The sequence below is a fragment of the Euphorbia lathyris genome, chromosome 6 (assembly GCF_963576675.1).
Source record: "Euphorbia lathyris chromosome 6, ddEupLath1.1, whole genome shotgun sequence".
Classification (NCBI taxonomy): domain Eukaryota; kingdom Viridiplantae; phylum Streptophyta; class Magnoliopsida; order Malpighiales; family Euphorbiaceae; genus Euphorbia; species Euphorbia lathyris.
In genome coordinates this window covers 22,576,472-22,648,560 of record NC_088915.1, presented here as the reverse complement: position 1 = coordinate 22,648,560, position 72,089 = coordinate 22,576,472, and positions in this window count along the sequence as shown.

Here is a 72,089-nt window from a genome sequence, read left to right as displayed (position 1 = left end):
TTTAAATTACGTAACTCAGTTTTGGTCAGCACGGGCGAGAGAGATGTAAGACAGCTTTAGTCAGAAGTTGACTAGACCCGTTTTACTTGTGAGTTGGGAAATAACACTTAGGTCAGTTTCCAACTCAGCACTCTGATTACTCAGTGTCAGCTTATACAATTTATATCCTGAGTAATTTAAACAAGCAACACATACATATATATATTGAGAGAGAGAGTTAGAAATTACTCAACAGACTTATCCTGGTTCGACCTCACCGCCTACGTCCAGTCCCCAGAATACTTTCGGGCTTTTTCAATCCAATATTGAGCTCTTTAAAGGTAGAGCACAAACCGTTTACAAGGCAGTTGAATATGCAAGAGTACCTTCCTCTGTTCGTCTACTCAACTCCACTAAGCGCTATAACCGAACACTTAGATTTTCTCTACCACTGAGTACTAAAACCGAGTACTCAGCACCACTCTCTCAATTTTTACAATTGATACAAACTTATTCTTTCTAGATGAAGAACACTTTAGATGAATACAAATTCAACCTAGCTTTTACACAGAGATAGAAATTTAGTGTAAGATCTTTTTCTTGTTTGAATGTGCTTTGTATGTATGCTCTTTTCTTTTGTACTTCGACAAAGGATCCAAGTGAAGCACTTGTCCTTTTATAGTGAATTCCTGATGCGGCAATCATTTGAATCTGGAAGTATCCGTTGAATTTAAATGGCTCCTTGCGTCATTCACTGGTCAGCATACAGAGTTTTCAGGCCAATCATGTCGTCTGAAATTAGCAGGCATCAGGCTTGTCTTCTTCCGCCAGGTTCGTCTTCTAGCGCCAGTTTCGTCTTTTAGCTAACGGCCAGTTGACCCATGCATCTCAAAATTGTCTCCGTGCGTAATTCCAAAGCTTCTATATTGGTGCAGACAGTTGTCGGATCTTGTCTTTTTGCAAACGGATCATTCGCGCTGTCCTGGTGAATACTCAGCTTGAATCTAATAGACATTGCCTTTGATCTTTGTCTCTGTCGAGGCTGAGTCATATTCTACTCAGCTTCTTCGGCCAGCTTCGTCTTTAAGCATTTGTTCTGAAGAAGACTTTTCGTCTATTATGCTGAGTTGTGTTCCACTCAGCTTCTTTGGTCAGCTTTATCTTTAATGCGTTTGTTCTGAAGGTGACTTTTCTTCTAATATGTTGAGTCGTGTTCTACTCAGCTTCTGTGCCTCATGCTGACTTTATTTTGTCGTACTTTTTATTTCTGTTCACTTATAATTATACTCAACATTGAACAAACACATTAGTACAATTAAACCAAAGCACTTAAATTTAATTGCCCCTTAATCATGGATTAATTTAAATAATTTTGTCAAATCAAAATCATGTGGAAAGGTGTTTCAACAGATATTGCATTATACACCTACACTAATCAAACTATCCTCTTATTCTCAGTTGCGCTTCAGGACTAGATAATCTTAATGTGGCTTCTCAGGGGATGATTTCTCTTCCCCGTCTCCTTTCTTGCCCTGCTTATCCCACTACCACAATATAGATCTGCCACAATTTATCTAGTTCATTTGATAAATATTTAATCATGTTTGTGATCTAATTAGTCTATGCATTTTGTAGCTGCTATGGCAATATATGATCTAATAATACAACCCCTCACTGAGGAGCCATTTCCTGGGCAAGAAGAAGTTGTTGAGTAATATCTCAACAACAGGGCAGATTATGATTCAAACGCCTAGAGATGGACTGAGGAGCATGCAAGGTGGATATGAGTTCCACATGTGGTTCTCCTTGTAATTCCAAAACTTCTGTATTATCCATATGATTGTAAAGGAGATTTGGAATCTCAAGGAGAACCGAATGGCAATAACACTCATCCCCCCCTTTTGTAATATAACGTAGGGCATGCTATTAATTTCATATATATATATATATATATAAGTCACACCAAAACACATCTAATTAGTTCATTGTCTAACTTGTTTGCTGATCAATCTTATCATTTGCAAGTCATATAAGAACATACAAGTAGCCTAAATTGACCCTTTACTATATGCTTTATACATGCTCAATGACCCTTTACTATGTTCCTGCCACTTGGATTGTACTCATTGAAAAATGAGCACGGTGACGAAGTTTATGATGTTGTCACCATAAGGGAGTCTCTTTGTGCTGAATGCATCATAAACCTATCACCATGCTGAATGCTTTAGTTTAACATAACAAGCCAAGTGAAAAGGAACATCGTAAATACATGTGTCATACACGCTCAATGAACATTCAAAGTATAAGAGTATGGATACAATTTCGCTCATGACCCTTTATTACATGCTTTATACATGCTCAATGAACATCAACCTATTAAAAAGATCATGCTTCATATATATTCAACCATAAACAGAACATCAACCATAAACATGATCATGATTCATACACATACTCATAGTCAGTTCTAGCTTCCTGAACAGAACATCAACCATAAACAAGATCATGCTTCATACACATACTCATAGTCAGTTCTAGCTTCCTAAACAGAACATCAACCATAAACAGGATCATGCTCCATACACATACTCATAGTCAGTTCTAGCTTCCTAAACAGAACATCAACCAAAACAGGATCAGTTCATAGCAGTATAACTCGTAGTATCATGCTTCACACATATACTCAATAAACATATATAGTACTATAAGGGCATGGCTAATCAGTTCATACATATTCAACCATAAGGAGATTATGATTCAACCTATAAAAGGATCATGCTTCATACACATACGCAATGAACATATATAGTATAAGAGTATGAGTAATCAGTTCATACATATTCAACCATCAACAGGATCATGCTTCATACACATACTCATAGTCAGTTTTAGCTTCCTAAACAGAACATAAACCATAAACACAAGGTTGTAAAAAGCGCTAGGCGCTAGTCGGGCGAACAGGGGCCTTGGAGATTAATCGGGAATTAATCGGTTTTGAATTTTTAATATTTGTCATATGTTATTGCAATTGCAAAGTTAACATTAAGTTGAAATTGTATTAGCAGTTGCAAAATACTTGGAAATGTAGATATTAAATTGAAATTGGAACATTGAGTCAGGCGGAATTGAGCAATTTGTTAGATAACTTAATATATATATATATATATATATATATATATATATAAACAGTGGAAAAGTTTCGGCTCTAATTTTAATTTAAAACTTGGTTTTTAATTGGATAGTCACTGCTACCGGTGGTGGATACCCTTACGAACCAAAAAAATAAAAAAAAAATACAAAAACAATGTAAAAGGGTAAGGCGGCGATTTGCAACTAATGCCGCCTTGCTCCGCTTTATTCCGCCTAGGCGGTAATAAATCGGCCGACCGATTTGAACCGCCCGATTATCGAAAATCAGTGCGGTGTTGTAGAAATCTCCGTCTAGACGGCCGTCTGACCCGATTTTTAGAACACTGCATAAACATGATAAATTCATACCAATATAACTTACATATATGTCAATGAAACAGATATATCCATTTACTATATATGCTTCATACATAACTATATGACTATGCTTCATACACAACCCTTCATTACATTATTCATATCTGGTTAAGGTATTCAACCAATCAGTTCATACAAACCCTTCACTATATGACTATGCTTCATAAATGCAAATTCATTATATGACTATGCTTTATACACAACCCTTAACGAACAGAACATCCATCACAAACAGGAAATCAGTTAATAGCAATACACATACACAACCCTTTACTATGTACCTGCCACTTGGATTGTACTCGTTGAAAAGTGAGCACGGTGATGAAGTTTGCCATGTTGTCACCACAAGTTCAAAACTTGTGCTGATAGCATCTTAAACCTATCACCATTCTGAATGCTTTCTATAAGATAACAAGTCAAGTGGCAGGTACATCGTAAACCTATCTCGACATCAGCCATAACAATATCATACATGCAACCAATCAGTTCAAACAAACATAGCAATATATATATCAACAAGTTAAAGAAATCTTCTCATATGTTATAGACATGAACTGATTGACAATCTCTTCAATCAGCCTTCCCATGTACTTAAGCATTCTTACTATCCCTGCAAATATTATGTTCAAATAAAAAGGAATCAGATAAGTTCATAACATTTTCAACATCACGAAGTATATTGCCCTAGGTTAAAAAAGATGAAGACACAAGCTTTTCATTAGTGAATCTCACAATGAATACAATAAAACCAGTGTATCTAAGCGAGGGATCTAACATTTTCAAAGATAGGTTTGAAAATTAATAGATCCTTATTCCAGCTGCTGAAATCCACGTACACAAGAGTAAATCGGATGAGGAAAAGATAGATTAAGGAACAATGAAACTCTAATACATCCAGGAACGAAGTAAATATGGCTCACCATTACTGTGTTTTGATCTCAGTCCCAGTGATTTGCATGTAGAAAGCAACTGGAGACAGAGAGGGATGAGAGAGATGAAGCCTTAGCCAAAGAGGGCAAAACCTAAAATGGGATCTGGGATGAGAGAGATGTTTATATATACAACAACAATAACAACAACAAAGCCTTAGTCCCGAAATGATTCGGGGTCGGCTAACATGAACCATCATATAAAACCGTGAAAATCAGTCGTGTCAGCGACACAGATTCGCTCCCTCCACTCCGTCCTATCCACTATCATATTTTCCTCAATTCCCAATAAACTCATATCACTCTCGATCACCCTCCTCCAAGTTTGCTTAGGTCTTCCCCTACCCCTCACCACTACATCCCTTTGCCACTCTTCGGTTCTCCTAACCGGCGCATCAAGCGCTCTACGTCTCACATGGCCAAACCACCTTAGTCGGTTTTCTCTCATTTTATTCTCAATAGATGTGACCCCTACTTTTGTCCTAATTATTTCATTACGCACCCGGTCCTTTCTCGTGTGACCACACATCCATCTCAACATACGCATCTCCGCCACCGACATCTTATGGATGTGGCAGTGTTTCACTGCCCAACACTCCGTACCATATAACAATGCTGGTCTAATTGCCGTCCGGTAGAATTTTCCCTTCAATCTATTAGGCATGCCGGGATCACAAAGGAAACCCGTACCATATGAGCTGTGAAATTTCATTCAAACGTATTGAGCGCCTAAATTTGGTATCTGTTTTCCACATATAATGACAGTCATTTATCACAAGTGTCATCTGATGATTAAGTAAACTTTGACTAAAACACGCATTTTCTTTAGATGACAGAATTGTGTCATCGGAAGGCTACGTGTGAATTCATCTGGTTTACATTTAAGCTTCCAGATGACATATTGTTAATATAATATCATGAAAAACAATAAGACGACACAAAAACAAATATATGTCATGTATCTTGTGTCGTGTGAAAGGAAAAATGGCACAGTGAACTAATATTTTTTAAAAATAAATTATGAAAACACCTTCATACAATATTCAAGTTCATTTTTAAGATCCAATATTCAAAGATTTTTAGAACCTTCTTTGAACCTTTACATGAAAAAAACTCGATCAAGTTTCTACCTTCAAAAGGTAAAACCATTTATATCACCAGTAATCGCAAATCCGTGTTTATAGGCGGGGTCCTCATTTAAAGGAAACTTTTCTAAACAAATTAGAATCAGTTTATTCCTACATAGAATATGACTCTCCAATCTTGTATAAAAAGTAGACATGTTTATGGGTCGGGCCTAATCGGGTTTTAGATTAAACTACTTTATCCAAGCTCAGTCCAGCTCGTATTATATTTATATCGGGCTCGAGCCGGACTGGGCCAAAGTAAGAAAACTAATTCCCAAGGCCAGCCTAGCCCGCCCACTTAATATATAATCATATTAAAAAAATAATTAACATTAAAATTAAACTATAAAAACATAAGATTTACTACTATCCCTTGCATTCTTTATTAGTGTCTCCACTCCATTTTTTCAAACCACAAGTCTTATTTGTTGCTGCAAATATTAAGAGAGTGTTTGATTGGATCAAAAAATATCAAGGAATGGGAATGAGAATGGGAATGAGAATGAACTCCCATTTAGAGTGTTTGATTGACCAAATTTAATTATGGAATGGGAATGTGATCCTCTTAAACAATGGAATCATTCCATCCTATGTTAATCAAAATTGATTCCCTCTTTAGTCAAAATCTATATATAATCTAAAACAGTAACGATGGAGCTGAGGTGTCACTTCCTCCTTTTTTACTCATAAAAAATATAATATAAAATATAATATATTAACTTTAGTTATATTATTATATTTATTTATACAAAGATTATTTTATCCGTACTATATCTAAAAGTTCTACAGAATTTAAATTAATCCCTAAAATCTCTCTAATTCTCTACATATCTATATCAAAAAGTTCTACATAATTTAAATTAATCCATAAAATCTCTCTAATTCTCTGCATATCTATATATAATATAAAACAGTAACGATGGAGCTGAGTTGTCACTTCATTATTTTTTACTGATAAAAAATATAATATAATATATAATATTTTAATTTTAATTATATTATTATATTTATCTATAAAAAGATTATTTAAATTAAATGTGAAAATAAAATAATAATATTTAATTTATATACTATATCTAAGAGTTCTACAGAATTTAAATTAATTCCTAAAATCTCTCTAATTCTCTGCATATCTATATCTAAAAGTTCTACATAATCTAAATTAATCCCTGAAATCTCTCTAATTCTCTGCATATCTATATATATATGATATAAAACAGTAACGATGGAGCTGAGGTGTCACTTCCTCATTTTTTACTGATAAAAAATATAATAAAAAATATAATCTATCTATATATAATATAAACTTCCTTCCCCGAGTGCTCTGTGTTGAACCTCCCGTTCCGTCATTCGGATCATTGTCCTATTTTGTTTAGACTTTTGAGAGGTAAGCACCCTAGGGGTAAGAGACCGTTCCGGTATCAGTTGGCTTGGGAGTCCCATCCTAAGTTTAAAGAGTTCGTTCATGAGAGTTGGAGACCTCATTCGTATGTACTGCAAGCTGCTGAAGGGTTCAGGAATAAGGTGCAGGGGTGGAATAGGAATGTGTTTGGGCATATTATCAGAAGGAAGAACAAGTTATTAAAGAGGATGGAGGGCATTCAACGCGGGTTGGAGGGGAGGTTTGATCATAGCCTTGAGGGCCTCCTCAGAACCCTTCAGAAGGAGCTGGAGGCTGTGCTTAGGCAAGAGGAGTTCCTTTGGTTCCAGAAGTCTCGGAAGTCCTGGATTAGAGATGGGGATCGTAATACCAAATACTTCCATCTCTCTACCCTGATCAGAAGGCAGAGAAATAGAATTGAGGCCATTAAGGATTCTAATGGTGATTGGGTTTATGAAGATGAGGTTATTCGGAACTTAGCCCTGGATTTCTACAGAGAGTTGTTCAAAGAGGAACCTGTTCTTTTGGAGAGGGCTCACTCTATTGCTACATTTCCTTTAATCAGTGAGGATTGTAGTCAGGAGGCCTTTCAACCTATTTCCCGAAAAGAGATTGACCAAGCTATCTTCAGCATTGGGGCTTCTAAAGCTCCTGGGATTGATGGTCTTCCGGCGGGCTTTTACCATAAGCATTGGGATGTAGTGAAGGAAGGCATCTATAATTTTGTCTTGGGGGTGTTCAGTGGTTCGAAGGATATTGAGCTGGTTAATAGAACCCTCCTGGTTCTGATTCCTAAGATTGATAAGCCTTCTTCCTTTTTGCATATGAGACCTATCAGTCTTTGTAATGTTCTTTACAAAACTGTTACAAAGATTGTGGCTAATAGAATCCGTGGCATTCTTCCTGCGATCATTTGTCAGAATCAGGGTAGCTTTGTGCCTGGTAGACAAATGATGGATAATGTGGTGATCGCCCAAGAGATGGTCCACACGATGAAGATTAGGAAGGGGAGGAAAGGCATTATGGCTCTGAAGCTGGATTTAGAGAAGGCCTATGATCGAATTAATTGGGATTTCTTGATGGAGAGCCTTGAGAGAGCTAGAATCCCGGACAGTTGGAGAAGTTTAATTAAGGTATGTATTTCTTCTCCTGTGTTTCAAGTTATGGTCAATGGGGATATGTCGGAGGAATTTTCCCCGGGCAGAGGAATCCGTCAGGGGGATCCTATGAGCCCTTTCCTTTTTGTTATTGCTATGGAGAGGCTCTCTCACCTGATTCAGGATGCGATTGATAATGGGAGTTTCCACCCTGTGGCGATCAACAGCTTCTGTCCCCAGGTGACTCACTTATTCTTTGCAGATGATGTCCTTATCTTTCTTGAGGGTAATGAGGAGCAGTTGAGAGTCATTATGGATATTCTGGATTGTTTTTGTTCGGCCTCTGGGCAGAAGCTTAATATCCAGAAATCTAGGATGATGTGCTCTAAGAATATGAATCAGAGAGTCTGTAAGAGATTAAGTGATCTCTCAGGTATTCCTCTTACTGATTCTCTTGGGAAGTATCTGGGCGTTCCCCTCCATAGTGAGCGTGTGTCTAAAGGCTCCTTCAAAGAGACTTTGGATAAAGCTAATTCGAAGTGTGCCATTTGGAAAGCCAAGACTCTGTCTCTCGCTGGCCGCCTCACGTTAATTCAATCTGTTAATTGTGCTGCTCCCAATCACATCATGCAGGCTTGTAAGCTTCCGGATCCTGTGCTTAATGATCTTGACAAGATTAACTGTAGGTTCCTGTGGGGGGAAGCTGCGGAGGGCAGGAAGATCCATCTTGTGCCTTGGAGTGAGGTTTGCCAGCCTAAAGATTCTGGGGGTCTGGGTATTAGGAAAGCAAAGGACAATAATAAAGTTTTATTAATGAAACTCCTTTGGCGTATGTGGCAAAACCCTTCCTCTCTTTGGGTTCGCCTCCTTTGTGGTAAGTATCGGAAAGACAAAATCTTCGGGGGCCCGAAAGAGAGAGTTGCTAATTGTTCCTTCCTCTGGAAAGGACTTAGTGCTGTGTTTGATGAGTTCTGCTTGGGAGTTGGCCTGGAGGTGGGGAATGGTAAGTCCATTAGTTTCTGGTTTGATAACTGGATTGGGGATAAACCGTTAATTGAGGTGTGTTCTTCCCCCCCGCCTAGTGATATACGCAACTGGAGGATTGCCGATATGGTTGACTCGGAAGGGGACTGGATCTGGTCAAAGTTTGATACTTTCTTTAGCCTTGAGACTCTCCTTAGAATGCGGGGAGTGAAGGTGAGTAATCAAGAGGAGGACTTGGATAGGCACTGTTGGGCGCTGACTAACAATGGAGTTTATTCTTGCAAATCGGCCTTTGAAGCTTTCTCTCTCTTTAGATCTGATCCTCCCTCGGATGTGTGGAAGTCGATTTGGACCCTTAAAGTTCCTTTCCGTATTAGGAGTTTCCTGTGGCTGGGCGTTAAGGACAGGCTTCTTACTAATTCGGATAGGCACAGAAGGCACTTGGCTGATTCTGGAGCTTGCAGTAGATGCAGAGGCCATGTTGAGACTTTGTGCCATGCTCTTAGAGATTGCTCTAATAGTAAAGAGGTTTGGAGGAAAATTCTCCCACACCATATTTTCTCTTCCTTCATGGCACATTCTGAGGTCGACTGGTTCTCTGATGGTGTTAGAGGAAAGTTGCTTCCATACATGGAGCATGGTGACATTTTCTTTGCTATTATCTGTCACCAAGTTTGGAAATGGAGAAACGAGGAGATTTTTGGAGATAAAACTGTTTTTATGACAAACTTAGCTGATTTCTTCTCGAAAAAACTTTTCTCTATTATCGATAGTTTCAAAGGAGAGTCCCTTGCCAGAGCCTCTCAGTGTTGTGATGTCCATCTCGTGGGATGGAGCAGGCCAAGAGAGGGGGTTGTGAAGCTGAATACTGATGGTTCCTGCCTCAGTAACGGTAAGATTGCGGCTGGAGGTGTGCTTAGAGATGTAGGGGGCGTCTGGCTTTCTGGGTTCTCCCAGAATTTAGGGTTGGGTTCTTCCTTTTCTGCGGAGCTCTGGGCTATTCTTACTGGAATCAATCTTGCTAAAAGGCTGGGTGTTAAGAGGCTCTCTGTGGAGTCTGATAATTTGGAAGCAATCAAAATGATTTCTGAGAATCATTCTATGGGTCTTAACAGTCGCAACCTCATCAAAGCTATTATAAGGCTTTGCTCCTCCTTTGAGTTCGTAGAGTTCAGACACATTTTTAGAGAGCAGAATCGTGTTGCTGATCGCTTGGCGGCGGCGGGCCATGAAGGGACGTTAGGCGTTACTACCCTTCCTGTTTCCCCTAGTTTCATCTCTCATCTTCTCTTAGAAGATAGGATTGGGGTTAGCTTCCCTAGGCTAATTCCTGGGTAGTTTGTTGTTATTCGTTTTTCTTTTCCTTTTCTACCAAAAAAAAAAAAAAAAAAAAAAACAATAACGATGGACTTGAGGTGTCATTTCCTCCCTTTTTAGTAAGAGAAAATATAATATAATATATAATATATTAATTTTAATTATATTATTATATTTATCTATAAAAAAGATTATTTTATTCGTACTATATCTAAGAGTTCTACAGAATTTAAATTAATCCCTAAAATCTCTCTAATTCTCTACATATCTATATCAAAAAGTTCTACATAATTTAAATTAATCCATAAAATCTCTCTAATTCTCTGCATATCTATATATAATATAAAACAGTAACGATGGAGCTGAGTTGTCACTTCATTATTTTTTACTGATAAAAAATATAATATAATATATAATATTTTAATTTTAATTATATTATTATATTTATCTATAAAAAGATTATTTAAATTAAATGTGAAAATAAAATAATAATATTTAATTTATATACTATATCTAAGAGTTCTACAGAATTTAAATTAATTCCTAAAATCTCTCTAATTCTCTGCATATCTATATCTAAAAGTTCTACAGAATCTAAATTAATCCCTGAAATCTCTCTAATTCTCTGCATATCTATATATATATGATATAAAACAGTAACGATGGAGCTGAGGTGTCACTTCCTCATTTTTTACTGATAAAAAATATAATAAAAAATATAATCTATCTATATATAATATAAAACAATAACGATGGACTTGAGGTGTCATTTCCTCCCTTTTTAGTAATAGAAAATATAATATAATATATAATATATTAATTTTAATTATATTATTATATTTATCTATAAAAAAGATTATTTTATTCGTACTATATCTAAGAGTTCTACAGAATTTAAATTAATCCCTAAAATCTCTTTAATTGTCTGCATATCTATCTATATATAATAGGGTAAATAATTATAAAGTCCCTCTATTTTTACCTAATACATTAGTCAGTCCCTCTATTTTTAGAAATAATTATATAGTCCCTCAGTTTTTGTTTTTATCAACTATTTAGTCCTTATGTTTGAGTCAATGGTCAAACTATATTAAATAAACTTTAAAATACCGAAATTACTCTTTACTCTATGTTTTGATAATAAAACATATCTATTTTTCATATTTTATGTTTTTTTCTCCTTTTTTCTTATATATATATATATATATATATATATATATATATATAATTATAATCTCTACAATATTGAGTAATTAATTTATTAAATTTTATATAAATATACAATTTAATTTAATTTAGTAGCATAAAATTTATGGACTAAAAAATGAAAAAAAATATTTTAAAATAGGAGCAAAATTATATAAATTGTAAAAAAATAATCTTTATTTATCTCTAATAAATTTTATAAATGAAGAAAAAAATGATTTTTTAATTTTTTATTGGAAATTCATAATAACATTTAATGTTAATTTAAAGACATTATATTTAAAAAATAAAATTTTAAAAGAATAAAAATACATTTTTAATAATTAATATATACAAGTATATGAATTTCGGTTCACAAATTTTATTAAAACTATTTAGATTAAATTTGAAACTAAAAGATAAGATTTTTTTACGCAAATAACTAAGGGCAATTTGGGCTTTTATCTACAAAAACAAATGAAAGGACTAAAGAGTTGATTAAAATAAAACTTAAGGACCTTATAATAATATGATGTACCTACTAGTATGTTAAGCAAAAATATAAGGACTTTATAATTATTTACCCTATATAATACTATAAAACAGTAACGATGGAGTTGAGGTGTCACTTCCTCCTTTTTTACTGATAAAAAATATAATATATAATATATTAAGTTTAATTATATTATTATATTTATCTATAAAAAGATTATTTTATCCGTACTATCTCTAAGAGTTATACAGAATTTAAATTAATAATTTAAATCTCTCCAATTCTCTGCATATCTATCTATATATAATATAAAACAGTAACGATGGAGCTGAGATGTCACTTTCTCATTTTTTTAGTGATAAAAATATAATATAATATATAATATATTAATTTTAATTATATTACTATATTTATTTATAAAAAGATTATTTTATCCGTACTATATCTAAGAGTTCTACAGAATTTAAATTAATCTTTAAAATCTTTCTAATTCTCTGCATATTTATATATAATATAAAACAGTAACGATGGAGCTGGGGTGTCACTTCCTCCTTTTTTACTGATAAAAAAATATAATATAATATATAATATATTAATTTTACTTCTATTATTATATTTATCTATAAAAAGATTATTTAAAGTAAATGTGAAAATAAAACAGTAACATTTAATTTATATAGCACATTTATATCATTAATTGTAATTATTAGATTATATTTTTGTTAATATTTATATATTAAGATGAATCTGTGCATCGCACAGGAAAAAAAAAACTAGTTGATTCCAAAAAGCTGAATTAAAAAACAAATTTTCCCTAATCTCCCCACTTCCACGATCGGACATGGTGGTGGTGGTGTTGAGGTTTTTTTTTCTTTATAATTTAATTCATTTTAATGTTAATTAGGTTTTTATTTATGATTTTATTTCTATTCACTACAAATTTATATTACTATAATATACTGTGAAGTATTATTTTATTACTAATTTCCTTTTAGTATTTTATTAATTTTTATTTTTTAGGTTCGTTAATTATTAATATTTTTATTTTTATTACTTGTTAAATATATTATTATTATCTAATTAATTTTAAATTTATCGTATTCTGATTCCGATTCTAAAATTTGAACCAAACACTTGTAAAAGTAATTGAATTCCGATTCCAGATGAAACCAAATAAAAGAAATAAATAGATATTCCGATTCTGATTCCGTAGCATTCCGTTTCCGATTCTTATTCCAATTTCGATTTCGAAGTTTGAACCAAACACCCCCTAAGAAGAACACTTAAACTCTCGTCCAACATTCAGGAGCAAAATATCAATTTTTCTAAGTGAATTACTATACATAGCCACAAATTCCTACCTCTAGCCTCGGGAATTGACCGACCTACCCTTTGCACAAAAATTGAAAAAAGAAAAAATCTCTCAAGAACCCTATACACTCTTCGATCAAATCTGGACTAATTTTTGAACCAAATCATGGATGGTGACAGAGGCCGTAAAGGGAAAGCGAAAATGGTAAGATTTACGGTTTTATTTCGTTGATTTTCGCTTCGATTTGAGATCTGTGGGATCTTTTCAAAAATCATCGGAATCGCAGTCGGGCGTATGAACATCACGCCCGACCTGTGGTTCCAGCGTAAGAAAATCACGCCTGCGGGCATGATAGCCACATGCCCGCACCATAGGTCGGGCGTGATGTTCATATGCCCGATGGTGTTTTAATTTTTTTTTAAATTATATTTACATTTAAATTAATTTAGTGTAATTTATAATTTATATGTTACAATTTTAGATTAACTTAGTGTAATTTTTTTGTAGACGGAGCGGCCTACTAGGGGTGGGAAATCCATCCCGTCATCTGCTCGTCGTCTAGATATGGACGACGAGGATGATACACCACAGCATACGAGATTGCGTGGTATTGATATATCTACTAGTAGGCGGAGAGGGGCTGCGACGGAGCATGTGAGGAGGGGGCCGATTGTGGATCAGCCTGATATTCATGGATCAGAGGGGGCGACGGATTTTGGTGACAGAGAGCCTGATAGTGATTCTGTGGAGGACTACCTGGATGTGGTAGCCCAGGTACTACGACAGTCTGCAGCTGCACGTGATCGCGAGAGTGAGGATATCGATGAGTAGCCGATCCCAGTTAGACAGCCGACCCAGCGCATAGGAGGTCGCTTTGCGAGTATAGGTATTTTTTAGTATAATTTTATAACTTTAGTATATTTTTAGTATAATTTAAGTATAACTTTAGTATAATTTTAGTATAATTTAATAGTTTTAGTATAATTTTAGTATAATTTAAGTATAACTTTAGTATAATTTAAGTATAACTTTAGTATAATTTTACTATAACTTTATTATAATTTAATAGTTTTAGTATAGTTTTATAACTTTAGTATAATTTTAGTATAATTTAATAGTTTTAGTATAACTTTAGTATACACATCAGAAAAAACGGTCCACATAAAATGGTATCAGAGCCTTAAAAGGATCTCACAAATAGTTAGAACTTTTTGAAATCACTATGTCATCTTCATATACCAGTATGTTTGCATCACAGCTTAATATTCATAGGAAAGCAGTTGACAAAATTACAAGCGGCATAATTGAATTAGATTTAAGCAATAGTTTAGAAATTTCTATTCTATTAGGCAAATTAATTATATTATTAGAATATTACCAACATCTCCTTAATATAGGAACTAGTGATCTAAATAGGCATATAATGTTAATAAGAAAAGTAGAAATGATTAAATGCCTAATTAATTTCACAATCGTGATTTTTCAGAATTATACACATTAGATAATGGATATACCAGTTGAAAGTCTTAGGATTATTGCTGAAAAACCATTAATTTATAATCAGGATATCAATCAACATATTATAAGTTGTAGAAGAGCATTACAAATTATGGAATTAAAAGATAGACAATTAGAAGTAGCACAAGGTGCTTTAGATGCTAAGCGTATTGAAAAGATAAAATTACAAAAAAGAGTTTTTGACTTAGAAGATGAAGTAAAACGATTAGAAGAAAAACATAGAGAGCAAGAAGAGACAATAGAAATTCAAAAACAAATAATTACTGAAAGTTACAGACATATTCAAGCTTTAATCAATGGAAGAGAATAAAGAAATAACAGAACAAACCCATACAGAAAATACTAATATCTACTATCAAATGGATACTTATGAAGGTGGTATAACTCAAACTTTAAGTTTTAAACCAGATATTTATCAGAAAATACAAGATGAAACTGAAGAGCTATCTGTAAATAAGATATTTAAAACAAAATGGTTTGAGAGAAATAAAAATATACGATATATTGTTCAGAAGCATGAGAATATTATAGATACAACTACTATAAATGGTAGAGCAAGGATAAATTTAATAACAAATGACGTAATAAAAAGAGAATTATCCAAATTATCACATAAAGAAGCAAAGAAATATAGGAATATTTACTTTGGAGGAATAGAATTCACTATAAAAGCATATTTTCAGAAAAATATCGATACTCCTATTCAAATATATGTATTAGATGATAGAATATTAGATAATATCCAAGATGCCTTAATAGCAGTAGTAAGAGGAAACTTAATTTATCAGAAACTTAAATTCACAATTCAACCAGATTTTAGTATCTCATTAGAAGATAAACATAAAGATCTAGCTTTAACACTCTATTATAAATTAGAAGGAATAAGAATGCCCCCAGAAAGTAAAGTAATTAGTATAGAAACAAAAATGATATATGCCCTTACAGGTAATCATCATATCAGAAAACAAAATGATAGGGATATATTAGTACCAAAATTATATCAGGAAATATTAGAACCACTAGAACATAAAGAAAATTCCATCATAACAATACCAGACGAAATATGTATAGATTTTAATTCTAGAAAACTACAACCAATCCAGAAATTATTACCTAGGATAGAAGGAGGAAGGTTAAGTTTTAAGAAAGAAATAATAAGACAACCGAGAACATTAGATTTATTACATACATATTATGAAGATAAGTTACGAATAAAAGTAATATTATTTAATGAGCTACGAGCAACTGACTGTATAGCTGAAATTAATACAGGAACCAAAAGTTTAGTACATATTAGCCAAATAAATGAGAATAAATGTGAACTAATCGAACCACAAACTTATAACTGTCCAAATAGTACAAGAGAAATAATCATAACTAAAAGCATAAGAATTAGATTTAAAATTCAAGATCTAGAATATGAGATAATTGTAGGAGTAACAGAATATGATAGTACATATGCACTATTATTAGGATACGACTTTTTAAATAAAATAAAATATAAGATAAATAATGAAGGAATTACGATAGAGGACCAAAACAAAATACGGTATATAAATAAAATATGAACATACGACAACAACTTGATAAAAAAGAGAAAAAATTACAAATAATAAAAACTATTATGGCAGAGACAATCATAGAATCTCAAATAAAATATTTAGAAATTGAATCTAAACAACAGAGACTAGAATGTGAAATCAAACAATTAAACTCTTTATTAGAACCACCTAAGAAAGAATGGATCAAACTTGAAGACGGATGGATAAAAAGAATCTACAAAGATGAGTGATCCTAACCAAAAATTGGACCAAATATGGATAGAGATTGTAGCAAAAGAACAATTAAAGAATACTCTTAGTTTAATACAAGAAAACCATATTCAAATCCAAGAAATGATAACACATGAATTAACAAAACTGTGGAATACATCGGAAATACCAACGTTTAAGATAATTTTGGAAAAATTAAACATGTTAGTAGCTAATATAGACAAAAGAAAAAGACCCATAGAAGAAAGCTGTAGCATTACCTCAGGAGAAAATCTAAACATTACTATAACACAAACTAAAACTCCAGAAATAGTACCCATAGATGCTTGGAGACGAAGCAAGGACCCAATAATGATGGATATAAGTGAAATAAAACCTAAAATCCCTACAACCGTAAATAAAACCTTAGATCTGTTAACCGATTTACATAAAAAAGGACAATTCTAATCTAATGGCCGAACAAGAACATAGTGTAATAACATTTCTTAAAAATCACGCCCAAGAAATTATTGAAAAGGAAAAATACAAATATGAACCGCTAAAAAACAGCAAACTCAAAGACAATGATGCTAAACCATCCAATGTAGACGTAAGCACCGAAGCCGAATACCTTCAACTAAAAATCGAAAAACAACATAAAGAAATCAAAGACCTACAAAAAGAAAACATAAAATTAGTCATAAATTCGAGTACAGAATGGGTCGAAAAATATAAAAAATATAAACACAAATTTAAAAATACTAAAAAAGAATTAAAAGAAACAAAGCTAGAATTAAAACAAACAAAAACAGAGCTAATCCACATTACAGATGAATTAAAAGAATTAAAGGAAGAAGTAAGAGTCTTAAGAACAATGGTTAAAGAAGTAAAAGGGAAAACTATTCACATCAGTAACAGTAGTAGTGATAGTTCAGATAGTTCAGATATTCAAAGTGAAAATAAACTAAAAATCATTGGGTATATAGAAGAAGAAAATAAAGATGAAACAAAATTAATAGAAGAAAATCATCAAATAATGAAAGCATTAGAACAAATGAAGAACATTAATGCAATAATAGAAGAAGAACCAGAAAGTGATATAGAAAACAACGAATACAACAACAAATACACTAGGTATGAAGAATCAGATATAGGATCAGAAAATATAGTAAACGAAGATGCCGATAATTATCCAGAAGAAGAAATGATAGACCCCAATTTAGACGTAGTAACTAAAAGAGTACCTACGATTCCACAACATATACCTATAGGCCAACAAGGAGACTTTAAAGAATTTATAGGATCTATGTCTCAAGGATTAAATCCAAATGGATATTTTTTAGACTTAGATAATGTCTATGATGAACAAGAAATAAGTAGACGAATAAATGATTGGAATTTAGGAATGTACATAGCCTTAATGAATTCATCTCACACTGAAAATTTAGATTATATGTATGACCTAATCTCTAAAACAATGATAGGAAAAGTAGGATTTTGGATGGAATCTATAACTCATCAGTTAAGACCACAAATAGAAGCTTGTGCTCATGATTGGAAATCAATGTTATTATTATTCGATATGGTATTAAAAAGAGAATTTTTAGGAGAAAGATGGTTAGTGGCTAGAGAAACAGTATTTGCTGAAAGAAAAGCTGAAATAATAATGAATTTGAATAACATGAAATGTTGTAAAATTAGTAAATTACCAGAATATACTATCAGTTTTACTAAGTTCTTTTATGAAGCTAGGTTTTTACCACAAGAAGGATTGATATACCAACAACTATATTATGACCACTTACCAAACCCATACAACGTAGAAGTTTCAAAAGAATATACTCAATTAGAACCAAAAGAAAATACATTAGGAGAAAGAATTAGAGTACTACGAGCTTATCTTATGCGAAAATGTGAAGAATATAGAGTTCAACAAAAGGTTAAAAAGGATAAGAAACTCGGGTTACGAGAAATATGTGGATTCACGGAAAAACGGTTAGTTTTTGGTTGTGATGATAAAGTTAGGAGAAAATATAGACGATATACTCCTAATCGCACTTATAGACATAATCCGACATATAAGAAGTCTTATACTAACAAGTATGATAATGGACGATTTCGACGAAAACGATTTAGACGATATAAAAATAATCCCGAAAATCGGAACAGATTTAGATATAAACGAAAATTTAGGAAAAGACGAGAAAGACCACTAAGGGATAAAAATACTAAACTTACAGAATGTAAATGTTGGAATTGTAATGAGAAAGGACATTATGCTAATAAATGCCCTAAATTAAAACAAAAAGGTGTCAAATATATAGGAACAACAGAATTTATAATGAGTCTAGAACAAATAAGAGCCAGCGATGATAAATGGCATAAAGAAGATGAATTTTATATTACTGAAACAGAAGGTGAGAACTCAGAAGAATTAGAACCAATAGAATATGAAGATAGTGAAACTAATAACTAATGGTAGCCATATATGTAGAAGCACCGGTAGAATATAAACCTAATAAGATTATAAAACGCCGCATATTTATAGATAGTGGAGCTGATATATGTTTAGCGAAGCAAGATGTACTAGTTCCCCATAAATGGAAAAGATCTAAAGGACATAAGGTCAGAGTTACAGGATTTAATGAACAAATGAAAGAATTAGATATTATAGCCGAAAATATGAGATTAATACTTAACAAGACAATCTTTCGATTACCCATAATTTATCAAGAAAATAATATGAAACAACATATATTATTAGGAAATAATTTCCTTGATTTCTTTAAAGTCCAGCTAATCAAACCTGAAACCATAAGTCTTTTAACTCCTTGTAATAAATGGATTATCCTTAAGCGCGTCCTACCTTTATATCCACTCACAATACATAATATCAAAACAAACAGAGATACTAATTTAGAACTTTTAAAACAAAAATATTTAGACCATTTAAAGATCAACTTTGGAGAAAACCCTATAACGTTGTGGGAAAAAGAAAAGATATATGCTAAGATAGAACTCATAAACCCTAATGATGTTGTTCGCACTAGACCAATAAGATATAGTCCTGATGATCAAAAGGAATTTGAAATACAAATAAAAGAATTATTAGACTTAAAATTAATTCAAGAAAGTAAAAGCCCTCATAGTAGCCCGGCATTCTTAGTAAGAAAACATAGCGAACAAAAGAGAGGCAAAGCAAGAATGGTAATAGATTATCGAGAACTAAATAAGAAAACGATTTTTGATGGATATTTTTTACCTTATAAGAGAAATTTAATTAATAGATTATCAGGAAAAAAGTGGTTTAGTAAATTTGATTGTAAAAGTGGCTTTTGGCAAATTAAGCTTACTAAAGAATCAAGACCTTTAACAGCATTTAGTGCACCACAAGGACATTATGAATGGATTGTGTTACCTTTTGGTTTGAAAAATGCACCCCAGATATTTCAACGACGAATGGATACGATATTTAGAAAATTAAATGACTTCTGTGTAGTTTATGTCGATGATATATTAATCTACAGTAATAATATAGCAGACCATTTACAGCACCTAGATGCATTTATAAAAACAGTACGACAACATGGAATCCTTTTATCTGAAAAGAAATCAGAAATCTTTAAAAATAAAATAGAATATTTAGGATATATAATAGATAGTGAAGGATTACAACTACAAGATCATATCGTAACTAGAATCGAAAATTTTAAAGAAAAATTAGATACTAAGAAAGAAGTCCAACAATTTCTAGGAATAATAAATTATGCATCAGATTATATAAAAGACTTACCAAAATTACGACAACCCTTGCAAGAGCTAATTAAGAAACAAAAAGTATTTGAATGGACGACAACTCATACTGATACTATAAGAAAAATAAAAGAAGCAGTAAAAGTTCTCCCAAAATTAAGACTACCTAAAGATAATGATCAATTAGAATTATATACAGATGCTAGTGATATCGGGTGGGGAGCAGTACTCATCGCATATAGAAAAGAAGATATAGACAAAGAAACTCCTTTAATATGTGGCTATAGATCAGGAACTTGGAAACCCTCAGAGAAAAATTATCATATCAATGAAAAAGAATTACTAGCTGTTAAAAATGGAATTAAAGGATTTAGGTATCATTTGTTACCCATAGAATTTATCATAAGAACAGATAATACACAAGTAGGAGCATTTATCAGAAATAAAATAGATCCCCTACCAGAACTGAACAAAAGAAGGCATTGGCAAAGTTTTTTCAATTGCTATAATTTTGTTGTTAAACCTATCTCTGGAAAACGAAATATCTTAGCTGATTTTTTGAGCAGGAATGGAGATAATGATCCAGCGAATATCAGAAATCAGAAATCAGAACCGCCAGATGCTGGCAATGATCAGAAATCATGAGAACTTTCTGGATAACCTTGAGGAAGAACTCAAGAAACTCCAGTCTCAGAACAATCAGAATATACGAACCATGACTCCTAGATCATCTTATGAGTTGTTAGGAGATCTTCATAAGAAGCCAATTGAGCTGCCAACTTCATCTAGTGGACTCTCAGGAGCCACCACCTTGAACCATTCTAAGCTGATTAATCAGAACTCATCAGAAATCACAACCTCCCAGGTTATACAATTCCCTCCAGAAATGACAGAAGCATATAAGAATATCATGAAATTTTTTACATATAAGAAGAGTCAAACCGTATATAGAACCATTAAGATGACCAAATACCCTAGGTATATATGCTCAGAAGACTGCAGTCCAGATGTTGTTCAGAAACTATTTCGATATGGATTTCTGGACAAAGTCATGACTGATGAGAGCCTTAATAGTGTTTCAAAACTCCCATCTATCATACCCAGATCCATTGACGAACTTGGATTAAGATTTGGAAGAGGAATATTTTGTGTTCAAATTTTTGATGCTGCTATGGACTTAGAAGGGAAACCGATAATAATTGCTCAGATTTTTAAGACTGGTAGAAACACTAAGATTGACGTAGATAATTCCGACCATCAATGGGACATTCCATGCAAATTAGAAAATTTTAAATCTTGGTTAGGAGAAAAACGAGCACATGGAATCAATACGATCAAATGTAGACTCGAAGACTATATTAGAAATAAAAAGGTGGCTATAATAGCCAGATCGAATCATGGAGAAGTTGAAGAAATGATAACTATCAACTATTTAATGGAAATGGGTGATGAAACGAGTCAACAAATTTTGATAGAAATGCATACGAAATTGATGGATAAGAAATATAAACATAGTTCAGATACATTAGCCCATTATGAATCTATATATGGCCCAAGAAAATCATGTTTAATTAGAATTGAGCCCATAAGACCTGAGCCCATGAATATTGACTCCATAAGGCCCAAAGAAGAAGCCCATCCAGGAAAAGAGGAGGATCCATTTATTTAGAAAATGAGATAAAAATGGATAAGAAAAATAAGAAATATAAGAACGAGGTGTCAATACCTAAAGAAAAGGTGGCAATAAGATCAACACGTGGCAAGACATGAAGATATGAAGAGACATGTGTCCAAAGAAGAAGCATGAGGTGGAAACATTAGAGATTAGTGGCAAGATGTAAAGCTTGAGGTGGAAGAGCAAAATAAGAAGCATTCGACACGTGTAACCTAAAAGTTTGTACTTTTAACTTTTGTGATGATGTAATCTCCTTTTTGGTAATTTCACCTTTGATCTTCTACCTATATAAGGAGAAGACATATGATGTATGAGATATAACTTGCTTTGAGCAATAAAAGCTTTCTTTCTCTCTATATCCATGGCTTTCTAAACTTCCCCTTTTAGCATCCATAGTTGTTAACTACTTAAGTTTAACTTCCGTATAGCATATTAGTTTAAAAAGATCCAGAGTTATAAAGCAACAATAGTTAGCCTTCAGACGAATCCAAGAGGTGTGTAGAGATGCTGGAACACAGCCATAACCCATGATGATAATGAGAGGGTGTCAGGCAGAGTTCAGAAGTCTCCACTGAGGATTGCTTTGAAAGGTATACTAGAGTTCCTCTATAACTCTTGTTCTAATTAAATTAATTTGTTATCATTAGTTACACTTAAAAGTTTAATATATTATGGATGTTAAATTTCATTTAACAATGTTTACTTCAGCAGTCGTTTGTCTTCCTACCCTTTTTAGGGTCATAAGAGCGATCCTGCACACATTATACACATCAGAAAAAACGGTCCACATAAAATAGTTTTATTATAGTTTTATAACTTTAGTATAATTTTAGTATAATTTAATAGTTTTAGTATAATTTTAGTATAACTTTAGTATAATTTTAGTATAATTTAATAGTTTAGTATAATTTTAGTATAATTTTATAACTTTCAGAGACCAGCAAACGTCCCAAAACTAGTGAGGACAAGAGCTGGATAGTTAGTACACCGGTGGATGGTGGCCCCGTTGATGGTTCCGTGATTCCTAGTTTTCTAGGACATGTTGCCTCACGGATGTTGGGAGGAGAGCTTCGGTCGTTTCTGACATGCTACAACAGATCAACAGCATGTCAGAATTTGTGGGTGTGGTTTTCTGGTGCGTCACCCGAGGTAAGAATAATTTAGTTTGTCAACATTTATTGTAATTTGTATTTTTAACTATAAACCTCAAAAACATTCAGTAATTGTATATGTGTAATTTTACAGCTGAAGGAGATGATCGAGAAGACTGGTTTGTCTCACCTTCCACATATCATGTTTAGGAACCTCGACACTCCGCTATTGACTGCGTTCGTGGAGCGGTGGCAGCCCGAAATGAACTCCTTCCATATGTCATTCGGGGAGATGACTATCCAGCTGCATGATGTATGGCAGATTCTTCGGATCCCGATCGACGGTGCGATAGTGTCCGAGTCTCCCACTACTGACCGGCTGCATGCCATGTGCATGATGATGTTCGGGGTGGATCGGGAGCAGCTTCTGTCGCCGACCCGACATCTCTGGAGTGGTGGAGGTGTATTTGTTGATGCTGTACACAAGCTTGTCATCCAGGGTAGGGATGACGCTACTCGGGCCACAGCGTGGATGTGGCTTATGATCGGGTCCACTTTGTTTGTTGACAAGAGCGGAGATAGGATTAGACCGGCCCATCTTGCTGAGGTTTACGGTGGTGTCAGAGGGGCAGCTGGATTTTTATGGGGGTCTGCTACACTTGCCACGTTGTACCGGCAGCTGGGGATAGCGAGCAGAGGAGACTGTTCTAGTATATGCGGATGTTTGACCCTACTACAGGCGTGGATATACGAGTATTTTCCGGTGTTCCGGCCGCATAGACTAGCTCACGTGATCCCAGCTGACCATGCCCGTGCACTAAGATGGGAGGTCGGGGTACCAGGCAAGATGACAGCCCGACTAGATACCATACGCGGGCAGCTGGACCGTATGACGGCAACATAGGTATTTTATAAAATTTTAGAATTAATTTAAGTATTATTTATAGTATATTATTATTTATTATTGAGTATTATTTTTTTTCAGGTGACGTGGTTGTCTTATGGTCCTGTCCCCGATGATGATCGGCTTCGAGTGTCCTATGCCGGTTGGATACGGTGTAGAGACATCGTCGAGCCGTATATGCCCGATCGAGCGCTGCGATAGGTCGGATATACTTAGCCTATACCAGCTGAGCGTATTAGACCTGATAAAGCAGTACGACCCCGGAGATCTTTATCGTACAAGCTCATGCATTCCTCTATCACAGTTGAGGATACCTGGCGGAGATTTCCATCGGCTCGGTGCATTGATCGGAGGAGATGTCGGCCAGTTGGATACAATCCCACTGCCTGTGATCCTGCTTACATGGACTGGTATATGCGATATTTGCATCCTCATCTTCTTCATGCACCACAGGCTGGACCGGTCCATTTTGCTCGCGCCAACAACGAATTTGTAAGTTTATTATTATTTAATATTATTATTTAGTATTAGTTTATATGTGTTTATTTTTTAATTTTTTTTTTTTGCATGGGTTAGCTAGTTGTGGCGTGCCACCCAACTAGCGGCTACCCACCGATCTGGCGAGGATGCTCCACTCATTAAGAGGGAGATGGATGAGTTTATGGACGTGTGGCGTCGGGCGAACTAAATTATTTTAGTAGAACTTTATACATTTTAACACTTTTGATATTATATGTACTCTTTTATGTTTATTAATTTTTATGTTTATTAATTTTTATTTTAATGTTTATGTTGTTAAATTTTATTTGTTAAAGGGTAATCCGAGTTAAAATGCCGTAATTTTTATTTCTAAATGGATAATTCGAGTTAACCACAATCATCAACAATGTTTTTTGGATTTATTTATGCGGGCGTGAGGTAATCACGCCTCACCACATGGTGAGGCGTGAGGCTATCACGCCTCACCGTAGGTGCGGACGTGATAGCCTCACGCCTCACCATGTGGTTAGGCGTGATTACCTCACGCCCACATGTCGGGAGAGGTCTTTTTTCCCCATTTCCCACCTCAAAGGGTACTTTTGTCCTTTCACGGGACTAGAGGTGGGCTTGGACGGGCCAACGGGCTCATGAACAGGTCCAATAAAAAGTGTAACTCTCTCAAAAAAAAAAAAAAAAAAATCAATTTTACATATACATACTACATTCTTTATGCAATAGTACTCATATTATATATATATTAAATATAAAATATTTTACTTTTAGTGTTTTAACCCTGTTTACCAACTAGTTTAATTTTTATTATTCAAAAGACAAGTGAAAGCATATATTTACTGATGAAAAATCACAATCAGTAGATTTTTTCTGGTCCATAAAAAGACAGATTCACAATTCTATACAAGCTAAATTTAGATTCAATGATTAATTTCAATATATAAATATATATATTATATTTTAATCGTCAATTTTGTTTTATTATTATTGATAAGCAGTAGGGTAAGATACATACATTCATACCCTTATTACATGTTTTTATATTTCTGATCAAAAGCATTTACAGGTGGAAATGCTTTAATCATAAACCAAAAAAAGTTCTTGTTGTTTTATAAAGTAAATATACATTTGTTAATCAAAATTATTTTTTTAATTTCCATGTGACATGTCAACTTCATATATACTTTAATTAGAAAAATGTACACTGATACGAGCAAATTAATGGCCCGATCCCTTTTCAGCTGTTATTTCTTGATTATTGCTACACTTTTTTATGATACTTTGATTATTGATGTGAAAGATAAGAAACAAGAAAAACTTTGATTTTCAAAAGTAATTAGTATAGACTAAATTCATTTAATTATGTTATTTTCTTATTCAACTAAATTTGCCTACCATTAATTATTCTCAATGATAATTCAAATATAATTGTAGCTTGCTAAAATAGTGTTATTTTCAAATTTTATAGGCGTCGAGAAGGAAGAATAATCCTATTCCACCTGTCATTCTGGAAGGAAACCCAAATAGATAGGATGGAATTCCTTTGTATATGAGTAAAACACGTTCCCGTAGAATCTCAATCAGAATAGGAATATAATATCTTGAATAAGATATTAGCTTCTATAAAGTCCAACATTTTGCATTCGGTTGGGTGGGAAGGTCCGGTATAAGCTTGGAAGTCGGACTAGTTGATAACATTTGGTATTTTATCATAAGCCCCTAAAAACTAGAAAATAATTTTAAGGATTGAAACCTTTCATGTACATCAGAAAACACAAAAATCAAAGTTATACCAAAAATACCCTTGCTCTGTTAGATGCAAAACACATGTTCGAAAGTTTGATGGATACATAAGAATCATCGGGAGCCCCTTTTTAAAAAAATCACGAAAGAAACGTTTCATCGTTCATCTTCCTCATATCTTCATTGAAAGACTAATGTCATGTTTGGCGAATATAGTTTAGCTGTTAGGCGTTATCTGATTACCTTTTTGTTTAGCTGAATTTACTAGTTGTTTGAGTAATTTTGTATGGTAAAATTTAGTTGTTTGCGTAAATGACAAATAAAAACATTGATTTTTTATCGCTATTATTTTCTTCTTAATAATTCGTTTTAAATGGTGAGTTGCTAACTAACAAATATAATTTTGTTCAAAAAATAAACTTTTATGTTTATCATAAGATTACAAACAATTTTCTTGATATAAATTAGTGTTTAATATGTTATCATCACATCCTAAAAAATATTATTTACATATGTTATAATTTAAGTCTTTATTAATACATAAAAATGTCTTATTAACACATAAAAGTTAAAGAAAATAGATGTTTAATATAAATATTGTTCTATATTCAATTTAACATAATAATACTTCAAAATTTAGTAAGAGGAAGATTATAAAATATTATTGAATTGATACAGACTGATGAAGTATTTGGGCCCAAAGGCCATGTATAGTTTTCTAGTGGGGAATTAGCCCCGTTAGCAAAGCTCATCTACCACTTGCAGTCACACGCATCTAGGGCTGGCGAACGCTTAACTCCCAAGCCAGGGGTATTAAGGACTTTATACCGCCCCACATACGATGTGTATAAAAAAGGGGATCCCATCCCATGGTAAAGGATCCAATCTTTCTCTTTCTTCTCTCTCTCTCTCTCTCTCTCTCTCTCTGCATATATTGTTATCTTACCATCACAAAGTACTAAGTTGAATTTTAGAGTGTATTCTAATAATCGCTCTTGACGCATGTACTATAGATGGACTCGACAAGGACGCGTTAATCCCAACTTCTCATTATTTGGTGCGGCGAGCGTAGACCGTTTGCCATTTAAAACCCATTGGATTCATCTGAAAAGCGTTAAAGGTGTAACAAGATGCTAGGAATGTGCCTCTCAATGGGACCAACCCCCACTAAAGAAATAGTTAGCACAAGCCATCAAGAGAAACAAAAGAAATCTGAAGTGACCACAGTAACCCTCAATGTCAAGGACAAGGTGCCAATAACAACAAAGTCTGAGGATGAGTCCCACGACCCGTGACAAAGCTAATGAAGACACTACGAGATTTCTAGGCAGCCCAAACATGGCAGGACGAGGGAGAAAGGTCACATTGAGCAAGACCCTTTTGGTCCAGTGCATTATCGAGGTTAGGCTCCCCAAGAATTGGAATACCCTGCGCTTTTCCACATCCATAGGGATCGAAGACCCAAACGAGCAATGCGCCATATTCATGAGCATGATCAAACTCTACTCCAATTAGGATCATATCATCTGCAAGGTCTTTTTGACAACCCTCATCGGAGCCACTTAGAAATGGTATATAGGATTGGAGCCCAAAACCATCGACCTTTTTTACCTGTATAAGGATTTATTTATCACCTGATTCATCGGAGCAGTCAAGGCCAAAAGGATCAGCTTCGACCTGAATGACATAAAGTAGTGTCCATCTCATCCCTTTACAATATGTCGTCCTAGGTCAGGTCCATGAACTTAGAGGTAGCCATTGATGTCCTAGCCAATGGGACGACTTGTCAACCACTCTAACATAAATGCTACACCAATCCACCATTGTGCTTCCAAAAGCTTATGGCATATGGCGGAGCTTTATCCGCTATGATAACAGCATGAGGTAGGCGAATTACGAAATCTATGAAGAATACAATAAAGGAAAAGACAGCAAAATGGGAGAAAAGGGAAGGCTGTGACATAGAAAAGATAAAACCAAAGTTGGAGGGATGAGGGCCCTATCCTATACCACACCTAAGGGAAGAACTAAAACATAAACCATAAGAATACATAGGGGTGCATAGAAGTGCGGGTCGAGAGGTCGACTACTCAGACGAACCTTGTCCCCCTATAAGCACGATAACCAGACAGATAAGGATGGATATACTATCTTTTGAAATCTTTGAATGCCTATCCTAAATCCACCCAAGGGAGAGATAAATTTTGCAAATTCCACAAATACATCGGCCATAACACGAATGAATGCAAGCACCCATTCCAAGGAATATGGGAAGTTGCAGCTCCAAAGGCCAATCCCTAGAGGCTTGCAACGAAGGGAATGACCCCAACATCCAAGAGATGCCCTCAAATGCCCAAAGTTCCAAGGAGAGATATTAGTGATACAAAAAGGTTCCCCCGCTTACGGAGAAAGCTCACTATTCAGAAAGAAACTGAAGGGGTCCGCAAGGGAATCCTTCTTAGGCAACCCTCATTCTTACACAACTTATAACGAGGCCATTGTTGTTTCTCTCCCAATCAAAAACTTCAAGGTCAACCACATCATTGTTGACACTGGAAGTTCGCCGAACCTCATATCTTAAAGGGCACTTGGTGTGTTAAATACAGACTCTAGTAAGTGTACTAGGTCAGATGTAGTTTTAGTAAGACCAAATGTCGTATTCCACAAGGATTGAATAAAAATTTGCAAGAATGAATTACCTTAACCGCTAGAAAGCAATAGTTGGGTTGAATTGATTTTAGTGATAATGACATAAACAAGCAAAATAACAGATAAAATAAAAGGGAAATATTAGATTAGAACATGCACATGCCTAGCACTATATCAAATAGGCAATTGTAAACATACTGTTTTCTTTTACACAACGAAGTAAATCCATAATTCATGATTTGAGTATATCTCTCTAATTTCACTAAGGTCTAGTGTCCCATTTCCAAATATTCTAAGAAAAGAGCTTAGCCAAGTGTCCTTGTGCTAAGTTATTCCAGCATTAATCGATAGAGAGCATTCATAAGAAACCTCAATACATGGTTGTTTTCGTGTCCGTCCACAACAATGTAAGTCAAATAGCTAGTTCCATCACATTGGAGCACCGTCGTGACATCCTCTGTTACTAAAACATAGATTGGATCCTAATCTACACATTTAAGCATACTATGGACAATCATTCATGGATAGAAATACTTCATTGATGAACAGTGATACTTACAGTCGCCATTTATGGCTGACTAGACCTGGCAAAAGAACTACTCACTCATTCTCATGAGTGCACAGCTTGTTCCGACAGAAATATTCCTTCAGACAAAACTTAAAGCACTGAAAATAAAAGGTGGCTGAAAACGAGGTGCCAACCTCAAGCTACTTAACACTGTATTTATAGGCAACAAAATGAACCCTAAAAACAAGGGCAAAAAGGTACTTCAAAACTATTACAAAGATGATTAAATTAACACCCTCCACTTGGCACAAGATGAATGCAGGCTTGCTATCCACGTTCTCTTCTCTCATTTGTCTTGCTTGACCCGTGCGTTAACTTGTAACCCGCCAGTTTGATCCGTTTCTGCTGCTGTTTATGTTGTTCTACTCTTCTTCCTAGCTGTTCGAGAGGAATCCTTATTGAACTGTCATTTCTAGCTATTTCTCCCATGAATGGTCGAAAACTTGTCATTGAAGCTCTTTTCCATGAACATTTAGCCTCGTAATCTTGTCCATATTACTTGTATGCCAAAGAGCTGTTGAAATACCTTTCCAACATGATTTTGATTTGACAAAATTATTTAAGTTAATCCATGATTAAGACAATTAAATTTAAGTGCTTTGATTTAATTGTACTAATGCGTTTGTTCAATGTTGAGTATAAAAAATATCTATAAGAACATGAATCAAATTAAGACAGAACATAGTCAGTATGACAACATAGCGCGGTCTGAGTAAAGAATAACTCAGTACGATAGAAGGAAAGTCTTCTTCAGAACCGAAGCTTACAAATGAAGCTGATCACAGAAGCTGAGTGAAAAGCAACTCAGCATAAAAGAAGAGAAGTCTTCTTCGGAACTATATCTTGTAGAACGAAGTTGACCGTGGAAGCTGAGTGAAAGGCAACTTAGTATCGGAATTGGCAACAATCAAAGACAACGGCTATCAAAGTTATGCTGAATGATTTTAAGGACAGCACCAATGATCCGTTTGCTAAAAGACAAGATCCGACAGTGATCTGCACCAATTCAGAAGCTTTGGAATTATGCATGGATATAGTTTCGAGACGCATGGGTCAAATGTTCGCTGGCTAAATGACGAAACCTGCACTACAAGACAAACCTGCGAGAAGAAGACAAGCCTGGCGCCTGCGGAATTCAGACGACAGGATTCGCCTGCAAATCTGAAGCTGACCAGAACAATGTCGCAAGAAAGAGCCGTTTGAATTCAACGGATAGATCCGAATTCAAATGATTGTGTCTTTAGATTTCTACTATAAAAGGACAAGTACACCTCTTGGATCCTTTACCGAAATACAAGAAAAAAAAACATACATACAAAGCACATCAAAACAAGAAAAAGATCTTACACCAAATTTCTATCTCTGTGTAAAAGCTAGATTGATTTTGTAATCATCTAAAGTGTTCTTTGTCTGAAGAAGAACAAGTTTGTATCAATTGTAAAATTGAGAGAGTTGTACTGAGTACTCGGTTTTAAGTACTCAGCGGTAGAGAAATCTAGGTGTTCGATTATAGCACTTAGTAGGAGTTTAGTAGACGAATAGAGGAAGGTACTCTTGCATATTCAACTGCCTTGTAAACAGTTTGTGCTCTACCTTTAAAGAGCTCGTTATTGGATTGAAAAAACCCGGAGGGATTCTGGGGACTGGACGTAGGCGGAGAGGCCGAACCAGGATAAGTCGTGCTGAGTAATTTCTAACTCTCTCTCAATATATATCTATATGTGTTGCTTGCTTGTTATATATATGCCGAACCACAAAAGTGTCATTTCCCAACTCGCAAGTAAAACAGCTCTAGTCAGTATCTGACTAAAGCCGTCTTACGCCTCACTCGGCCGTGCTGACCAAAACTGAGTTGTGAAACTCAAAGAATTAAATTAAATCAGTATAATTAAAACGAAAAAGTTATATTAGTTCCTAACCCCCCCCCCCCTTGGAACTAATCACACGGGACCAACAAGAGCTAAATAATAAAAGATAGTGCGAGGGAACCTTCCCGTTGGTGGCCCTATTGGACATCGAGGTCCCAGTGTTGGGCACCATCTCCCTCCCTATAGTCTTCGAGGAAGAGGGAAAACTGGTAGAAACCCAAGTCGATATACCCCTAGCCCATAATACCATCATGGGCAGGCCCTTGCTTTGAAGCATCAAAACCACCATCTACAGTGTTGTGTCCTAAGACAATGGTATTGTAAACTTTTGTTAAATGAAAGAATAGTTCATTTGAGTTATTTGATTCATTAGATATAGTAGTTGACTATATAAAGGCATCTTTATCTTTTATTCCATAATCAACGAGATAGAAAAAATCCATAGTTTATAACCATAACATAAAGTGTTCATACAAGATGAAGTGGGATTATACTTTATGACTCTAATAAATTATAATAACTCAAACATCCCAAGTTAAGCATTATATTATAGGATTGATATAACGTTATTAAGACTTGCATGTAATAGTGTCTCTTGTTTGTGAAACAGGGATATGATCTCATAAGCTTCAAATATGGAGATTCGTATACCATGTCCAATAATTTATTTATTTACCATTTGTGTTTAGATTTGTATAGATTAATTAATTAAATTAGATTTGATATATTTGATATATAAATCTATAGGGATAAATGGAGTACATGGGCTTAGGTCCATTGACTGATCCATTTATAGCCCGTCCGTAACCTAATCTGAGTAGGATTAGAGTTAGGGCCAGAGTTTAACCTAACTGTAAATAGATAGCTAGGTTAGGGTAAATCTCTAATACAAGTTACAATAACATAATGGAAAAGGGACTCTCCCTCTTTCTCTCTCCCCTATGCGCCCCCTCTCTCTTTCTCCTTTGTCTTGAAGTTTCGTTCTTAGTTCGTGAATCAAGTGTGATTATTCCTTTAGTGCGGTAACCTCCTAGATCGGTGTAACCAATGTCAATTATTTCCGCTGCTATTCAACGAATCTACGCTACAAGATATAAGCATAAATCTATTGATTAGATCCAGATTCATTAGGCTTTTTTTATTGAAGCTTTCATTGATATCAGAGTCCTTTAACTCTGTGTTCCATCCGTTAAAAAAATATATAATTAATTAATTTGTTTTAGAAATGATAAGGTTCACCCGTTTATGTGAAAAAGAATATCTACCCTAAAGTAATATTGTGAAAAATTCACCAATGAAATGAGCAATGGGTGAGGATAACAAATAGTTGATGGTAGCATCATCATATCATGTTCCTTAAATTTTGCATAGCCTCTGCCTCGGTCAATCTCATCCCCAGAGCACTCCCACTTTCTCAAGTTCCTCTCCTCTCTTTTTATTTTTGGGTATTGCTATTTACCGCCCTTAAATTTCTTACTACCGCCATCTTTTGACAATTTTACCCTTTGCATAATCTTTGATTCAAAATTTGAGAAAAAAAATTTGAGAGAAAAATTTAAAATTTGACCTAAACGGATGCGGCATCCGTTCGGCCCATGGTGGGGGCGGACGCGGCACTCCGACCGACCCATGGCAAGAACGGATGGCGCATCCGCCCCCACCATGGGCCGGGCGGATGCGCCATCCGTTCTCACCATTGGTGGGGCGGAGTGCCACGTCCGCCCCCACCATGGGCCGAACGGATGCCGCATCCGTTTAGGCCAAATTTTGAATGTGCAAAATCGTAAAATTTTTAGTGACGAAAAATACTAAATCGTTCAATTTTTTATGACGAAAAATGCAAAATTCCCCAATTTTTTGTGACAAAAAATACAAAATCGTCATGAAAAATATGTATTATTTTCATGAGTTCTTTGATAAAAAAACATAAATTTTAATGCTTCCGACTCGTAATCGTCCATTTTTGTGGTTCAGGTTGTTACACATCAATTATTTTCATAATTTCAATTATTGTTTTTCAGGTTTATGATTTTGGAGAGAGAATTTTTAGTTTTTGATCAAAATTATGAGAAGGGCAAAAAAGTCCAAATGAAGGCGGTGATAGTAATTTGAGTGCGGTATTTAGCCGCTCACTAAAATTATTTGACTATATAATGATGTCGTGTGCACGAAATTTACAATTATAAAATTCTTTAAAGTAAAAAAAAAATATATAATATATTTTGAAAAGCACTTTTATTTAAAAAGTTGGAGTTAAAATTTTAATAATTTTTTTAAATATAGTTTAATTTAATAAATTACATGTAAATGATTATTATTAAATACTTTTCAAAGATAAATTACATAGCCTCTCAACTTTACTCTTATTATCATTATGATCACTAAATTTGAAAATTGGACATTATCACCTAGAACTTTACATTTTAATAACATAATTATTTTTTCCATTATTCTTTTATCCTTTCCTGTCCAAATTTCATCATTTGTCAAGCTTCAAAATTTTCCTCTTTTGACGATCTAATTTAAATAGAAAGAAAAAAGTTTGTCTTCCTTCTTCCTACCTCATCCCGGATTTGATTTTATGTGTTTTACTTTATTGCTTTTTTTTAGTCGGTTTTCTTATAGTTTATCGGATCTCTTCATCCGACTGAATTGTATCTGCTTTCTATTATTCTTTCATTTATACATTTTTTGAATTTAGCAAGAACGGAAACGGTTTATCTTGTCCGTGGATCAATAGAACTATGTGGTTGCATCAACAGAAATGATTCAGATCCGAATATTCCAAATGGCCAAAATACTAAAGATTGGATTGCATCTATTTTTTTTGCAAATTTCGATTTACGAGAAATATATGTTTCATTGTTTTTTTTATATACCTTTATGGCCCTTTTTGCTCTTTGAATCGTTTTAATCTCTTCGTAGATTTTGTAAGATTTGATTCTTTATTACTGTTGTTTTCTCACTGTACTTATTATGTTTTAATTTAACGAAGTTATAAGCATTTTCATAAAAAAAATAACATAATTATTCATTTTATTATTAACCAAGTAGTAAAGGTAAAATTGTTTGGACCCTATAATTTATCATAGTTTTCAAAATACAAAATTGTATAATAAATTTGTCAATTACGTAAAATGTAAGTAGGGCTGTAATCGAGCCGAGCCGAGCTTTGGCCTGTTCAAGCTCGGCTCGCTATAAAATTAACGAGCTCGAATCCGAGCCGAGCTTGCTATAAAATTAACGAGCCGAGCCCGAGCCGAGCTTTGGCTTGCTCAACAAACTTGAGCCCAGCTTCGAGCTTGTTTCGAGCCCAAAATCTTCTCTTGGACTTGGTTCATTAAGAAAATTATCTAACCATGAATTGTTTGTGAGTAAATTGTTAATTATATTTGTGAAGTTTGCTCACAAATAACTCTTTAATTGTGTACATAAACAAACTCACAAGTAAAGTTCGTGAATAAATAAACAAGATGCTTACAAATAGTTCGTCTATTACTCATTTATTATGTTTGTGAACGAACTCATCTAATAGCAAATAAAATAATATTAAGTTTAGAAATTTGTAAACTAAGAAAAAACTATATAGTTTTCTACAAAACTAAAATTTGTTCATAAATGTTCTAATCGAGCTTGCTCGCGAGCTTTCGAGCTTGCTCGCGAGCTTTCGAGCTGAGCTTTGGCCTGCTCAAGCTTGGCTCGTTTACGAACCGAGCCAGTAAATCGTGTTCATGAGCGGCTCGTTTACAAATCGAGCCGAGCCGAGCCGAGCTTTTATCGAGCCAATCACCGAGCTGCTCATGAGTGGCTCTGTTCATTTACAGCCCTAAATGTAAGGGAACCACAAGTGGAGGCAACTGCCTTCTAGTTTTGGAAAAAAAATGTAAAATTACTCTTGGTAAAATTATATGACTAATATTAATTTTACTATTATATTACTATTTATTAGTAAAAGATGAAAAATATGTGTATACGGAAAAAAATATCGTGTATATACATGTCTTTGATCTATGCAGAATGCGTATCATAATATTTTAAATGTTTTTAATTTTTTTCGTATGTGTATACATGCATTTGATCTGTTATCGATGATTAATAACATAACATACATGTGAAACGGAAAATAATAAGATTCATGATTGCATATAGTGTTTTGTTGTGAAGGCTATTGGCTATAACTTTAGAGGTATTTGTTGGTCCCTTGTAAGGTTGCAAATATAGTTCCAAGGGGGGGGGTTAGGAACTATTTTACCTTTTTTAAAATAATTTGGGCAAATTTCTTTTCTTTAAGAAAAGTTTATAAAACAGTGGCACTTAACACTCAGCAAGACACTGGCTTAGTCAACTAGTGACTAGGACAGCTTCGTTGCTTAGGTCAGGAAATAGCACTTAGAGTCTATTCCTGAACCTGCTCGTTGGTAGCGCACAACTCAGCTTGACCTCTTTTACTTGGTCAGTTTTAGTTTGTTTTAAGCAAGCAATATAAATAAGGAGTTAAGGTTTAAGAAAACTTCACTCAGCAGATTTATCCAGGTTCGGCTTCTTCTAAGCCTACGTCCTGTCCCCGGAACACTTTCGAGATTTCAAATCCTCTACTGAGCTCTTTAAAGGTAGAGCCTCAAACCTTTTGCAATATCAGCAATTGAGTATGACAAGAGTACCTTCCTCTATACTTCTACTCAATCCTAATCTCTCCGCTGAGTACTTAAAACCGAGTACTCAGCCTCTCCTTTCTACTTCTAGAAATGATAAAGATTTTTGTCCTAAACAACAATTGCTAGAACACCTTAGATGATTGAAAAACAACCACTCTAGACTTTTACACAGATATGAAAATGTAGTGTAAGAATTTTGCTTTGCTTCTTGCTTGCAGAACTTGTAGAGATTTGGACAGCGTAATGGCTTGATCAAGTTCTGTGTGTTGTGAAGCTTGTGATGGCACTATTTATAGAGACGTCTGGTCATTCGGTCATTTTGAATTTTGAAATAACCGTTGGAGGGAAACGGATATATGTCGTTGTCATCCTGACTTGCACAGAGCTCTCGGCCAATCATAATCGTGTATCTTCTGTCCTCGGTCAGCACAGCAGATGGTCTCTCCTTTTATGGTAAAGTCAACTGGACAGCATACTGTGTCGTCTGAACTTTGCCAAAAGAGGAAACACTTTGTCTGGAAGTTTTCCTTTGCCAGCTGCTGTCTTGTACGCTTTGTCGAGACTACTCAGCAGCTTCATCTTGAAGTTGTTCCCGAAGGTCTTCTAGATCCTTCCGATTGCTGAGTTGCGTTTTGAACAAAAACGGCAGCGTCTTGACATACGCGGGCCGAGTGTACTGAGTTGTTTAACTTGGGCCTTGGTTTCCGTATTGGGCTTGGGCCTTCCAATCCTTATGACTTATAACATTTATACTCAACATTGAACAAACACATTAGTAGAATAAATCAACGCATTTAAACTTAGTGTGTTTAGAATATGTATTCTAATTTATACTTAAACAATTTTGTCAAATCAAAATTATGTGGAAAGGTGTTTCAACAAACTCCCCCATTTTGATGTTGGCAAAACTGTTCAGCAAGGAACTCAGTATGAGCTCCCCCATGATAGTTGACCTTTTTAATTAAGTGAACTCCCCCGTAAGGACTGAACTACTGACTTAGTTTTATTCTAAACATTCTAAGGTTTAACTGAATAAGTCTAAGATCAGATTTCAGGTATAGGTCAGCTTATGGGTCATATTCTATTTTACTCAGAATTCAGCGGAAGTAATGTATAGTGACAGAGCGCGCTGAGCAAATTATTGTTCAATGAGTTCTTTATCAGAATGTATCATAAGATCATAGTATGATGTCAAACATGTTATCAGCATATCATTTAGTCAATAAATATTATAAGTGTTAAGCATAGCTGATATAACGAAGATACATAATAACTCAGTACTTAATAGCATATATCATAACTCAGTATTTGAATAAGAAAAGGAAGTATGATATATTGATAGAAGTCAGCAGTTGCACAGCAAAAGAAATAAATTAGCAAAAATTAAGACCTAGCCTAACTATTTCTTTTTCTTGCCCTGTGACTGACTTCTCTTGTACTGACGTTGCTCATGCTGAGCTCTAGCAGCTTGCGCTTTCTCCCCCGTTTTGTCAACTTCAGGGAGCTTAAACGCATCGGTTAAGACAGCGCGAGTCAGTTCTTGTGAAAGCTCTTTGAGTTTGTCAGCACTTTCATTTACCCCATCAAAAATGCCAACGCCATCAGCGGATACTTCGACTGGTATATGAAGATCAGCAGCACTGAGCATATTCACACTGAAGGCTTGTGCTTTGGCTTGCCTAATGAGAGCTTCAGTGAGACCAGCAAAGACTTGGTGGAAGGTTTTTAAGAGTGCTGAGTCATAATGATGACGCTGGATATTGTTATGACGGATGTGAGTGAAGGATTGCCGTGCAATAGATAGCAACTCATTTTGCTTCATCGAGTCAGTATCCATCTCTTGCTTGTTGAGATTAAGGAGCCGAATGGCCTCACCAATTTGCTCGACTGAGCACTGACTATAGGATACCATTTGCTCATTTGTCTTAAGTTGCTCAGTATGAAGCTGAGCAAAGAGCATCTTGAGTTCTGAGGAAGTGGCATAGTCAGTGTTCACAGCAGATAATTTCTGAACTTGCTGATGGAGGGAGTTCAGATGTTGAATTGTTGACAGCTGTATCTCTGCCAACTTAGCAATGGAATCCTGCTTAGCTTGCTGGGCTTGTAATGACAGGACGACATTCAGCAAATCCTTGAGTCCCTTGACTTCGTTGAGAAGTAGAGTGACTTGAGAGAGCTGAGTTGCGGCAGGAATTGAAGATCCAGCAGCAGGCGAAGCGGAATGTTGAAGATCGTGGATGAGTGCTTGCACTGAGTCAAGGAGCTTTTTGCCGGACTCAGTGATATCCCGATGTACATCAGTATGACCAGAAGAAAGTGGGGTGAAAGGAATACCCTGGTCAGTGACTGGATGACTTGGCTCAATCTGCACTTGAGTTGGAGGTAAGTTTGATTGATCAGCAGAGAGGTTGTTGATGATGGAAGTCATAACCCGAACACTGTCTGTGCTGACGGCAGAGGGATGAGGAGTCAGCATTATGCTTGAGGAAACAGCATGGGCAGTGCTTGGTTCAACCTAACTTGTAGAAGTGGTTGAAGTGTTATGCTCGGCATGTTCCTGTTGAGAAGAAACAGAGGCTTGTTTTTCCAACGGCGTTGTAGTAGAGGAAGTTGAGGGCCGTTTGAAAAATTTTAATTGGACGGTAGAAGGATCCTTTGTTGTCTTGGAGAGGACAAGTTGAGGAATGGATGGTGGTTGCACAGGAGGGTCACTGACTATTACCTCACTGGCCTTAACCAGTTTTCGCCTTCTACGTGGTGGAGTGGTATGATGAGCAGGTTCTATTGAGTGAGTAGGAGAAGGTTCCTTTTGCTCAGTCTGAATCTGGTCAGCTTGCTCTTCAACTTGTTCAACTCCCGCAGCCAACTCAGTGTCAGTCTGCACAGCACCACCTGCTAACCCAGCGTCAGCGTCCTCAGTTTCAATTTCGATGGCATATTCTTCAGACTCCTCAGCATCATTCTGACCGCTGGTTTCATCATCTTCTTCTTCTTCCTCAGTATTATCTCCATCAAGTTCTTCCTCAACTTGGGAGATGAAGTGGTCATCTAACTGGACCTCAGTTCCCTCAGCATCAGTGCCTTGACATTGAGTGAAGTGAGAATCACCCGGTACAATAAAATTCGTCGGTATGACGTCGAGAGGGGCCAGTGTTGAAGACTTCTGCTTCTTCTGAGGGAGCTCAGCAGCTGCCTCAGTGTTAGGCTCATCTTGCCTGCTTCTCTTCTCAGCTGACTTTCCAGCTGACCTCTGCCTCTTTGCTGGAGACACAACATTAGGTGTCTCAGCAGATTTTCTCTTGCGAGAAGCTGGGGCCTTAGTTCTTTGCCCTTTCTTAGGCTCAACTATAGTCTCCTCAGTCTGATCAGCTTGGCCAGCAGCAGCAGCAGCTTTTCCTTTCTTCAAAGGCTGCCCATATTTCAGTGCCCTCAGCGAGGCCGCTGTGATTTCGGTTCCTCTGAAAGATTCCTCGCCTTCAAGGTCAATCTTGTGGTCGATGAGGATCCTGGTAATGATTGATCCCAACCTCATTGTACCCGTGCTGCGTAGGAACCCAGCAACTAAGAAAACTGGCATATTGATGGGGGTGTACGTCAGCATGTGCCATATGAAGCACTGTTCAAAGTTCGTTGCTGAGGTCGTGCAGTTTATCTTAGGGTAAATGAAGTAGCTCAGCAGGTAGTGAGCCATCTTTTGGTGCTGTCCCATTGAAGATGCTGAGATCTCGCCTGAGTGACCCTCAGGTTTGCAGAAAGTATGGACGTAGTCGGTCTTGTCCTGATCTCCAGACTTCCTCAGCCTCACTCCCTCAGTTTTAAGTTGGAGGAGATTTCCCAAGTACAGAGGGTTGATGAAGATCGTCTTTCCTTTTACTTTAGTGCTTAGATAGTCAGGGGAGTCATTGGCAACCATGAGATTGTGGTAAAACTCCCTTACCAGGTCAGGATACGTTTCATCTCTGACGGAGAACAGCCCAGTCCATTCGTTCTTTGCAATCCATTCGGCAAACGGTTGTTCATGTTGGACGAAGTGCTCAGAAACCTATCTGGAGGGCTCAACTTTCCATTCGAGAACACTTTCGAAGACTTTGGAGTAGGTTCGTATTTTCACAGCTTTCTCTTTTTCAGAGTTTTGATCAGTTTTACCCTTGCTAGAGGTGGAAGGGTTTCATGAAGGTTCATCGGAGCTGGACTTATTTTGGCCGGCACCGGAGACGTTGAAGGATAGCTTAGTCATGCTTCTAAGATGGAGAGAATAGAGGTATTTGAGAGAGAGAAATTTGGGTGATTTCGTAGCCTTAAAGATTTGTTGAGCGTAAGGAGTAAAAGATGGGGAATTGCCCATGATTTATAGACGAGTTGAACGGTGTGGATCTTAACCAAATCCATGTGTCAGTTGCCTTGGGATCATGTACCGACAGGGATCCTGGCATTTATGACACATTACGGCGAATACGTCTGTTAGACGAGGTGCCGCGGCCTAATCTCCCGGGTGGACAGGGGGGTGGACAACCTCATGGTGACGTAAGCGGTGATTGCCGCCGAAAGCAACCAATCGCGGAATCAAGCTGCTCGGCAGGACCGGAGCTCGGAGATATGGAAGAGTCGCCACCGACGAATGGGAAAATGAACACCGATCCCTTACGGGAGACCGGTGTGGGTTCGGGAAACTTAGGTACGAGCCGAGAAGGCTAGCTCCTTTCCGGAGAAAGGCTACTAGGCACCCCGACATCGTCCGGTTATGAACCACCGGCCTCCTACTCAGCATGTTAGGCGATAACGGACTAATCGTATACTTCTTTAAGTTTAAAATTCATTTGAAACCCTTTTCTTTCTCTTTTTGGAAACCATTTTGAGCATATGATATTGAAAAGCCACATCAGTAAAGAATCACCCATTTATGTTTATACATACACAGAGAGGGGGAAGAAAGAAGTGATTTATTTACAACCGTATTTAAATGTTATGTTGTGTGTCTATTCTACATTAACTCATTCCCCCAAAACGATGTTTATTACATGGTTCGCACCTTAATCGCCGCTGGAACGATTTAGGTGCGTTTTAAAACCCCGTTTGATGAAGCTTACCCGAATCGCCGTTGGAACGACTCGAGTAATTGAAAACGTTAAAGTAAAAGCCTTTTAATAAGAAAACGTGGTTAAACATACAAGTCAATTTTATTTTGTACAAATTCATTAAGAAAGCGATTCAAAATCTCCATTATTAACAAAGAAAACGATTTTGACTACAATGTTCGCTTAATCCGTCGTTGGAACGGACTAAGGTTTTAAAACGTGGTGTTTTGAAGACGATTTGAAATATCAACCAAAATGACTCTATTTATCTACATTAGAGATCTAAGAAAGCTCATTAGCTTAAATAATTTAATTGAAAACTCTCTTTTTGTGACTTATTTTCCCCACTTATTTAATGGACTCTCTAACTATTATAATTACATCAATAAACACATTTAGGCCCAAAAATTAATTTTTCCAAGTGAAGCCCATTTGAAACATGGACTTATAAATGACCAAAAGAAATAAAGAAAATAATATAGATATATATTTACACATTTTAGCCCAAAAGACATAAAATAAGAGTAAAAGAAAATATACTATCTAATACATATATGAGAAAAAATAATGAAAATAATACCTTTATACTTTAAACATAAGAAAATAGTGAATGAAATTCATAAATAAGAAAATAGCATTTATCACTCAAAATAATTTTATTTAACAATAATTAAGACAACCCAAATATACTCCAAAACTATATATATACATAACTAATATAATCCTAATGTCAAAAAGACTATATGTTCATCCCCCAATATCTACTAATTATCTCCCAAAATGCCCTAGTAAATAACATTTAAACTAGAATTTAATGTAATTTAAATGAATAATAATAAAAAAGAAAGTAATATGTACATATATAAAAAATTAGAATGAAAATGGAATACCAATCTCCTAAAATAATTATATATGTTAAAGTTTTAAAACAATTTGAAAAGAATATATTACATAATTATATATATATATACTAACGATTAAAAGTCTAAAAGTTAAGAAAAAAGGACCGAAATGGCATTTTTTACATTTTGGCAGATTTACCGACGGAAAATCCGTCGGTAAACAGCATTTAGTGACAGAATTGGCAAATTACAGCAGCACACCAATATTTTCCAGATTTATTCAAAAGCTTTAAATTAAATCTAATTCAATCGTTTTGGGACTTCCGAACTACCAAAGATGGATCATAGTCGAACACGGAAGTTCCTAAAACGATGTTTTTATTTTAAAACGTTATTTGGAAACCTCTTTTAAATAAAAAACTTATAATTACAACATTTTCGATACCCGAACTACCTCTTTATCGGATCACGGTTCGTATTGGAATATCCAAAACGAGGTTTTTATTTTAAAACAAAATCGAATTTTATTTAACACGAAACGAAAATTAAATAAATACGCTAACTAAATAAAACGTGACAAAATAAATAAATGACTAAAGGAATAAAAACTATAGCATAAAAAATAGAAGGAGAGAAATAAAATATATAAAATAAAGAGTCTAGTCCTCGGATAATACCTTTAATTCGGTATCTGACCGTCGAAGTCGATTGATTCCACGAACCGCGAGCTCCCATTTTTTTATGAAAAATTTAGTAAAAATTGAACTTAGGAAATTTAGCGATTTTCAATTTTAGGAAAAAAAATGTTTTTTTTCCAAAAAATCCACTTCCTCTCTCTAGAAAAATATCTAGTGTGAGAAAGCTCTCCCCTCCAAAAAAATCCTCCATTTTCACCTTGGGATCCGTGCCCTTATATAGGGAAACGGATCCCGGAACAATGGGCGACGCCCAAAAAAAATTGGGCGTCGCCCATTGTGGTTGGGCGGCCGCCCAACAATGTTGGGCGAGCGCCCAACGCGAGGTTGGGCGCCCGCGCCCAACCCTCGTCGGGCGTCCGCCCGACGCGTTGGGCGTTCGCCCGACGTGGTTGGGTGCCCGCCCGGCGACCCTGGGGCGTGCCCCGCGCCGTCGGACGCGTGCACTCCGTGGCCGCCGAGCGCGCGTTCCGCGCAGCTAGACACTCGCACATCGCGGCCGCCGAACGCGCGCCTTGCGCTGCCAGGCACGTGTGCTCAACGGCCCACGAGGGCGCGCACCGCCAGCGGTCCCAGGCATTGCTCGGGCGTCGAGAGCGTGCCACTCGCGGTGCATCCGACGGACGCCGCGCGCACGTCTCGAGCCGTCAAGCGGGCGTTCGACCATCGTCGTCCGCGTGCGGGATTCCGTTGTGTGCCCGCGCCGTGCCGTTAATTTTCCTCAACTTATTATTCTTTATATATTTTTCAAAACTTCCGGAATCAATCGCTTCGACCGCCTTGTTTCAGGTTTTCGTCACAGGTCCTCCGACTCGGTGTCTACAGTTGCCCCTTCTTTTCTATTTTGACAGTGATGTGTGTGGTTCGAAAACGTTTTTGCTAACGTAACACATGCAATGTAAAACATATAAAAGTAAAAGACACGTAACGAGTAGGAGGAAACATACCTGACCTTTGCGCTGCGCGCTCTGGCGTTGCTCTCTGACTGCATCAGACTCTGCTTCGGGCTGCACCCTAGTTCACGATCGCGGGGATAATGGCTAAATAGCTACCCTAGTTTATGACCACGGGGATAATGGCTAAACATCTACCCTATTTCAAGATTACGGGGATAATGGCTAAACAGCTACCCTGATTTACGACTGTGGGGATAATGGCTAAACCGCTACCCTAGTCTACGATCTTAGATAAATATGGCTCAAAAGCAACTCCGGTCTGCGACCATGAGTCAGATGGCTCAAAAGCAACTTCGATCTGCGACCGTGAGTCAGATGGCTCAAAAGCAACTCCGGTCTGCGACCGTGAGTCAGATGGCTCAAAAGCAACTCCGGTCTGCGACCGTGAGTTAGATGGCTCAAAAGCAACTCCGGTCTGCGACCGTGAGTCAGATGGCTCAAAAGCAACTCCGGTCTGCGACCGTGAGTCAGATGGCTCAAAAGCAACTCCGGTCTGCGACCGAGAGTCAAATGGCTCAAAAGCAACTCCGGTCTGCGACCGTGAGTCAAATGGCTAAAAAGCAACTTCGGTCTGCGACCGTGAGTCAAATGGCAAAAAAGCGGGTTCTGTTTCTGGATTTTCTTACCACACGGTTGTCTGTATTTTCTCACTAGAGCTATCATCTCGACGATTCGATGGGCACACGTCTGAGTCCGAAATGAAATAGACTACTGATTGTTTTTCTGTTGACTGTCGTCTGTATTTCGACTGGTGTCACTGTTCTGTAAAAATTAGCTGTTGTCTGGAATTGATGTTTTGACAATGTTAGTCACTGTCTGGGAGAAATGCAGGCTGAAACGGACTGCAAATCGGAGGTCTGTGCACCTGGTAATTAATTATTTACTTTTTACCTTTATGTCAAATCGTACTTTTTTCACTATTTACGGGAATGTCATTCCCTTTTCCTATATAAGGTGGTGGGGTTTCATTTCAACCCCACACCTTCTCTCTCCTCTTTCTCTCACTAGACTTCAATTTGGATTATTCTCGGGATGGATTTAGACGAATGGGATGGCACCAGAGGCATGGACGAGGTTTACGTAAACCTGGATAGAGTGGATACCTTCCACGACCCTACGACACACTTGAGCAGGACACGCTGCAACGAGGTAAGTGGTTTCTCACTTTTATTTGATTTGAACTCTAGGTTTTAACATTCCTATACGAACATGATTTGCATGCTAACTCTTAGGCTGCTTTAGAGGACTTTAGCTAGAAAACGTGAATTCCTTTATTTACACGTAACACCTGTTTGTTTTTGTAAGAATGCGCGCTATATGCATGTGAATAGTACCCTACGAATTTATGCATGTTAACAGTAAAAACGATGTGAATAGTAAAAACGTGAATAGTGCACGTGAATAGTGACAACGTGAATAGTAAAAACTTAGCTAATGCACGTGAATAGTAAAAACGTGAATAGTACACGTGAATAGTGACAACGTGAATAGTAAAAACTTAGCTAATGCATGCGAATAGTAGAACGTGAATAGTAAAAACTTAGCTAATGCACGTGAATAGTAGAACCTAATCTATGCTCCTCGTCGCCGCAGACGAGAGTGGATCAAAGAATTGATTCAACCTTACGTGAAGGACCCTACATGAGAGATTTTTGCAGAAAATCGGTCCTAACTGACCGGATGTCTCTAGGTTAAAAAATGGAAGAATACCTAGTCTTAACGCGTTCTTTTCAATTGCATGCTTTAGGAGCTGTATTTAAATTTTCTTATCTTGTTCCTTTTTAGTTCATTGAGATTTCGGGGACCACCGCCGAGGTTCTCTCATGGTATGATAGGCTAGGTGCCGCGGTGAGAGCCCGTGTGCAGGAGTTGGGCTTCGGATCCTTTATTGCAGTGCTGCCCCGCACAAACGGGGTGTGTGATCCTTTTGGCCTACGGGCCCTGTGTGAGCGGTGGGTTGACTCGACCCACACCTTCCACCTTTCCTTTGGGGAGATGACCATCTCGCCTCGAGATTTTTCGCTATTGACCGGATTGCGAGGGAGCAACACTCCCGTCCCTTTCCACTTTGGTATGATGCGACCACGGGTCGACCTTGCTAGGCTTGCTACCTTGATTGGACCGGGAGTTCGTCTATGCGCCAAGTCTACTCCGGCGAAGTTTGTCTCTACCGCAAGCCTCTTGAGTAGACGTGATTTCTGCGAGACTGACGCTACCGACCTGGCGGTTCGTAGTTTCTTAGTATATGCTCTGAGTGAGACGATTTTCCGCACGAAGGGCGGGAAGGTACACGCAGATCTCATTCAGGCACTTAGCGATCTGGATGCAGCGGCTTCTTATGATTGGGCAGGGGCAGGCTTAGCCTTTCTTTACAAGTTTTTGGATCTGACTTGCCGGAAGCGCAAGGACTTCAGTGGTTATACCTTTGCTCTGCTGGTACGTGACGCCTTCTTGACTTATCCGTCTTATCTTTTTCGCATTTTTCACACTCCTAGTCCTTGTTTTTACCGCAGGTGTGGGCATACGAGAGACACATCCTTCCTAGCCGGTCTCGACCTCGACCGAGAGTGCCGAGGCCGCCATTTATGACTCGATGGAGGGACTTCGACTTGAGCGCTGAGAGGAGTTGGACAGTGTCGCGGCTTCTGGATCGGATCGACTCGCTGATCCTGAGTCAGGTAGATTTTGCCCCATCGTGCCAGATTTTGGTTTGAGCCTTTCTGACTTTCCCTTTGTGTATTTTGCTTTAGATTCAGTTCAGGTGGGATGACCTCGACTTCGGCCCTGAGTATGCATACGTGTCGATGATCCAGGAGCAGCAGTGTGTGCTCACCGGCCCCTGCGTGCGGGCGTGGTATCTAGGGGATCGAGGCATTACCGGGGTTAGAGACGCTCATTGGACGCCGGGTGAGATCCCCATCTCTATGTTCGCGGTACGGACTCTGCCTTTATCGACCATTCGTCGAGATCTGACCCGTCGTTTTGTCGGTAGAGTGGTCTGGATTCATGCCGGGGGCCGCGAGCCTTATTTGTCTACTTTACTGAGCGCGAGGGATGCCCCGGCGGCAGCGATGGAGGTAGATCCGGTGGCGAACGTGTTTTCAAGAGAGGCGGTCGAGGCCGTCTTTGGTCAGGCGGAGGTTCCGGTAAGTGATTCCGCCCCCTTTTCATTTTATTCATGATATGCTCGGAGGTTTTATTGTGTGTTTTTTTTTTTGCAGGAGGGATCTTGGAGGAGTGCCCACTTATCTGATTTTTTTGATGGCACTCAGACTCAGACACCAGCGCGCGAGCAGCCCTACTTCGTCGGCGAGTCCTCCAGCGCAGCCCGACCGGAGAGATCGTCCATAGGCATGCCTATACCAGGCTACGGGAGGGATTATGCTACGATCCGCTATGACGAGTCTAGGACACCTTATGCGGGATTCGAGGCGGCCCCTCCTATCTTCTCCTCGAGGGTCCCGTTTGATCCCTCGGACGCTTCACTGACCACTAGGGAGACCTGTACAGACTACGTGGATCTATCCGGCTTCCTACGAGATCGCCTCAGCTTGCGCTGCACCGACCACCTGGTATGTATCATTACTGTACTTTAGTGTAGTGAAATGTATGCATGTATGTATGATTTATGTTTTTTCCTATGCTGCCTCTTATCTTTTTTTTTCTTTTTTTTTTTGTAGAGTGATCTTCATGCCCATGAGCGGAGACAGAGTGAGCTAGTGCGGGAAGCTGATGCCCGAGTTGGTCGTGTGTATCAAGAGAGGAACGACCACTGGTCGGGAGTGATGCGACGGGAGACTGAGGGTCGCCTTACCGTCGAGGAGAGGGCGCGTGATGAGTCGATCAGACGCCTTGCTGCAGAGGAGAGAGCACGAGCTGCTGATGAGAGAGCACGGGTTTCTGATGAGAGAGCGCGAGCTTCTGATGAGAGAGCGCGTGCTGCCGAGGAGACACTATCTGCGGAGCGGGCATCCCACCTGAGAGACTTTGAGAACTATTGGGACTTCCCTCCGTATTAGGCTCGTAGCTTTCATTGTTGCTTTGTAGCTTTTATTAGGGTATAGCTGATGTATAGGGAGTGGGGTGGATAGTAGGTAGGCTTTTTGTGAAAAGTAGGATAGGAAATGTATAACTCGTGATTCATATTACCATGCATTCAGTAGATTATGATGATTCCAATCATTCTCGTCAAATATATTCATGCCTTTATTTATTTACAAACAACAGAAATACTTAGTCTCTTATACATTGTTTTTGTAATTGCTCAAGTCATAACTATTGTTACCAGGACCCGCCTTTCGGTTTTCGGATCCTGGTGATTTTTCTCCTCTCCTTTTACTATCCCGGAATTTTTAAATGAGTGCCCTTTCGGGTTTTCACCCATTGGGATTTCCCTTATTGTTGCATAGGTCGCCCTTTGCGGGTTTTCAACCTATCGGGAATTTTCTTTATTTTTCTTTTTTTTTTTTTTACGAAAAGTATTTCTTAAGCCTATCCAGATTGGTAGGTTCGGAGAATTCCATGCCGTCCGTTGTGGTTAACTTCACCGCTCCTTTGCTTAGTATCTTCTTCACGACGAATGGTCCTTCCCAGTTAGGCCTGAACTTCCCCCTCGGGTCGGTGTGCGTCACACGGATCTGTTTCAGCACCAAATCTCCTTCTTTGATAGGGCTGGTCTTGACTTTTTTTATTGAAAGCCCGAGCCATCCTTCTTTGATACAACTGTACATGGTAAAGGGCTTCCATCCTTTTCTCATCAACTAAAGCCAACTGCTCGCATCGCCTCTTTACCCATTCCGCCTCGGGAATTTCTGCTTCCACTGCGATTCTCAACGATCGCTTTTCAATCTCAATCGGTAAAACTGCTTCTGTGCCATACACCAAAGAGAATGGTGTTGCCCCCAGTCGAGGTTCTGACTGTCGTGCGATAAGCCCACAACGCGAGAGGGAGGTGCTCATGCCAGTTCCGATGTGATTCTACCGTCTTTACGAGGATCCTTTTAAGGTTCTTATTAGCTGCTTCTACTGCCCCATTAGCCTGTGGACGGTACGGAGAAGACCTGTGATGTTCAATGCCATATTCTCGGAAAAGATTCCTTACTTCCCCCTGAAACTGGACTCCGTTATCCGTGATCATGTGATGAGGCACTCCGAACCTGGTGATCAAGTGTTTTTCAATGAACTTTCTCATCTGCTTGGATCCCAGTTTGCTAAACGACTCTGCTTCTACCCACTTGGTGAAATAATCGATGGCGACTGTAATAAACTTATGTCCATTTGAAGCATTAGGCCTTACTTCGCCAATGATGTCAATGCCCCAAGCAGCGAATGGCCAAATAGGTGCTAGCACGTGTAATTCCATGGCCGGAAGATGACTGCAATCGCCGTGGATTTGACAATCGTGACATTTCTTCGCATACTCGTTACAATCCCTTTCCATGGTGAGCCAATAGAAGCCTTGCCTAATAATTTTCTTAGCTAGTACTGCTCCTCCCATATGGGCTCCACAAATTCCCGAATGTACTGATTCCATCGCTTCGCGGGCTTCACCCGCATCCAAGCATCTTAGTTGTAATCCGTCAATGCGCCTTTTGTAAAGCAAGTCATTATGGATGACGAACTGACGAGCTAGCCTTCTAATCACAGCTTGATCCCTAGGTTCTGACTCTGCCGGATATGTTCCATCTTTCATGAAGTTCACGGTATCGAAATACCACGGTTTTTCATCTGCCCCTAACAGCATTACGTCTTCGTAGCACGGTTTGTGAGATCTTCTCAATACCAATGGTTTCGAAGCAAGATTCTGGGGGTTGTCCCAAACTGACACCAAAGTGGCCAAGGCATCCGCGGCCTGATTCTGAGCTCGAGGAATGTGATAGAAGCGACATTCTTAGAATCTCAATGCCAACCCTCCTAGCTGATCTAGATACGGACGTAGCCTTTCTTCTCTCACTTCCCAGTTCCCTTGTGCCTGTTCGATGATCAACTTGGAGTCACCCCAAATTTCGACATATGATGCTCCCAGTGCTGCTAATGACTCCAAACCATAAATGCACGCTTCATATTCGGCCATATTATTAGTAAGAGGGAAGGATAACTTCTTCGCCATCGGGATTCTTTCTCCTTCCGGTGAGATAAGTAGTACTCCTACTCCGGCTCCACTCGAATTAACTGCTCCGTCAAAGAACATTTTCCATGGTATGACTTCGATTGCGTTCAAATGTTCATCGGGGAAATCATAGCTTACTTCTTCCTTTTCTGCATTCAGGGGTTGGTTAGCCAGAAACTCTGCCACGGCCCTTCCTTTGATAACCTTCTTCGTCACATATTCAATGTCAAACTCGGACAAAAGCAACAACCATCTGGCTAACTTCCCCGTCAAGGATGGAGTTCGGTATAGATACTTCACGGGGTCCATCCGAGAAATAATGATCACTTTATACGATTGGAAATAGTGCCGCAGTTTCTTCGTCAACCACACCACTGCCACACATGTCTTTTCGATCATGTTGTATTTGAGCTCATACTCTAGGAACTTCTTACTCAAATAATACACCGCGTGTTCCACACCGGTGTCTCCCTCTTGAGCTAACATTGCTCCGATAGATCGCTCCTCAATTGCTACATAGAGGAGAAGTGGCTTTCCCAGTTTAGGCGGTCTCAACACTGGCGGATTAGACAAGTAACTTCGGACACTCTCCAACGCCTGTTGACACTTATCATTCCAAACGACGGGTTGGTCTTTCCTTAACAACTTAAAGATTGGCTCGCAGATTGTGGTGAGTCTTGCTATGAACCGACTGATATACTGAACTTGCCCCAGAAACCCCCTCACTTCCTTCTCATTTCTCGGCGCTGGCATTTCCTTTATAGCCTTCACTTTATCGGGATCCACCTCAATTCCCTTATTTCCGATTACATAGCCTAAGATTTTCCCCGACGAAACGCCGAAAAAGCACTTCTTCGGGTTTAACCTTAGCTTGAATTCTGCAATTCGGGCCAAAAACTTCTCGAGGGCGGCAAAATGCCCTTCTCTTATCTCTGATTTGACCATCATGTCATCCACGTAGACTTCTACCTCCTTGTGTATCATGTCATGGAACAGGGCTGTGGCCATTCGCTGGTAGGTTGCCCCGGCATTTTTCAAACCAAATGGCATCACTCTGTAACAGTATGTTCCCCACTCTGTTGTGAACGAGGTTTTCGCTTTGTGCTTTTCGGCCATCTGAACTTGCATGTAGCCCATGAAACCATCCACATTCGTGTGTAAGACGCTTGATGCTGCACTGTCGATCAATACATCGATATGAGGCAAGGCGAACTCATCCTTGGGGCATGCCTTGTTAAGATCTCTGTAATCCACGCACATCCTCACTTTGCCATCCTTTTTCGCGATGGGCACTACATTTGCGACCCAAGGGGGATAGTCGATCACTTCGATGAATCCTGCTTCTAACTGCTTCTTCACCTCCTCTCTGATCTTATCTGCCCATTCGGGTCTCATACGTCGGATCTTCTGCTTTACGGGCCTCGCCTTGGGATATGTTGGAATACAGTGAGTTACGATTGATTGATCGATTCCAGGCATGTCTTCGTATGTCCACGCGAATACAATTTCGTATTTTTAATTATTCTCTCAAATTCTTTTCTCTCTTCAATAGTTAATTCTTGAGCAATTTGTATAAGTTTAGGATTTTCATCCGTACCAAGATTGAAAGTTGACATTTCTATTATATTGATTTCAAATGTAGGCATGTTATATGAATGAGAATGCATGGAATGATCATGATCAACATCAAGCAAGTAAGCAAAATCAGAATTCATTTCATTGATAGCGTGGGTGATTACATCATCAGACTCAAACAAAGCAGTAATACAATTTTCATCCTCAATATCTTCGGACTTCTCATGAACTTTGGAGGTACTAGGCTCATCTCTCGCTCCTGCAGTTGCCTCAATGGTGATGACTTACTCTTCGGCATTCAAATCCAGCATCATAATCTCCTCGACAAAGCAGCTTGCCTTTCCTTTGCCCCAGTCGGCGACATCATTGAAGATTTCAAACCCTAGCAGAATCTTTCCTTCCGTGCTAGTCCACGACTCGGAGGTTCCCGAATATGGCTTTCCATGCCCCTCGCTTACAAAATGCTTCCTCAAGCCTATTTTCCCTTCCGCATTCATGTTGGATGGACTCCCCTGCTCATATCCCAAACCCCTCCGGGTTTTCTGACTTTTAAAATTCGGAAACTCCGACAACCCTTGATGGTGTGCTCCTAATCCCATTCCCGGGATGAAACCTCCCTTCATCATCTTCACCACATCGGTGGTCATGCTCGACTCGTAAATCCCAGAGACTTGGAATCCGGAGAAGAGTTGAGGCTCAATTCCCAATGCTGCCACCGAGCTCAATTTCTCAGCTCTAATTGTTACTATCTCCTCCCCGAAAGGGAACTTGATCATTTGGTGGAGCGTGGAGGGCACACCTCCCAGCTTGTGGAACCAAGGGCGTCCCAACAACACAGCAAAAGTTACCGGGATGTCCAACACTGTGAACTCAGTCTCTTCCTCATGCGGCCCTACTTTCAATTTGGCCTTGAAAACTCCTTCAATGTGCCTACGGCTGTCGTCATATGCTGTAATCACTGTTTCAGAAGCTGTCAAGTCTCCTCTCTCCATTCCCAACTTCGACAAGAGTTTCAACGGACAAACATTAATGGCCGATCCATCATCGACCATCACACAGCTAGTCTTCTTCCTGTTAATTTCTGCTCGGATATACAATGGCTTGTTGTGAGCCTTCCCCTCTTCTGGGAGATCCTCGTCGGTAAACATGATCTCAGTCTTTTTCCGGGCCATTATTACCCCTACTAGCGCTGCCGGCTCAGTGTCGGTGGAAATAACCAAATTCTGCAACTCCTTCATCAGGTTCTCACGATGGTACTTAGAATGGCATAAAACTTCCCAGACCGTAGACTTAGCTTGCGTCTTCTTCAACTGTTCAAGAACTTGGTCATCGGGCTTAGGAGCCGACCCTTCTCCAATCTCAGTCTCTACCATTGGTGCCTTTCCCTCGGCCACACGACCTGATCTCGTCATCACCGCAACTTCCGGCTCGTCCTCCGACTCGTCCCAAATGTTAATAGGAACCCTTCGATTGGCATCCTCCTCGTCCGAGGAAATCACCCAAATGTCTACGACCATCAAATCCATGACGTGAGGAACACTCGGATTCAGGAAAAAGGGATCCGCCGATCCATACAAGGCCCAACCTATCAACTCATCATAGTCACGGAGGGACACCCGGCTCATCCTCCTTGCGGCCAACGGAACAGCGCCTCGTTGTATGCACATAAGCTGCACCTTATCGCTCATTGTCTCATTACACTGCTTATAACGGTGCCTCCACCTTCTAGCATAATCCACAAAATGTTCCTCGGGGAATTGCCTAATCCTATCCAGATCATCCAGGGATCCTGTCCACGGAATGTACATTTCGTATCTCGCCACAAAGGCATTTCTGAGTGGTACCCAATGACACATCTCTTCCTCCGACAGACCCTGATGCCACAATAAGGCTTCACCCATCAAGGTTTCCGGAAAATGTTCATGCAACTCACACTGTGGGAATCCAGCGTTATACATATGATCGCGGAATATCCTCGCATGCTCTACAGGATCCCGGTATCCACCATACCTAGGCATTGCTAACACCGCATCAGGTGTTTGGTAAGACGGGGAATCAGGAGTTTGCTCTGCTAGCATCCATACCGTATATTCCTTGATAAATCTCTTCGTCATAGCTGCCCAATCGGTCTTAACATGCATCGGCAGCGATATGTACCACATCAGCGGTTCACCCATCAGTGAATTACAAAACAAGCTAGTGATCTCTTCCTCTTTGAAACTCAAGGCTGTCATAGCCGACAAATAGAAGTGAAAGTGCTCCATAGGGTCCTTATTGCCGTTATACTTGCTCACCCTTGGCAATGGACGCTTGATGGGTCCAATCTGCATTGCAAAGTGCTCCGCGGTTCTATCCTCAGCTCTCTGATACTTTTCAAGAAACAAATCCGACAACCGATCCCAATCGTGCTTGCAAGAGTCGGGCAATGAATGGAACCATTGCAAAGGCTCGCCTACCAGCGAATGGTGGAACCACTGAGCAATTTCATCTACCCCGAAGGATTCAATAAACATGTCGTGCATATATTCACACAAGTGCACTTCGGGATCCCTTCCTCCACTGAACAAACCCAAATTAGGCACAATAGTCCGAGATGACCCTTCTCCGGTCTCTTCGGCACTATCCTCGTCGTATGGTGCTCCACCATCTGATCCTTCCTCCATTGGTTCATCCTCTTGTTCCTCACCCAAGAAGGACACATACAGACCATTTCCTACATTGCTTCTTTCGACGGAGTCCAACAACTCCTCTACATCTTCCTCAAAAGATTCCATCACTACAGTTTCCGTCAAACCAACTCCGATCACGCTCACCCTATGATTAGGCAATGGATTGCGCCTAACGGAAGGGTTTGCTGACGAAGGATCAGCTATCTTCTTCTCCTCAATCAAATCTTGGATTTCGTGTTTCAGCCTCTCGCAATTCTCAATCGTATGTCCATAACTGCTGTGGAATTCACAATACCCTCTAGCCTGAATCTGCGGAGTAAGTTGAGCTTTGTTATACGGGGTAAGGGCTTTCAACAACCCCTTCTTCTGCAGACGTTCAAAAACTTTCGCATAGGTCTGATCGAACTTGGCGAACCGCCTCTTTTCGATAGCATTAAGATCAACCACTTTCACTGTCGCAGATTCCGTACTCGCGCTAGGCCCTCCGGCACTATATCCAGACTTCGTCCACTTGGTATAAGCTTTCTTCGGCTCCCCATCGCCTTCGACAGTCAAGGCACAACTATACATCTGATTGAAATCTGTGAACGACATATATCTCAACTCATTCTTAATATACGGCAACGTATTGCCAATCACCATTCGGATCTGATCTTGCTCAAGCGGCTTATGTTTCATGACCGCGGCCTTAGCCCTCCATCTCTTCACGAAGTCTGAAAGGGATTCCCCAGTCTGCTGCTTAGTGCTCTCTAACTCTTTCAAAGTGATTTCCAACATGGTGTTAAAACTATACTGAGCGATGAATGACTTCGCTAACTCCTTCCAATCCTTCTTTGTCACCATTAGCAGCGCATGGAACCATGTGAGGGCAGCCCCCTCCAGGTAAGTGTTAAACAACCCCAAGACCTGATCCTCGGTCAGGATCGTGTGCTTCATTACCGCAACGTACTGATTCATGTGAGCGGTGGGATCTCCAGTTCCATCGAACTTTTTCATGTCAGGGAGCCGGAATTTCAGAGGCAAAGCTGTTGCTGTCAAGCAATTCTTCAAGTTATAGAAATCCTGACTTCCGGAGCTTCCTCCGCGCAAGTCCTGCACTTCCTGTGTGATGTGTTGCCTCCACTCCTCTTCCTTAGCTTTCTCCTTCTCTAACTGTTTTCGGACATAATCCTGATAATCCTCCTCATTCCCAAAGCGAGGGCCATCGTTCACCTCATTCTCAGCACGCTTACTACCACTCTTGTTGTCCTTCAGTGCTAACTCAGCTAGCTGGGCCAAGATTGCGACCAGCTGGTCGTTGATATTGTTCACAGAATTCTCCAATTCAGCCACCTTCTCGTCGGTTGCAGACATACTGACGGAAGACTGAGTATACTCGGATGAAGATGATTCAGAAGCCACAACTACTGATTCGGGACTGTCTACTCGTGACTGATCAAACTGTCTGACAAGCCGATTACTCTCGCGAAACCACAACCGCTTAATGATGACGTCTGCGCGAACGGTATCCATTAGTATGTATGCATGATTTCATATGCATGATTCGTGGTGTGTGCGTTTATTTATTTACGATTATAAGATAAGAAGAACAAACGTTAGTTCTATTTACATGTATCACAACATCTCTCTTTCACCCTTATTCCTCCACACACTCGTTGGCCCAGGTCTCTTTCCTAGGATTTTGGTTTGGGGCTCACATTGCGGTCCAGGGGACGCGTGATGCCATCGATTATTGCGGAAAAATAAATCATTCATCAGACAATATAGTTCGTTTTGACGTATCAACGTTCAGTGACTAAGAAATCGACCAAGTTGGATTGTTCTTTCGGAATAACTCATCTTTCGTCCTTTCGCGAGACGCATTAATTCGGGTTTTGATTCCCTTTGAGCGCATCTCAGTTTTTAGACGTGGTATGAGTTATTCTTCTAGTCCAATCGTTCGTTATCGTCAATGACTCGTTCCCTTTTATTCGCGTGGGTTCATGTCTTGATTTTTGGATTACAACGGGATCTTTTGGATCTATCGAGAGACGTAACCACGTGTTTATTTAGTGATGGAATCACTTTTGGATTTTATTTTAGGGAACGGACTCATCGCGTAACGCGTTTGTTCTTAGCGTCGAGGATCCGTTTGCTCATTTTGCTACGTGAAAAGACGGCGAGTCTTATTTTGAGCGCACGATAATCTTTCGGCTAATTACAACTCTTTGTTCCTCCCAATCTACGGGATATATCATCTCAGTGTGGTTATAGAAAATAAACGTTTCGTTGAATCGCATGCTTATTCAAAGCGAGGACATCACCGTTCTCTTTCCTTTAGGCACGATTTAAGCAAACACGTACATCGGGCCATATTTCTTGCAGTTTTGGTAACGGTCGAAAATGATCGAGTCGTTAGTCAAAAACCCGCAGTCTCGTCCATATGGCGCAATTATATGGTTTGGCTTAATTCGGCTTCGAGATTTTAAACGGGGTGTACACTCGTCCGAGGCACGTATTCAACGACATTGGTTTATTTTCTTTAACTACTCGCGGGATTAACATATATCGTAGATTCGGAATGATTTTGGTCGTTTAGTTCATTTCTTTCTTCTTTATTTTCTTAGTCATCTGTACGGACACATCCATTTCTCTTAAGAACGACACGAGGCATAACGTAAGAGCTCGTCTTTCATTCGGAAGGGACGGGCTACTTGTGCGAAACTTTTCACGTTACAACAAGGTCGTTCGAAACAGAAATGTTCTTCGTTTTCGTTTCGTCGTGATCTCGTTTTATCCTAATTTATTTAAAGAATGTGAATAACGGCTACCGTTAATATAGTCTCTTGTATCGAAATGTAACTATCCTTAACACCGAACCGATTAATACTAATACGTGCTTACGTCATAACGTATTTCCTGAACACGTGCCTTCGTTGGGACACCGAAAGGGACAAGGCGGGTCGCACATGTTCATTCATATGAGATGACTAAGTCGTCTTTAGTTCAAATCGTTTCGATGTTTTAGGGTAATTAGTATGTCGATTCATGAGTATATATTAACGCATCGTCTCATTTTCTTTACATAGTTTAGGATTAGACACGTATCGTGGCGGTTTGAAAACACGAACTGATTCATTTATCACATCAAAAATAGTAACGGGTAATCCTATGGAAACTTCTAAGGCTACTATATGCTGACACGGCTGACCGCGGGACCTCACAGGACCGCACAGATTCGCCCCTAACGAATGGATGGGGACCCTCTGGCGCCTTACTGTAAGGGGGAACTTACGCTATCCTCTTTCGAACGACGAATGGACTCTCGCTAGAGGTTTCGCGGAAATTACCCAAAGGGTTTGCAATAATGCTCGTGAATGCATACGAAAAGAAGTAAAACGATCCGTCCCCGTTAAGGGCTTAGTGCATGCCTTCCGGAATCAAATTTCTCGCTTCCCTAGCAGAGTCGCCACTTGTTAGACGAGGTGCCGCGGCCTAATCTCCCGGGCGGACCGGGGGGTGGACAACCTCATGGCGACGTAAGCGGTGATTGGCGCCGAAAGCAACCAATCGCGGAATCAAGCTGCTCGGCAGGACCGGAGCTCGGAGATATGGAAGAGTTGCCACCCACGAATGGCAAAGTGAACACCGATCCCTTGCGGGAGACCGGTGTGGGTTCGGGAAACTTAGGTACGAGCCGAGAAGGCTAGCTCCTTTCCGGAGAAAGGCTACTAGGCACCCCGACATCGCCCGGTTATGAACCACCGGCCTCCTACTCAGCATGTTAGGCGATAACGGACTAATCGTATACTTCTTTAAGTTTAAAATTCATTTGAAACCCTTTTCTTTCTCTTTTTGGAAACCATTTTGAGCATATGATATTGAAAAGCCACATCAGTAAAGAATCACCCATTTATGTTTATACATACACAGAGAGGGGGAAGAAAGAAGTGATTTATTTACAACCGTATTTAAATGTTATGTTGTGTGTCTATTCTACATTAACTCATTCCCCCAAAACGATGTTTATTACATGGTTCGCACCTTAATCGCCGCTGGAACGATTTAGGTGCGTTTTAAAACCCCGTTTGATGAAGCTTACCTGAATCGCCGTTGGAACGACTCGAGTAATTGAAAACGTTAAAGTAAAAGCCTTTTAATAAGAAAACGTGGTTAAACATACAAGTCAATTTTATTTTGTACAAATTCATTAAGAAAGCGATTCAAAATCTCCATTATTAACAAAGAAAACGATTTTGACTACAATGTTCGCTTAATCCGTCGTTGGAACGGACTAAGGTTTTAAAACGTGGTGTTTTGAAGACGATTTGAAATATCAACCAAAATGACTCTATTTATCTACATTAGAGATCTAAGAAAGCTCATTAGCTTAAATAATTTAATTGAAAACTCTCTTTTTGTGACTTATTTTCCCCACTTATTTAATGGACTCTCTAACTATTATAATTACATCAATAAACACATTTAGGCCCAAAAATTAATTTTTCCAAGTGAAGCCCATTTGAAACATGGACTTATAAATGACCAAAAGAAATAAAGAAAATAATATAGATATATATTTACACATTTTAGCCCAAAAGACATAAAATAAGAGTAAAAGAAAATATACTATCTAATACATATATGAGAAAGAATAATGAAAATAATACCTTTATACTTTAAACATAAGAAAATAGTGAATGAAATTCATAAATAAGAAAATAGCATTTATCACTCAAAATAATTTTATTTAACAATAATTAAGACAACCCAAATATACTCCAAAACTATATATATACATAACTAATATAATCCTAATGTCAAAAAGACTATATGTTCATCCCCCAATATCTACTAATTATCTCCCAAAATGCCCTAGTAAATAACATTTAAACTAGAATTTAATGTAATTTAAATGAATAATAATAAAAAAGAAAGTAATATGTACATATATAAAAAATTAGAATGAAAATGGAATACCAATCTCCTAAAATAATTATATATGTTAAAGTTTTAAAACAATTTGAAAAGAATATATTACATAATTATATATATATATACTAAGGATTAAAAGTCTAAAAGTTAAGAAAAAGGGACCGAAATGGTATTTTTTACATTTTGGCAGATTTACCGACGGAAAATCCGTCGGTAAACAGCATTTAGTGACAGAATTGGCAAATTACAGCAGCACACCAATATTTTCCAGATTTATTCAAAAGCTTTAAATTAAATCTAATTCAATCGTTTTGGGACTTCCGAACTACCAAAGATGGATCATAGTCGAACACGGAAGTTCCTAAAACGATGTTTTATTTTAAAACGTTATTTGGAAACCTCTTTTAAATAAAAAACCTTATAATTACAACATTTTCGATACCCGAACTACCTCTTTATCGGATCACGGTTCGTATTGGGATATCCAAAACGAGGTTTTTATTTTAAAACAAAACCGAATTTTATTTAACACGAAACGAAAATTAAATAAATATGCTAACTAAATAAAACGTGACAAAATAAATAAATGACTAAAGGAATAAAAACTATAGCATAAAAAAAAATAGAAGGAGAGAAATAAATTAAATAAAATAAAGAGTCTAGTCCTCGGATAATACCTTTAATTCGGTATCTGACCGTCGAAGTCGATTGATTCCACGAACCGCGAGCTCCCGTTTTTTTATGAAAAATTTAGTAAAAATTGAACTTAGGAAATTTAGAGATTTTCAATTTTAGGAAAAAAAATGTTTTTTTCCCAAAAAATCCACTTCCTCTCTCTAGAAAATATCTAGTGTGAGAAAGCTCACCCCTCCAAAAAATCATCCCTTTTCACCTTGGGATCCGTGCCCTTATATAGGGAAACGGATCCCGGAACAATGGGCGACGCCCAAAAGAAATTGGGCGTCGCCCATTGTGGTTGGGCGGCCGCCCAACAATAGTTGGGCGACCGCCCAACGGCGTTGGGCGAGCGCCCAACGCGAGGTTGGGCACCCGCGCCCAACCCTCGTCGGGCGTCCGCCCGACGCGTTGGGCGTTCGTCCGACGTGGTTGGGTGCCCGCCCGGCGACCCTCGGGGCGTGCCCCGCGCCGTCGGACGCGTGCACTCTGTGGCCGCCGAGCGCGCGTTCCGCGCAGCTAAACGCTCGCACATCGCGGTCGCCGAACGCGTGCCTCGCGCTGCCAGGCACGTGTGCTCAACGGCCCACGAGGGCGAGCACCGCAAGCGGTCCCAGGCATTGCTCGGGCGTCGAGAGCGTGCCACTCGCGGTGCGTCCGACGGACGCCGCGCGCACGTCTCGAGCCGTCAAGCGGGCGTTCGACCATCGTCGTCCGCGTGCGGGATTCCGTTGTGTGCCCACGCTGTGCCGTTAATTTTCCTCAGCTTATTATTCTTTATATATTTTTCAAAACTTCCGGAATCAATCGCTTCGACCGCCTTATTTCAGGTTTTCGTCACAGGTCCTCCGACTCGGTGTCTACAACGTCATCCTAGGTTATACGCGTGCTTGGAATTTATGCTAACGGATTAATCACTCAGTATTTAGAATGTCAAGCGTTTGATATTCTGAGAGGTCAGTGCATTATTTAAGGATGATTTTAAGTTCAAGTTCTAAACTAATTTACTCAGTGTGCAAGTTTACTCAGTATTGTATATTCAGTCAGTTTCAAGAGATACTCAGCAAACAATAAATCATTCAGCATGTAATTCACTCAGCATTCAATATTCATTTAGCACAGGAATTTACTGAAGAGGATTAAACATACCAATTGCTTCTCTCAGTATGCTGAACTGCTCAGGAGCCAGTGGCTTCGTGAAGATATCCGCCAGCTTTTTGCTGACTGTAGCCCTGAGCTACAAGTCTTGCCTTGTTTCTGACTACGTTTCCTTGCTCATCTAGCTTGTTCCTGAAGACCCATCTTGTTCCAATGGTCTTTTGGCTCCTAGGATGTGTCACTAGCTCCCATACATTATTCCTCCTGAACTGATTGAGTTCCTCTTGCATGGCATTCATCTAGAATTCGTCATCCTCAGCTTCGGCAAAGTTCTTCGGCTCAAGTACTGAGACAAAAGCTACATTGCCGAGATATTTCCTTAGTTGATTTCTTGTCATCAGCGTATTTCCAGCTGAGTCAAGAATTGCATTTTCTGAATGCCCTCTTGGGACTCTTATCTCCTTTGGTAGACTTGTGTCTTGATCTATCTGTGTTTCAACATTCTCTGCAGAAGTAGATGGGTCAGTGAAAGTAATTTTAGGTTCACTCTTACTTTTGGTCAGCCGTTTTATGAAGGACTCAGTGGCTGGTTCTTGATCAGCAGGTGATGAGTTTGGTTCATCTTCTGTCAGCGGCTGGTATCTTCCTGCAGGGTTAGTTTCATCGAATTGCACATGTATAGATTCTTCTAATACTTGAGTTCTTTTATTAAAAACTCTGTATGCTTTGCTGTTTGTTGAGTAGCCTAGAAAGATAGCCTCATCAGCTTTTGAATCAAATTTGGCTAAGCTATCTTTGGTATTTAAAATAAAACACCTACAGCCAAAGGCACGAAAGTATCCAATGTTGGGCTTTCGTCCTTTCCAAAGTTCATATGGGGTTTTCTTAAGTATAGGTCTAACTAAAGCCCTATTCAGAATATAGCATGCTGTGTTGACAGCTTCTCCCCAAAAATACTTTGGAAGCCTATGCTCATCCAGCATTATCCTAGCAATCTCAACCAGAGTTCTGTTCTTCCTTTCAACAACCCCATTTTGCTGAGGCGTTCGAGGAGCAGAGAAATTGTGGTCAATGCCGCTGGCTTCATAGAATTCAACAAACTTTTGGTTCTTGAATTCTCCACCATTATCACTACGGATATGAGCTAATTTTAGGTCTTTCTCATTTTCAATTTTTCTAACCAAGTTTGAAAATGTCTCAAAAGTCTCATCCTTACTGGTCAGCAGGATAACCCATGTGTACCGAGAGAAATCATCTACAATAACCAAGGAAAACCTTCTTCCACCCAGACTTAGCGGCTGGATTGGACCAAAGAGATCCAAGTGTAGCATTTCTAACGGACGTTTAGTTGAGACAATGTTTTTACTTTGAAAAGATTGCTTGGTTTGTTTTCCAGCTTGGCAGGCATGGCATAGTTGATCTCTTTGAAATTTAAGTTCAGGCAGTCCCTCAACCAATTGCTTTCTTGCTAATTTGGCCAGGAGGTCCATGCTTACATGACCAAGTCTCATGTGCCATAGCCAGGAATTTTCTTCCTTTGTGACTAAGCATACAGTTTTTGAAAACTTCTTTTCGAGGTTTAGCATAAAGACATTGTCTATCCGAGGGGCAGTTAAAATTAACTCATTTGATTTTCCCTCATATATTTTACATCCAGTTTCGTCAAATATAACTTTTCTTCCATTATCACATAGCTGAGCTACGCTGAGTAAGTTATATTTGAGTCCGCTGACTAGGGAGACAGATTCAATAGTGGGATTACCTCCAATGGTGCCTGATCCTACTATTTTACCCTTTTTGTTGTCTCCAAAACTTACGCTTCCTCCTCGTTTACGTTCGAACGTGATGAATTGAGTTTCATCACCCGTCATATGCCTTGAGCATGCGCTGTCAATATACCACATTTTTTACTTCTCGGCACATCTCAGGCTTACCTGCCTTGTGATCAGTTTCCTTTAGGTACCCAATTCTTTTTGGGTCCTGACTTGTTAGGTTCAACAGGTAAAGCATCATATTTTATTTTATGGCGGCATACATGGACAATATGGCCATTCTTTCCACAGAAGTCACAACTGACCTTCTGTTTAGGAATTTTTACTGACTTGTCAGCACCCCAGTGCTGAGCGTGCCAGCACACTTTAGTAGTGTGTCCTAACTTTCCACAAAAATCACATTCGACTTTTCGCTGGGGATTTCTTCTCTGCTGAGTACCTTGGTACTGTGTACCTTGATACTGAGTTCTCAGCGGAAAATTGTTTTTGTTTGGAACCTTTAATTGGTTCTGAATGGCTGTGACATCCTTCCTCAGTTTCTTTGAAACTGACTGGACTTCAGAGACAGACTCATGAATGATTTTCATATTTTCATGCAAAACTGAGTTGTCTTGAAGAAGGTATCTGAGGTCACTCAGTTTGACCTCTTCTACTTCATCACAGCGCCGGCTGAGTGCTTTAGTCTTCCTATTACACTTTTTAACAAGTGTATAGAGATCACTCAGGGCGTTACCCATTTCATTTCTGAGTTGAGAGAGTGAGATTACCTCATTAGATTGCTCTTCATTATCTGACTCATCAGATTGGTCAGCATGCTCAGAAATGCATGGCTCAGCAAGTTCGTCAGCCATAAAGCATATCTTCGCTGACTCGGTGGCCTCAGTTTCTGTTGATGAAGATTCATCACTGTCACTCCAAGTAGCCACCATTGCCTTCTTCCAACTTTTCTTGTCTTTCCTCAGCGTGGGGCAGTTTGACTTAATATGGCCATCTTGGTGGCACTCAAAGCATGTAATGGGCTTTGAGCTGTCCTTTCTGTATTTGCTGTCGCTTAAGTCAGCCTTATACTTATCAAACTTTTTGTAAGGCTTTTTGGAATATTTGTCGTTCTTCCTGAACAGCCTCTTCATCTTTCTTGTGAACATAGCCATCTCCTCATCATCAGTTGAACTCCCGTCAGTGGAGTCAGCCTTCATGACAAGTGACTTCTGCTTCTTGTCATCAGATTTTTCCTTCACCTCAAAGTTCTTCATTGATATCTCATGGGTCAACAATGAACCGATGAGTTCGTCATATTTGTAGGTGGTTAAATCCTGAGCTTCCTCAACTGCTGTCTTCTTTGCTTGCCAGTCTTTTGGAAGACTCCTGAGTATCTTTTTGACTTGTTCTTCCTCAGTGAAGATTTTCCCAAGTCTCTTGAGCTCATTAATGATGTTGGTGAACCTTGCGTTCATGTCTGAAATGCCCTCATCATTGTTCATCTCGAACAGCTCGTACAGTCTCATCTGCTGATTCACCTTGGATTCTTTTACTTTGTTTGTTCCCTCGTAGGTGACTTCCAGCTTTTTCCAGATCTCTTGTGCCGACTCACAACCTGAGATTTTGTTATATTCTGCAGCATCGAGCGCACAGTGAAGCATATTGATAGCCGAAGCATGGTTTTGAAGCTTCTTAAGATCATCCTCTGTCCATTCAACCTCAGCTTTAACAACTGACTGGCCAGCAACAACTTTCACAGGTACAAACGGGCCTTGGACTATAGATAGCCAGGCACTCATGTTTGTAGCTTGAATGAAGTTTTTCATCCTATTCTTCCAAAAGGTATAGTTTGACCCGAAGAATAGGGGAGGCCTAGTAATGGACAGCCCCTCAGGTAATATCTGAGTTGTCTGGTTTCCAGGGAGAAACCGAGTGCTGTTCTCGCCCATGGTATGGATCAACTCAAGGTTGTTAGACCTTTAGTAATGAGCTTTTAGGCTCTGATACCACTTGTTGGTCCCTTGTAAGGTTGCAAATATAGTTCCAAGGGGGGGGGGGGGGGTTAGGAACTATTTTACCTTTTTTAAAATAATTTGGGCAAATTTCTTTTCTTTAAGAAAAGTTTATAAAACAGCGGCACTTAACGCTCAGCAAGACACTGGCTTAGTCAACTAGTGACTAGGACAGCTTCGTTGCTTAGGTCAGGAAATAGCACTTAGAGTCTATTCCTGAACCTGCTCGTTGGTAGCGCACAACTCAGCTTGACCTCTTTTACTTGGTCAGTTTTAGTTTGTTTTAAGCAAGCAATATAAATAAGGAGTTAAGGTTTAAGAAAACTTCACTCAGCAGATTTATCCAGGTTCGGCTTCTTCTAAGCCTACGTCCTGTCCCCGGAACACTTCCGAGATTTCAAATCCTCTACTGAGCTCTTTAAAGGTAGAGCCTCAAACCTTTTACAATATCAGCAATTGAGTATGACAAGAGTACCTTCCTCTATACTTCTACTCAATCCTAATCTCTCCGCTGAGTACTTAAAACCGAGTACTCAGCCTCTCCTTTCTACTTCTAGAAATGATAAAGATTTTTGTCCTAAACAACAATTGCTAGAACACCTTAGATGATTGAAAAACAACCACTCTAGACTTTTACACAGATATGAAAATGTAGTGTAAGAATTTTGCTTTGCTTCTTGCTTGCAGAACTTGTAGAGATTTGGACAGCGTAATGGCTTGATCAAGTTCTGTGTGTTGTGAAGCTTGTGATGGCACTATTTATAGAGACGTCTGGTCATTCGGTCATTTCGAATTTCGAAATAACCGTTGGAGGGAAATGGCTATATGTCGTTGTCATCCTGACTTGCACAGAGCTCTCGGCCAATCATAATCGTGTATCTTCTGTCCTCGGTCAGCACAGCAGATGGTCTCTCCTTTTATGGTAAAGTCAACTGGACAACATACTGTGTCGTCTGAACTTTGCCAAAAGAGGAAACACTTTGTCTGGAAGTTTTCCTTTGCCAGTTGCTGTCTTGTACGCTTTGTCGAGACTACTCAGCAGCTTCATCTTGAAGTTGTTCCCGAAGGTCTTCTAGATCCTTCCGATTGCTGAGTTGCGTTTTGAACAAAAACGGCAGCGTCTTGACATACGCGGGCCGAGTGTACTGAGTTGTTTAACTTGGGCCTTGGTTTCCGTATTGGGCTTGGGCCTTCCAATCCTTATGACTTATAACATTTATACTCAACATTGAACAAACACATTAGTAGAATAAATCAACGCATTTAAACTTAGTGTGTTTAGAATATGTATTCTAATTTATACTTAAACAATTTTGTCAAATCAAAATTATGTGGAAAGGTGTTTCAACAATATTTTTGTATTTTATCCCTTAAAATAAAATATAGTGTAAATTATAAAATTGGACCAATTTGAATGACCAGGGCCGTCTTAAAAATTTTGGGGCCCCTGTGCTAAATTTTTCTTAAACCCTTAATAATTAATAGAATTTTGTATTAAGGTTGTAAATTTTGAATGGTTGAATATTTAAATCACATACGCACTCATGCAGTGAAAAAGTGTAAATAAATCTTATTACATTATGTTATTATTATTTTTTAATTTAAACTAATATCTATATTTTACTAAGCACATCTTAAATTTTGGGGCCCTTATAATTTTGAGGCCCTGTGCGGAAGCGCTCTTTGCATACCCTCATCTACTCCCTGCTCCTTACATATCTAGCCTGTTTCATTTAAGACTTTCCTAAAATACCATTCATATATAAATAACAACTTAACTTTTTCTCCCTCTTTCTGCTTTATTTTCTTTCTGCGAACTCGAAGTACTACATTTCTCTACGAACTCAAAGTGTTTCTACGATTTTCAAAGTCTTTTTTAGCGATTTCAATGGCAAAAGGAAGAAACAAGGTAAGTATCTAATTATGCTTCTACGATTTCATATGCTTTAAGGTTTTGTTGTTTCGTTTTATCTTTTTCAGCGATTTTGGTTTAAGGTTTAGGATTTAGGATTTGAGGTTTAGTTCTGCGATTTTGGTTTAAGGTTTAGGGTTTAGCTGGACCTCAGTAGACCCTTTGGGGCCACTCGTGCTCCAACTCGCCGAGCTGGAGACCAGTAATGCCGAAGGGATGATTTTTTTTATTTTTGATTTTATTTCTTTTTCTTTAATTTTCTTTTATATAATTATTATTATTTACAACCTTAATCTAAAAACTAAATATAAACTATTATTCACATGAATAAATAAAATTTATTTATTGCGCCAACAATTATTAACAATGTAAAATATATCATCTTTTTACAATAAAATATAGTACTGTAGTGAGTTTTGGGATTCGAGAAGAGCTCAATCGGCTGAAGGTTACTAGTTTAGATAATTTTATGGATCATCTGCATCAGTCTTCTTTCATTTCTCTTTATGGTCTTATTTTAGTTGTAAAAGTCTTCTTATTTCTTTTAATAACATTGTTGTCTCTTATGTTAGTTGCTTTGTATTAACAGTATTGTTGTTTTACTGTTTTACTGCTTATTTACTTAAATGTTATTTTGGTAAATAAGGGTTAGTTAGTTAGTTAGGTGAGGGCGAGTCATGGCGTAACGGTAAACTTTGTTGTCGTGTGACCAAGAGGTCATGGGTTCGAGTCTTAGGAGCGGCCTCTTGCCAAATAAATTGGCAGGGGAATGCTTGCCCCCAGTACACCCTTATGGTGGGACCCCTCCCCGGACCCTCGCTCAGCGGGGACGCGTAGTGCGACCGGACCGCCCTTTTTTAAGGGTTAGTTAGGTCTGATAGAAAGGAAGGGTTACATAATTGGTTATAAACAGTAAAACAACAATACTGTTAATACTTTGCGAATAGGGTTACTCACTAGCTGGGCGACGTAGCCTATTCTATGTCAGAGTTTCACAGTTGATTCCAGAGACCTCCTGATTCTCTTCTTAATACTTATACTTTATATTTTGATTCTCGTCAACGAAAATTTTTATCTTTGTTAAATAAAAAAAATAGTAATGTATTTCACTACTTTTACTATATTTTTGTCTATAATGAATTGCATAAATAAAAGTTTAAGTTGCATACAATTGATTTGTAAAGGAAAAAAGAAAAGAAAAGGATGAAGAAACAATTAATGTCCATGTCCATGTCCATGTATGTTTTCCATGATGCAGGCATCAAGATAATTTAAGCCATTGTTTTATGTCACATGGAAGAGAGATCAAAGATAAGATAAGTTATAAAGAAATGTGAAAGTTATCGACTTTAGTGGAAACAAGCAATATACAATTTATTAGCTACTTTTCATGTTTTTATATATTATATACTTTTTTAGAGATTTTTATATTATACTATATATTATATTATGGTTGATAAGTTTTGTCTCAATCAATTTTTTAATTTTTTTATTCATTTCTTTTTTTATTATATCTTTTTATAATTCGTCCGTTTTTTCGATTTGAAACTCATCATGTATCCTTTAAATGTATATATAATCATCTTTTCGAGTATATTAGAATATAAAATTACATTTAATCCAAAGAAATTGCGTTTAATGTGTAATTAGATAATGTTTAAAATAAAAGATTTCAGGTTTAAATTTTTTTATTATTTTTATTTTATTTAATGTACACTATTATATTTTTTTAAAGTAAACTTTATTAATGAATTTTAAGTGAGCAAAAATTTAATAAAGCATAAATAATAAAACTTGATAAAGAACTAAAGAACATAGGATAATTATATAAACAAGAAACTATGTAATAACGGTCAAAATCTGATACAACGGTCACCCCCAATTTTTCCCCAATTTCCAATCTGTTTTTGACCTAATTTCACTTACCCAAAACGTACCGTTTTGGTCTCCTCTGAAACTCACCAATACACACCGTTTCACTTATTCCCCCACCTCACCAATCCGCACCGTTTCATTCATCTTCTACCTCACCAGATTCTCTCCTTCATCCTTGCCTTAGCCACCAAGAGTTACCGTTTGTCCTTGCCACAGCTCAGCAACAAATTCCTCAACAAACTTTGTCATTTTGCTATTCTGTTATATCTCCTATTTTGTTTTCTTGTAATGGCTCTGCCTATTTAAGCATTCCTTTGTTTTCTTCTTCAATCAATGAGAATCAGAGTTATTCCTTTCCTCTTTTCTGCATCATTATTATGATGGTATCAGAGCCAATTCTGCTCTAAAACTCTGAAAAATATCAACTTTAATGGCAAATAATAATGCCATCGCTGTCACCAGTCCTTATCATTTGTCTGCAAATGAAACTCCTGCTCTGTCACTAGTCACACAACCTCTCACAGGTTCAAACTATCATCAATGGTCCAGGATTGTAAAGGTTGCTCTTTTATCAAAGAACAAGTATGCCTTTGTTGATGGCACGATTCAGGCGCCGGCGGCCGGAGATCCAATGAACAATCAATGGGAAAGGTGTAACAACATGGTAATGTCATGGATTCATCATGCTGTATCTCCATCCATTGCCAAAAGCATCATGTGGTTTGACAAAGCCTATGATATATGGGCAGATCTAAGGGAAAGGTTCTCTCAGACTGATTCTCTAAGGATCCTGGAGCTGAGGAGAGAGATACACAGTTTTAAGCAGGGAACAAGCAATGTGACAGACTACTACACAAATCTGAAGATTTTGTATGATGAGTTGCTGAATCTGAGGCCAGTACCAAGATGCAGTTGCAATCCTGCTTGTAGCTGTGATGCCTTGAAGCTTGTAAGGAGCCAACAAGATTCTGATCAAGTGATGACCTTTTTACAAGGGTTGAATGAGAAATACAGCAGTGTATGCTCTCATGTTCTGCTAATGAGTCCATTTCCATCTCTCAACCAGGCTTTTGCACTATCTATTCAGCATGAGAGGCAGTTTGGCCTTGATGCAAACAAATCTGAGATCAACCAGGAAGGAATGATATTTGCTGGATCTGTTACTAACAATCAATCCAGGCCAAGTGGAAATGGAAGCAACAGAAACAACAACCAGAGAGGCTCAGGCAAGAAGGGATGGAACAGAAACCAGGCAACCTGCATATATTGTGGAAATACAGGTCATACTGAGGACATTTGCTTCAAAAAGCATGGCTATCCACCTAGCTATGGCAACAAGAATGGAAGAGGTGGAAATAGCAACAGAAACAATCAATCCAGGGCAAACAATGTTGTCAATCATAAGCAAGACAGGGAGGACACAGACTCAGGTGAGGAAGAAGGGACTTTTAATTCAAATGAAAGATTCACACTGTCAAGGGAGCAATATCAAAAATTGGTGGCATTACTACCATATGATCCCAGCAACAAGGCAACCAGCTCCAACAGTACTGTAAACACCCTCACCAAACATGAAAGCAATGGTATCACTCTAAACCTCACTAATATGAAGCTTGATAAACCTTACTGGATAATTGATTCATGCATTGGAAGGGTCCATGTGTATGCTATAGGCAACTACAAACTGGGAGAAGATTGGCTTGGCTAAGGAAATAGGAGGCCTATATTATCTGGAGTACCCTTTACCCTTATCTAAAAGTTGTAATGCCTTTTCTTTTTCAATCAAAGCCAACACTTGGCATGCTAGATTAGGACACTCTTCACTTGAGAGACTTAAAAGACTAAAGATATCTTGTACTGATTTACATTCAGTGAATGAAAAGCCTTGTGATATTTGTCAAAGAGCCAAACAAAAGAAACTTCCTTTTCCATTAAGTGAAAGTAATGCCAAAAATTCCTTTGATTTAATCCATGTTGATATTTGGGGGCCTATAAGAGAGTCCTATAATGAAAAACACTATTTCCTCACCATTTTAGATGACCAAAGTAGATACACATGGATCTCACTGATGTAAACAAAGGGTGAAGCAGGACAATTGTTACAACAATTTTGCACTTATGTGCACAGACAGTTTGACAGAAGGGTGAAGGTCATAAGGTCTGACAATGGGCCAGAGTTTCTCATGAGGGATTTCTATGTAAAAGAAGGCATAGTGCATCAAACATCATGCCCTGAAACACCTCAGCAAAATGGCAGAGTTGAAAGAAAGCACCAGGAAATTATGAACATCACAAGGGCCATCATGTTACAAAGCTCCCTACCTAAATCCTATTGGCCTGATGCTGTTACTCATGCTGTCCACATTATGAACAGGCTACCTTCTTCTGCCATTGAAAATTCAACACCTTATGAGAAGATGTATGGTGAAAGACCTAGTCTGGATCACCTAAGAGTGTTTGGTTGTCTTGCATATGCATCCACTCTAAGCAGAAACAAAGACAAGTTCACTGACAGAGCAATCAAATGCATTTTTCTGGGATATAGAACTGGCACTAAAGGATTCAAGCTAATGAATCTTACTACTAATGTCATTTTCTTTTCCAGGAATGTCAAATTCTATGAGAATGTGTTCCCATTTCAGGAGAAGGAGTCTCCAAACTCTAACAAGTTTTGCAGCGATGAAGAACTTGACATCATACATGATGCCCTTCCAATGCATGAAGATGAGGAAGAAAATGAGCCACCTGAGCACCCTATTATCATTCCCAATAATGATGTTGATGACACAGAACCAAATGATGATACAGGAGGGCAACACATTCTAGACAACAACCAGCCTGAACTCATTGGCACCAGGAAATCAAACAGGACCAGACAGACCCCAACCTACCTTAAAGACTACCATTTAGCACTCATACAAGGCCTCACACCACCACCCTTGTCAAACACACCACATCTCCTATCCAAACACCTATCCTACTCCAAATTATACAAAACCAAACAAGTGTTCTCCATAAACATCACTTGTCACCAAGAACCTAAGTCCTATCATAAGGCAAAGCAAGAAGTAGAGTGGCAACAGGCAATGAATGAAGAACTAATGGCACTTGAATCTAACCACACATGGGATATTGTCACATTACCTGATGGAAAAAGACCAATCACTTGCAGATGGATCTTCAGGATCAAGTACAAGACAGATGGAAGTATTGCCAGGTTCAAGGCAAGGCTTGTGGCAAGGGGATTCACACAGCAAGAGGGGATTGACTACACTGCAACTTTTGCTCCTGTGGCAAAATTTACAACAATTAGAACACTGTTAGCAGTTGCAGTTGCAAGACAATGGGATATTCAACAACTTGACATCAACAATGCTTACCTGCATGGCGATTTGGATGAGGAAGTCTACATGACTCTTCCCCCTGGAATCACAGCCACTGCTCCAAATCAAGTTTGCAAACTGAACAAATCCCTCTATGGGTTAAAACAGGCTGGCGGGCAGTGGAATTTGAAGCTCACTCAAGCAATCAAGTCAATTGGCTATAAACAATCTACTGCTGACCCCTCCTTGTTCACCAAACAGAGATCTTCTCTCTTCAGTGCCATCCTGGTTTATGTGGATGATGTCATTTTGGTTGGCAATGACACTCACTCCATTACAATTACCAAACAACATCTGGACAAATTGTTCAGCATCAAAGATCTAGGCTCCCTACATTACTTTCTTGGTTTTGAATTTTCCAGAAATTCCAAGGGCCTCCACATGTGCCAGAGGAAATATATACTGGAGCTCCTTCAAGACCTTGACTTCCTTACCTGCAAACCAGCCTCCTCACCTGCTTTGCCAAATCACAAGCCTTCCCCAAATGCCTCCCCCTTGTCCAATATCACATCCTACAGACAACTCATTGGAAAACTCTTATACATCACCCACACTCGCCCTGAACTCTCT